This window comes from Dryas octopetala, chromosome 6 (assembly GCF_963921425.1).
Source record: "Dryas octopetala chromosome 6, drDryOcto1.1, whole genome shotgun sequence".
Lineage (NCBI taxonomy): Eukaryota > Viridiplantae > Streptophyta > Magnoliopsida > Rosales > Rosaceae > Dryas > Dryas octopetala.
Window position 1 is genome coordinate 16191965 of NC_141371.1, and position 69388 is coordinate 16261352.

Here is a 69388-nt window from a genome sequence, read left to right on the forward strand (position 1 = left end):
TCGGTGGCACCGACTATCCCGGTCCGTGTTGGTATCCAATGAGCTCTCCGACTATTCCACAACTTCATCTACTATTATTTAGACTGAAACCAGCAATCCAGAATATGGGACTTACCAAATTTCGAAGCACACTGGCACACAATGTACTTGAGAGTTGAGAGTCTTGACTCTTGAGTAGCCTACTGATGTGCACTTGTGCAACCTGCAATTTCGAAGTGAACAAAAAAAAATTACAACCATGACACAATTGCACAGATTGATGCAATATGGCAATAAATCAAATCTTCTGAAAAATCAAAACCCTAAATGCACACTTTAACAAATCAATAAATGGTGCTCCAAGCCTCCAATTAGGGAATTACAGACAAAGAGATGAGAGACTGAGCTAGCCAGAAAGGGAATTAGGGATTGGAGCTCAAATTAGGGTTTGGCATAATGGTTTTTGCGATTTCACTGTTTAGGGCTTTGGGGTGTCGATCAAGGTGAGGGAGGTCACTGGGGAGGTCTCGGGTAGTGGTGGTGGAGATCATAGGTAGTGGTGCTCAGCGGCGGTGAGAGAGTTTCTAAGAGTGAGAGAGGGGATATGAGAGATGCAGAGAGGGTTGAGAGGGGATGAGAGAGATGGGTGAATCGAGAGGGAATGAGAGGGTTGAGAGATGCAGAGAGGGGGTGCAGCTTCGAGAGAGACTGAGAGAGTGAGATCAAAGATGGGTGGGTGGGTGTGTTTTTTGTTTTTTGTTTTTAGTTTAGGGTGATTGGGTGCGGTAGAGTGCATGGTAATCACATGAAGCCTAAATCAGACAACCAATAATCACCCACCTATATAAAAATAAAAATAAAAATAAAAAATTATATATATATGTCAATCAGGTCGATTGAAATACCTTCACAAGAAAATAGAACTGACTCGACACTGACAACCACCTGTTGGAATGAAAAATTGATCGTATACCGAGATTCAACCGAAACCCGCACAATTGAACCAACCAACCGGTTCGGTCAGTTTGGCGGTTTTCGAAAAAAAATACCAGCCCTAACTATTACTAACGGTTTTGAGTCACCATCGATAAGAAAAAAATCGTCGATAATAGCCATTAGTGTTGAGAGGAGTGACACATGGCGATGGTAGTTCGAAGAAGGTCTAGCTGTGGTCCGATGGTGGCCAACGGTGGGTGGTCGGTGCCACATGGCGACGATATGGTGGTGACTTGTGATATGATCTTGGGGTGACATGTGGCCAAATGGAGAAGCATAGTTGGAATCCGCTCCTAAAAATGCAACTTTGTTAATTTGAAAGTACCCATGCACATGTTTTGACCAAAGAACAAATTACAAAATCCAATGAGGAACCCCACCTCACCTCACTACTCCACTTTAACTAGTGACCCCCTGCATTGGAGATCTCTCTCTCTCTCTCTCTCTCTCATGGGCATGAACAACATTGGACCTAAGATGTGTCAGTAGCTTCACCAGCCTTTGATATGGAGGTCGATGAAGCAGCCGGCAGCCTTTGGGTCCAACGGTGTTCTCACCAGGTAGAGAGAGAAAGAGAGAGAGAATAGGGAAAATGAGTCTTTGGCTTGGGGGGTGGGGTGGAGCTGGCGCGGAGGGGGTGGTTGGTGGCCGGAGTGTAGCAGTGAGGTAGGGTGGGGATTGAGAGGGAAGGTTTTTTTTTTTTTTTTTTTTTTTCCTTTATACAATTTAATTTTTTAATAGTGAGTGGGAGACAATTTTACACAAAAAAAAAAATTGAAGAATGTTTAGACTGAAGTGACGATCTATCTTCATTTGCGGCTTAAGTCAAGTGTCGGTCCTATTTTAGCCAAAAGAAAATATTAGTCCTACATTGGCTCTATTAGGGATGGACACGGGTCGGTTTGGTTCGGTTTAGCCTCCAAATCGTAGACCAAACCAATGCCTTCGGGTTAGTGATTTTTCAAACCAAACCAACCCAATGAAGGTGAAACAACCGAACCAAACCAAACCAATTAAAGTCGGGTTGGGTTGGTCGGTTTGATCGGTTTGATCGGTTTGGGCATGTCTCAAAATACAATTAAAATTTAGGCCCAAATTATAAATGAATGAAACTCCCTTTAAGTTATAAAATTAATGTCTCTATTTTCTACACATGAACCCAATTCAGTATATGTCTGCTTTTACAGTGGAACAATTACAGTCACATGTAAAATAAGAAAGCCATATATGTGAAACATTAATATTAATATATTAAAGAATAAAGTCATGTAAAAGATTAATATTAATTTATTATAATATTAAAGAACATAGGCCATGAAACTAGGGAAGGTGAGATGAGTTCTCATTGCTTTGAGCCTTTGACCATTCTAAACAAGGTGAGATGAAAAACTAGACATGTGAATATTTAATTTAATTGTTTTAAATTTTTTGGTCGGGTTGGGTCGGGTTTGATCGGTTATTTGGAACGTCAACCCGCTAACCAACCCATTTGAGGTCGGGTTGGTCGGGTTATGAACCGACCTATCTAAATTGGGTGTTAGAAACTGAACCAACCCAACCCATTTTGGTTGGGTTGGTCGGGTTGGTCGGGTTGCATCGGTTTATGTCCACCCCTAGGCTCTATCACTTAAGTTGGAGTCATTTTGTTAAACAGTTCCAAAAAAAAAAAAAAAAAGACATTCTTTTTTATTCTTACATTTAAATATTTAAAGAAAAAATGTGTGGTGTGGGTCATCCTTTATATAATAGTCTTACTGGGAAAGTTTTGCAATTTTGAAAAATGATCACTCGAGTTCATGCTGCTTTTGCAGTACGTTTTAACTGGAATAGAAATGCAGGCATATAAAATTATAAATAGAGAGCAGTTCAGCAGCCTATGAAATGGTTCATTAGGGTTTCCGCCGACGCCTTGCTCTTACATTTCCTCTCACTATCTACACTCTTCACAAGGAAGAAGAAGACTCGCACAGTCACGCCTGATTCTGGTGAAGGTAAATCTCTCTCTCTCTCTCTCTCTCTCTCTCTCGCTCGCTCCCTGATTCACTGTCACGGCTGATACTGGAGAAGACTCTCACAGTCACGCCTTACTCTAAAGTTTGTTTCAAAATCAGTAAAATAAAGTATTTTATTATTTTAATATCATTTTCTGCCATTCTCTATTTTTTATTTGGTCTGTCTGATAAGCAAATGAAAACAAAAGAAAAAAAAATCATGTGGGAAACAAAATGTCCTGTGTAAAGGCTTATTTTTAAGCAGAGTATTGTTAGTTTTTTTTTTTTTTTAACTCTTTTTCTTTCTGGGAATTGCAGCAACGGTATTTGAAATTTGAAGCAACAATGACAGACTTATTCCCTCTGGAAATCATACAGAATATCGTATTTAGACTACCCGTTAAAAGTTTGATCAAATGCACCTCGGTATGCAAGTTATGGAGGTCTATGATCATAAACCCAAGCTTTATTGATGCCCATCTCAAACATACAATCAATTCTAATGACCAATATGGCACTCACCTCTTCCTTCTCCATGGTGTTTCTGGTGCTAATTGTTCCAACGTCTATGACCACAAAATTTTCATGGAGGAACCAATAGAAGAGCTCTACTCTTTGTATTATGATAACCATGCTTTTGAAGAGTACTGCAGGGTCGAATTTCCCATTGATCACAAGGAGTTATTGTACAATCCATGTTTCCGTGTGGTTGGCATTTGTAACGGGCTGGTATGCCTTGCGGACGATTTAGGGCGTTATGCTTACAACTTCATAATATGGAACCCATTTATAAGAAACTCACTGACCCTTCCCAAGCCTAATGTTAAATTCAGTACACATGGTGGGTATGATGCTACTATTGGGTTTGGTTTTGATGCTACGACCAATGACTATAAGGTTGTGAGACTTGTCACGGATCAACATGAGAATCCAACCTTTTATGAGGTTTATTCACTAGCTACAGGCTTATGGAGCAGTCCTAGCTTTGTTTCTCCCAAATGTCGAATAGGCGGATGCACACCCCAGGCTTTTGTGAATGGGGCTCTTCATTGGGAGGCACGGCGTTTGAAAAAGGATGCTTATTACTATTTCATCTTGGCATTTGATGTGGGCAGTGAGTCATTTCGTGAGATAATGATGCCAATGATTTTCCAATGGAGTAAGTCACTGCTATTGCGATTGTCTGTTTCAGGAGATGGAAAGTCCATTGCTCTGTTTAAAATGGATTATGGTTGCAGAGATTCTTTTCTTGACATATGGGTAATGAAAGAGTATTGCAAGGAAGATTCGTGGACCAAATTGATAACTCTCGGTCCACAAGGTCCGGAAAGAAGTTTACCCAAGGCATTATGTTTTAGGAAGAGTGGTGAAGTACTGTTGGTACTTGCTAATCAATCGAGGAGTGCATTTTCATTTGCACCACCAGAAGATGCTAGGAATGCATTAGTTTCACTAGACCTTGTAACCCAACAATTTAAAAATCTTGGGATTTCTGAATATAAATATTACTCTGTTGATTCTTGTGAAGAGAGCCTCGTCTTACTTGACAAGACTGATGCAGTTTCTTACTGAGGGAAAGAATTGGTAAGTTGATTATAGTGCTGCATCTTCTTCTCCAAATGCTTGCAGCCAATTCAGTTTGACCTATGACCCCTAGAAGTTAGCACTGCAACAAAGTTTGATTTTCTGTATTTTGATCTAGTACCTCTTAGCTAAGTGTTATATATTCAGATGAGTGCCCAAGTGTTATATTTTTGATTTGTTGTGGGGTTGGTTCTGTTATTAACGTTTTGGGTGTCTTTTGTTGAGTTGCTGTGGGGTTGTTGTTGTTTGGTGCCGTTCTTAGCTTTTTAGACTTTTGTTCTTCACTTTCCGAGTGTTTTGTTGTCGAATTGCTGTTGTATTATTTTTTTGCTTTTTTGTTTTCCTGTTTTAGCTGATTGCCTTTTTGGCTTCTGTTGCCACAGAACACAACTTGGTAACTAAATTTTACTCAACTTTGGTGCAAACTTAATTTGGAAATCAAGAAGTTAAGACCGAAATAATAATATTTATGCATAGTAGATGTTTGGAAAACAAGAAGTTAAACACAAAGTAGTAATAAGTGCTTGTAGCTTTGTGGTTTATATGATATCACCCTTTTATGACCTTAAACAGTGAACTTGTTTCTTCTACTATAATGAAGTCTGTGTATTCATATCACATGGTCTTATTTGCTGCTGCAATAGAATTGTTCAATAGTTCATGCATTGAATGCCATTTCCAATGGTTTCATTTATACAATAGTTCATTTAACAATGTAGCTTTCATTTATGAATGAAGAGGAGTTTATGAGGAAGTAATAAAAAAATTCTCATGACTACTGCTGTCAACTACAACACTCTGCAATGACTAACATAGTTGTTTTTTGTTTTCTTTCCTTGCAGGTTCATAGTGCAGTTGGTCCTTTGTCTGAAGTGATGGTGTGTTTTCTTGTTATGGAATTTATTATCTTAAAGGCTGATGTATTTCTTAAGTAGTTCCTCGTCTATTGTAAACTTTAGTTTTTGAAAAATTCGTATGGAACTATGGAAGCATCTAGTTACAAATTTCAGTTGGTTTTGCAGTTTGAAACTATTCAGCTGTTTCTATCATATGGTCTTGTATATTTTAAAAAATTTTATTAATGAATTCCCCTTAGCTCAACAATTAGCAATATTTACAATTGGAGAAAATTACAGATTTGGTCCACTTTATAGTTAGTTCGGTTTTGGTCCATGATTTTTTTTAAGTTCGGTTTTGATCCACTCATTATCTAACTTGTTCGGTTTTGGTCCATTCCGTCTATTTTGGATGGATGCCGTTAATTTGAGGAGCAAATATGTAATTTTCTAATATAAAATTTATAAAAAAAAAAAAAAAACAAACAAAAATTAATTAATTAATTAAAACAAACCACCATCTTCCCCAACTATTCAGGCCCACCCCTACCCCCACCCCCACACCACCTTCTTCCCTTCCTAACCTTCTCTCTCCCTGACCTATCTCTCTCTTCCTCCTCGCTACCTCTCATCTCTCTCTACCTATTCCTTCCTCTTTGCCCACCACCAGCACCCAGCCCCGCCATGCACCAGCACCCAGCCCTGCAACCCAACCCAGCCCAAGCCCAACCCGAAACCCAAGCCCAGCACCCAGACCCGCGACCCTAACCCAATCCCAGTACCCAGCGCCGCCACCAGCAACCAGCCCCGCAACCCAACCCAGCCCAAGCCAAGCACCTAAACCCGTGAAAGAGAGAGAGAGGAGGTCGGGGAAGGGGAGAGAAAGAGAGAAGAGAGAAAGAAGGTCGGGAGGGGAAGAGGGTGGGGGTGGGTGGGAAGGGCTGGTTTGTTTTAATTTTTTTATTTATTTTTGTTTGTTTTTATTTTATTTTATAAATTTTATATGAGAAAATTACACATTTGTCCCTCAAATTAACGGCATCCATCCAAAATAGACGGAATGGACCAAAACCGAACAAGTTAGATAATAAGTGGACCAAAACCGAACTTAAAAAAGATCATGGACCAAAACCGAACTACCTATAAAGTAAGTAAACCAAATCTGTAATTTCCTCTTTGCAATTGATATATTTTGTTACAAATTTGCAATACACTACAAATTGACAGTTTGACACCCCTCAGCCATGTGCGCACATTCTAGACCTTTCTCCTTCAAAATTTGTTTGTATTTTCAGTTTCTTTTCACCTCTATAGCTTCACACATTATCACATGGGGAAGAACAAGAGAAGATACTAGAAGACCTTTCCTTTAGGGTTCTAGTGAAGCTCTTCAAGGATACAGGGCCTACTTGTGCAAACTCAGAAGAGTACCGTGAATAGAGAAGGAGCCCAAATGAAGCAAACCCCCATCGGTCTCTCAAATTCTACGTCAATATAATTGATGACTCCACTAGGAACTCATTTGGTCAACCAACATATGTAAAACCTTTTTTTTTTTTTTTTTTTTTTTTTTTTTTTTTTTTTTTTTTTAAGGTGAAAGAAATTTTTTTATTTTATTTTAGGGTTTAGGGTTTTGATGAAGAAAAAAAAAAAACTCCTAGTTGAAATTCTTTTTCTCCTAGATGACATCATGTGTATGAGTTGTGTGAGACATAGCATGTCCTCGATCATGTATGTGAAGCAAACTCTTTGGCAGCTGTAAGGCTTGGTCTAGACTATGGCTATGTTTATTTCCATCAGACTCCCTAGTTCTGTTAAGAAATCTTTGTTCCAGAACGTTTTAAAAACATTCTTTGGGATTTTTTGCACCAACACCACCCAAACTATAAGGGGTGTAAAGATTTACCACAAAAAAAAAAAATTTACAATTAACTACCCAAACTTCACCATATGTGCTAATGTGGCATATATAGTCACATTGTCACATCTTGTAAAGTTGGGGTGGTTGATTGTAAAAAAAAAAAAAATTTGGGTGGTATATTTGCACACCTCCTATACAATAATGCTAGTTGTCCCACATTTGTATCCCATCTGATGTGTCATTACTTTACTGGAAGAGTATTTTCTTTTTCTTTTTTAGGTATTATTTTTTAATTTATAGTGTCCAATGTATGAATGCCATGTAAGATGGTATGAAATTGTGGTATAAAAATGTGGTAAGTGTAGCATTACTACCTCCTATAATGTGGGTGGTATTAATGCAAAAAAGTCTTTTAATTTTTATTAATCAACTTTCATTCATGAAATTTAAACTCATGACCTTCTCCCGACAAAAGGGCAACTGTATATCATTCACTAAACCAAATGATCATTTACAACATTTTTTGAGTTAAAAAAAAAACATTGTTGTTATATATTTAAACAAACAAATATAGTGTTAAAAACATAAATATAGTTCTCCAGTTTGACCCTTGGAGTCAAGCAGTAAGGAAGGTAAAATTTCTTATAAATCTCCTATACCTAACATGGATTACTTGCCCTTGACCGGCCAAAGAGATTAGTTTAGTGCACAAAAGCTGACCCATGACAGCCTCGATTACCAAAAAAAGACACATAAATATAGTGTTTGTATTATGTAATATTTACAAAATACACTGTTTTTGGGAAGGTTTTGCAATTTTGAAAATTATCACTCTCTTACCTTTCCTCACCCTACAGAAGCTGAAGACTCTCTCTCTCTCTCTCTCTCTCTCTCTCTCTCTCTCTCTCTCTCTCTCTCAAGTTTGAATAGAAAATACATTAATATTTATTTTTATAATTTATTAAGTTGAATTTAAATTTGACTTTCAAATTACCGGTTAACACAACGGTTAGATACATTATGTTGAATGTTCAAATTCAAATGAATCGTTGTCTTAACTGTTGAAAAAACTACGTTTACTTCTATATATTAAAAGCAATAATGCTAGTTATCCCACATTTTTTTTCCTACATTTGTATCTCACCTGATGTGTCATTACTTTATTGGAAGGGTATTTTCTTTTTCTTTTTTAGGTTTTATTTTTTAATTTGTAGTGTCCAATGTATGAATGCCATGTAAGATAGTATGAAATTGTGGTATAAAAATGTGGTAAGTGTAGCATTACTGTATTAAAAGACAAACTCATTTGCAAAACATATAGAATACGTAAAATAAAATTAACTTCATATTCTTTTCTTTATGTGATATTTTCATGGGAGAGAAAGCACATTCAAATTCACCAGATTCTAAAGTCCTGGTGCTAGGACTTTGTATTGAATATAGTTATATCCTGGTGGACAGACGCCTGTAGAACTATAAGCATTGAGTAGGAGAGAGATTATGTCTTTAAGGAAATTGCAATTCTGCAAGCCTCTATCTAGATTCAAGTCAGTGATTTTTTTTTTTTTTTTCTCTTTTCATTGAGTTATATTGCAATTGAATTTCACATTATATATACGTATTATTTGTTTAAATGAATTCATATTTACTTATTGTTCTAACAATTTAAAGACAAAAAATATGGATCAATGAATGAATGTAAATGGGCGTCAAGAATCCTCATGTTGAGAAAACATAGAAGTTCAAAGGGGTAGACTTCAAACAATGGCAACAGAAGATGTTTTTTTATTTAACTACATTAAATCTAGCTCATGTTGTGAAGGAAGAGGCTCGGCAGATAAATATCCAGTTCCTGAAGATAAGTTGACTGCCATTGATGCGTGCACTCACTTTGAACTTTTATGCAGAAACTACACAATGAATAGACTGGATGACATGCACTTTATATGATGTTTATTCAGTGGGTGCCGCTATTCCGCTATTCGAACTCAATTTTTTTATCAATAACTCCAACACACTTTTTATTTGAAGGCTTTATTTAAAAAAAAAAAAACATAAGATTTTTTTTCCAAATAAGAAATGTTAGAATAGAAGGAATAAACGCTAATTTTTCCTTTTTTTTTTTTGGTTTGTCTGCGTGAGTAAAAGAGAGCAAAAGGGAAAAAAACCATCATTTGGGAAACAAAATGTCCTGTGAAAGGCTTAATTTTTAAGTTTTATTGTTAGTTTTTTTTTTTTTTAACTAATTTAAGCCTAGACAAAGAAAATTACTAATTTTGAAATTTCTTTGACATTATTATCTGTCTCACTCTGTCTGTCTCTCTGGGAATTGCAGCATTCAAGGGTATTGAAATTAATTTGAAGCAATGATCCACTATTTGCCTCAAGAAATCATACATGATATCCATTTTAGACTACCCATTAAATGTTTGATCAAATGCACCTTCGTATGCCAGTTATGGAGGTCTATGATCATAAACCCCAGCTTTATTCACGCTCATCTCAGCCAAACCATCAATTCTAAAGACCAAGATGGCACTCCCCTCCTCCTTTTCCACGGTGTTTCTAGTGCAGATTGTTACAACTACAACCACCAATTTTTCATCGAGAAGCCAATTGAAGAGCTCTAGTACTCTTTGCATTATGATAACCATGCTTTTGATGGGTACTGCCAGATCGAATTTCCAATTGCTCTCAAGGAGCTATTGTGCAATGCATGTTTCCGTGTGGTCGGCATTTGTAACGGGCTGGTTGGTATGCCTTGCAGATGATATAGGGTTTCATCGTTACAGCTTCATAATATGGAACCCATTTGTAAGAAAGTCAGTGACCCTTCCCGAGCCTAATGTTACCTTCAGAACACATGGTGGGTATGCTGCTACTATTGGGTTCGGTTTTGATGCTATGACCAATGACTATAAGGTTGTGAGACTTGTCACGGATCAAGAAGAGAATCCAACTTCTTTTGAGGTTTATTCACTAGCTACAGGCTCATGGAGTAGTCCTAGTTTTGTTTCTCCCAAATGTCGAATAGGCGGATGCACACCCCAGGCTTTTGTGAATGGGGCTTTTCATTGGGAGGCACAACTTTGGTATTACCATTTCATCTTGGCATTTGATGTGGGCAGCGAGTCATTTCGTGAGTAATGATGCCAAAGAGTTTCCAGTGGCAGTGGAGTCAGTGAAGAAATCTAGACATTCATTTCAAAATCAATTGGCGAATAAAAAGAGTAGTTCAAACCCTTATTAGCCACTAGGCAAGATTATACTTTTCTAATATATGACAACACTCCACATTCTCACAATATGTCACTGCGATTGTCCCTTTCAGGAGATGGAAAATCCATTGCTCTGTTTACCAAGGTTGTAAAGATTCTTTTCTAGACATACGGGTAATGAAAGAGTATTGTAAGGAGGAGCCATGGACCAGATTGATAACTCTTAGTCCACAAGGTCCAGAAAGACGTTTGCCCAAGGCATTATGTTTTAGGAAGAGTGGTGAAGTAGTGTTGGTGGCATTATGTCTAAGGTACATCTGAAGTTCCTCTCTCTTGCTCTCTCAAATTCAACTTGCTCTCTCTTGCTCTCTTGTTCTCTCGCTTGCGTTGTTAAATTTCAAGCATTTAGTAAAAGTAGATTTTTTTTTTCCACCTATGTAGTGTGGCATTTTTGAATATCTCCTTCAAGTTTTTGCTTAACTTCCCCATCACCAATCCCCAAAGCCTAAGGAAAAGGTAAATTCTCTTAAATTCTTTTAAATTTTGAGTTTAATTTTAAGGTTTTAATTTGAAGTTTTGAGTTAGGGTTTTAATTAAGATTTTTAATTTATGTTTGATGGTGATAATTAAGAATTCATTTGATTTAATTTAGGGACTGCTAGTTGTTGATATTTTATTATTTTGTGAAGATGATGATATTTTTTTATTTGTAAATTTTAAATATAAAGTCATAGAGGTTTAATATATTAGACATTAGTTTACATATTTCTAATGTTTTCCATATGATTTACAGTTTATAATGTCGAATCAACATCAAATTCTAAGTCAAGAAAAACTATTCTTTAATTCTTCAAGAAAAAATATCAACCATCAACATCAAGTGAGCATGCTTCTCCACCTATAAGTGATGCTCCAATTTATGATGAGGAATCCAGTGACGAGTCCACGTTGTGGGCTACCTAGGCTGTAGCCCATGTGAAATTTTGTTTTTACTAGTTTACTAAGGTAATTAGTTTCACACTTAAGCCCGCCCCAAATATTGACCCCAGCCCACTTATACCCAACTACCCAAATTCTTCACTAATCACTAGCATCCGAAACAAATATTCGTCCTCTTCACTCTTTAGCTCTCTCTCCCTTTTGTCCACTTCAGTCTTCAACACGTCTTCTCTCCACTGTCCAGGACCACATCTTCCAATCCAAGTATGAATTCTGCAAGTTTCTGGTGAAAAATCTCTACAACTCAACTTCAAGCTCCTAGGTAGGGTTTGGCCCTCTTTTTTTTTTTTTTTTTCCTTCTTTTTTAATTCTCAAATTTTAAAATTAGGGATTTGATGATTAAATTAGTACTTGATTTTGATTCATGTATTAGTAAATTAATTAGGATTTGATTATTTTGATTATTGTATATATGATTTGCTTTGTTGGTCATCTGGTGGAGTGCCTCACTTGTTCTAGCTGTTGAGGTGTAGTGCCTCCTTGAGGTAAATTTCTTGTCTTTATAAATCTATAATACTTGTGCATGTTTAATTGTTATTTTGTATTTGCATTACATGTTTAATTGTTCTTTTGTTGTCTTTTGTTTTTATGTAAGTTTTATCTATGTATAGATATGCATTTTGAGGGGTAAGGCTCATTATGTCCCCTTACATTGTATATTTTTTTCATTAATAAAACTTATTCGTATTGTCAAGCTAGTCTTTTATAAGATAAGCTTAGCCCATCCCACTTTGGAATCCTGGATTCGTCCCTGGAGGAATCACCTTCTAAATTTCAAAGAGTTGAGCCCCAACAAGTTGATACCACAAATATTAAACGTGATCCGGGAAAACGTAAAGCAATATCAACATATCCTATCAATTCTCGTGATAATGTTCGTAGAGCATACTTGCTTTATGGACCTTGTCAACCCAAATTAGATGAGTATTCACGCTCTCTCTATAAAGAGCAATATCGTCGATTTCAATATAATTGGTTCAAAAAGTTTGAATGGCTTGAGTGTTCCATAGATAACAAAGTATATTTTTTTCCTTGCTTCCTTTTGAAAGTGATACATCATGTCATACTTTATTCACTTATCAAGGGTTTGATGATTGGAAGAGGGTCGGTGGGGCTCATTGTTTCCTTCAAAAGCATGTTGGGCTTCCAAATTCACTATATGGTCTTAATATGCAAAGTTAGTATAGCTTGAAAAATGTGTGTGGGCAGTGGGCATATAGACAAAGTGATGAATCCACAACCACCCCAAAAAATTGCACAAAATCGGTTGCGGCTTAAGGCCACAATAGAGACCATTAGAGTGATTGCTAAACAAGCACTTGCTTTTAAAGGCAATGATGAATCTAATGAATCATCGAGTCGTGGAAATTTTGTTGAATTGCTCAAATATAGTGCAAGCTTGAATGAAGATATTGCAAATGTTGTCTTAGATCGAGCTCCTGGAAATGCCAAATATATTTCTCCCAAGATCCAAAAAGAGATTTTGAATATTCTTGCTAACAAAGTTAGGAGTAAGATATGTGAGGAAGTTGGGGATGTTAAGTTTTGTATACATGTTGATGAAGCACTTGACAAATATAGTAACGAGCAAATGACCATTATTTTAAGATTTGTTGAAGTTAATGGTTTTGTTAAAGAACGGTTCTTTCATGTTGTGAGTGTGGAAGACACTTGTGCCTTCACTCTTAAGAGTGAGATAGAGAAAGTGCTTGGTCAATATAATCTTTAAGTAGAAAATATGTGTGGTCAATGATATGATAGTGCTATTAATATGCGAGGTGAATGAAATGGATTAAAGGCTTTATTTCTTCAAGATTGTTCATATGCATATTATGTACATTGTTTTGCTCATCGTTTACAACTAGCTTTGAATGCAGCAGCTCAAGGTGTGCAAGATGTCTATTTATTTTTCTCATTGTTAAATAATATTATGAACTTGATTGGTTCTTCTGCCAAACGAGTTTCTCAGTTAAGGTCTACTCGAAAAGATGAAATTGCAAGACAATTGGAAAAGGGAGAACTTGAATCTGGTACATGGGCTAATCAGACTCGTAGTTTGTCACAACATGAAGCTACCACTACTACAAAAAACGTAATAGACATCGGTTAATAGACAACTGTTCTTGTTTTGTCCGTTATCTTAATTTATCACACAACAGTTTTTAAAAACCGTTATATTAAGGTATATTATCCCATGGTATTTGATTTGATAATTTTTCCTAATAATTAACAGATAATAGTATTAGGAAATACTGTTGTGTTGGACAAGTTTCAAAAAAATAAAAAAAATTTCGGGTCTTTGTAATTTGACAAACGCACGCCTGCTTTAATGAAAAATTCTTCGCGCGGAAGTCTTTTTGGGTCAAAACCCTGACTTCACTTCACTACTTTGAGTCTTTCAGACACACTCACAACACTCACCTCATTCGAACTCCATCTCCATCTCCATCTCCATCCTCAGAACACTTAGATCTTAGCCCTAAGATCTTCAGATCGCCCATCTCTGTCCCACTAACTCAGATAGTCCCTCGATCTTAGCCCCATTCCGGACCGCCCATATCTATCCCTCTAACTCAGTCCCTCATCTTCCTCTATCTTAAAAGAGCATCGCCGACATCGTCCTCATCCCTCGATCTTCACAGCGTCGCTGACGTCGTCCATCTCCGCGTTCATCACCTTCGCTCATCACTCAGGTAGTTTTGTGGATTTCTAGTGGCTGATTTATGTTTTGGGTGGCTAGGGCTAAGATTTTGATGGTGGGTTTTTGGGTCTGGAAATGGGGTTATGGCTGGGATTATGTTTCTATGGCTTGGAGTAGTTTCGAGTAAGGGCTTAGTATTAGGGTTCAGAAGCTTATGGTTTAAGGTTTAGGTCTCAAGTAGCCCAAAACCTGGGAGCTAAACCCTAAGCAATTTTGCTGTGTAACAGTCAAATATAAACTTGATATAAATCTAAATTTGTCTGGTAATATATGTTTATTGATATATTGTAATTTATCTTTTTCTGGTTTAGTCAATGATGACTAAAATGTATTTATGGAAAAGTGCATTGAGTAATTTGTAGTTCTGAAAAAGTTTTATTGATTTATTTGTAAATTACCCTTCTTTTTATTAATCAATTTTCAATCATGAAATTTGAATTTATGACCTTCTTCTCACAAAAGCAAGACTGGACGTTATCCACTAAACCAAATGATCATTGACAACATTCTTTAGTTTTTTTTTTTTTTGAACCATTATTTTTAATTCTTACATTTAAACATTTAAACACACCGTGGGCCATCCTTTATATAATATAGTCTTCTTGGGAAAGTTTTGCAATTGAGCATATACAATGGGAAATAGTTAAAAGCTACGTTAAATGCTATATTTATTGAGTGCTGCTATTTGCATACTCTTTGTATTCTTTTTGCACATCTTTTTCTCTATTTTTCTGCCAACACACCCCCTACCCACTTCTAAAATTTGAAATTTCTTTTTGCACACCACTTTCATTACCAAAATACTCATATTCTAAAACAACACCTACTCCACCTCTCTCTCTTTCCTTCTCTCTCCTCCTTCCATTTCTCTGGCTTTTCAACCCAGCAGCCGCACTCTTCACCGACGAATAATTACAACCCAGCCCAACAATAATCACCTCTCTGTTTCTTTTTCCCTCTTACTTTCTCTCTCACTCACCCAGCCCCCTTGGCAGAACGAAAAGGGAGGTCAGAGAGGTCGACAGAAGCTTCCGATCTGGAGGCCGGCGGTGGGTCACGGGGGGAGGGGAAGAAGGAGGGGTGGGTCGGGCTGGCTGGGTTGTTGGGTCTGGGAGGGCGCAGGAAGGGGAAGGAGGGGGAGGAAGGAGGAGGAAGAAGGAAGGGTGGGTTGGGCTGGCTGGGTTTGTGGGTCTAGGAGGGCGTAAGGGAAGGGGAAGGAAGGGGAGGAAGGAGGTGGGGGTGGGTCGGGTTGGCTAGGTTGGTGGGTCTGGAGGGGGCGAAGGAGGAGGAAGGAGGTGTGTTTGCAGAAAAAGGCAGAAAGGGAGAGAAGAGAGAAGGAATGAAAGAGAGAGGGGTGTGTGTGTCTTTTCACTTTGGATTTTTTTTTTAAGAGGGGTGTGCAAAAAAAAAAGAAAAAAAAAAGATATGCAAATAGCATCACTCTATTTATTTAACATTTTAGCTTTTTGTTACAATTTTTGTGGTTTTTGCTTCAATTGTACAAAAGCTATAACATTGTCTTCAACCAATGAGAACAAACCACGTGAATAGAACATTGAATCAAACATGCACATGAAGTATTATTTCTCTCTCTTGTAAACGCGCATCTTCAACTAACTTCTCTCATCTCTCTCCTCCCAAATTCAAACCAATCAACTCTCATTAACCAACACCAATTCTCTTTTTCCTCACATACTTTTTCTGATGTGGGGCCACAAGTTGTTGGCATCCACAATTGCATTTGCTATATAATGTGAAAAATATAACTTTAGCATAGCAAATGCTAAATGTATAGTTGCATTTTTATCATTTTTACTGTATATAGCTTTGTGCATAGCCTACATGCTCTTATCACTCCAGTTCATGCTGATTTGCAGTACGTTTTAGTCCTTAATAAACCCCGAACTTTTTAAAGCTTGAATAGAAATGCAATATATATCAGCATATAAATAGAGAGAGCATCCTATGAAATGATTCATTAGGCTTTGCGCCGACGCCATACTCTTTACCATTTACACTCCACACAAGGATGGAGAAGATGACTCTCACTCGCTCTCACTCTGCGGATTCTTGTGAAGGTAAACCCCTCTCTCTCGCTCCTTGCCTCCTTCTCTAATGTTTGTTTCAGAATCAGTGCTATGAAATATTTTCTTATTTTAATGGCATTTGTCTGCCGATGTTTTTTATTTGGTTTGTGTGGTAAGCGAAAGAAAACTAAAGAAAATAAAAAAAAAATAAAATTGTTGATGCTCAAAAATGGTAGAGCAGTCAACGTCGAGTCGAACCACGTAGGCCCGTTGACCCACCACTGAGCGGATGACACGTCGAAGTGGGGCAGGAACGGGTAGCTGGGTCCGACTGGTGAGTAATGAGAGAGAATGATATCCAAAGCACCCTGCACAGGTACACAAAAGTGAGCGGGAAGGGCACCGGTGTGGTGCCGGCCAAAGCTCCTCCGACGCTCAAGTCAGTGTTCAGAGATATCTGAGAGCAGAGTGAGTGAATAGTATAATAATGATTTCAGTTGTCCTTTTGTGACAAGAAGGTACCTCTTTTATAGTACCTTTGGAAGAGTGTCAACCAATCCGGTGACGACACGTGTCCTTTGTGGTGACTTGCACTGTAGGAGCGCCACGTGGCACCGGTCTCGAGGATCCGAGTGGATTGACACGGGCCGGGGGCCCGGGAGGCTTGAGCTTGGGAGGCCGGAGCCTAAGAGGCCGGGGCCCAGGGGGCCGGAGCCCATGAGGCCGGAGCCTAGGAGGTCATGGGCTAGGAGCCCAGGAAGGGCTTAGTCTTTTAGATCTAGGCCCAAACAGCATGGTGTTAGGCCTTGTGTGACTTGTCGTTATGCCGAGATGATTAGTCATACGAACAGAAGTCCCCCAAGTTTCCGAGCAAAAGATACTTCTTGGTTGGGAACTTTGCACACAAAGAAGTCCGAGCAGAACGACAAGTGTCCACATAGTTGTTCTTGCTTAAGATACTGTCTAGAAGTCCCCCAAGTTCCTTAGCAAGAAAAGCTGTACTGCAGGAAAGCTTGGGGGTTACATATGAAAGATCCCTTTTTTTTTTTTTTTTTTTTTTTTTTTGAATTTCTGATCACCCTGTATTCCGAGCAGTAGACATCAGATGTAATCCCAGTAAACCTCGTCCGATTTTAATGGTGGGATGTTGCTTTCTGTAAGGAAGATTGTAGGATTACAGTGTATGGCTCAGATATAAAAGACCCACCCTAAGTCTCACACTTGAGTACTGTAGACATATTGTGGAGAGAGAGAGAGTTGATATTAAAAACAACTCTAAATGCAGCTGTGCTTTCGAAATAGAAAATAGGAAAAGCTGCTCGGGTGGGATTTGTGAGGGAGAGAAGCTGCTCGGGTGGGAGGTAGTCTCGGGTCGGAGAGAGAGGGTCGGGTCGGCGAAGGAGGAGCTCAGGTCGGAGCATTTGCAGGGGGCGGAGCCGAGGAGCGCGGGTCGGGGGGATTCCTGCGCGGGTCGGAAGAGCAAGGGACGAGCTCGGGCGAGTGTTGGGCGCGGCTCGGGTGGGCTGGAGCGCTGCTCGGGTCGGCGGGTCGGAAGGGTGTGTGGCCGGATCTGCCGAGCTCGGGCCGGAGAGGAAGTGCGCGGGTCGGAAGAGCGACGGGTCGGATCGTCTTGGGTTGTGCTGCGCGTGGGGTTGTGCTCGGGTCGGGCTTGTTCGTCGGGGCTGCTCTTCGCGGGTCGGCGCGGGTTGGAGGGGAGAGCTGCGCGTGGGGTTGTGCTCGGGTCGGGCTTGCTCGTCGAGGCTGCTCTTCGCGGGTCGGCGCGGGTTGGAGGGGAGAGCTGCGCGGCTCGGAGTGGAGGTGGAGGTTGGGCTCGCGGCGGTGGGCGCGGGCGAGCGGAGGAAGGGCAGGGGTGTGCTCGGGTGCTCGGACTTGGGGCAGGCGAAGGGCTCTGCTCGCCTTGCCGTGCGTGGGAGGGGCTGGTCGGGTCGGATCCGAGGGCAGCTCGGCGCGGAGCAGCTGGTGGGCGCGGCTTGTGGCTGCTGTCTTCGCTCGAAAATAGTGGGCTCAGGCCGGATTTGAGCGTGGGCTCGGGTGCGCGGCTGCTCTTGTGCTCGGGTGCTTTGAGGTGAGCAATCTCAAATAATTTTCTACTCAATTGATATACTGATTTTGTCTTGGAAAATTGAGATTTGTGAGAAATATTGGTTGTCCAGCCCGAGGCGGACCTTGGAATTCTGTTTGTCAATTTTGTGAAAAATGTGAGTAGGGGCAGGTGGGGGTGCAAGTGGGCCGGAGCCTTGCCGAGCACTGGGTAGGCCACATGCCTTCATTTTTTGACTTTGTAATTTATTGAGTGTTGTGGTTTGTGGCTAGGTACGGAGGAGACAAGATAAGTGGGTCGGAACCCGTCTGAGCCGTTGGAGCCGCGCAATACTGGTAAAGGCTTGTGTTTTTATTGCCTGTCTGCTTGAATTGATATTGTGAATATTTGCTTTGATAAATGATTGGTGGCTGAGCATGTGAAAAGGTGATAGGGTGAATGGTCCCAAATTGGGGGTAGAAGAGCACATATGGGGGGGGTGGGAAACCAGTATTGATCTGATATGTCCATGGTGTTGTCTTGGATGAGCAGGTGTGCTGAGGTCGGACCTTCCATGGCTTCCTCAGATGATAACAGTTCTATGGAGTCTGATCGGGTGTCCACAAGTGATGGGACGCCGATGAGGCCAAATATGCCTCGACCCCGGATGGGGTGTGGAAATATGGGGGTGGGCAAAGTGCTCAAGACCGTCCAGGAGAGCTTGTCCATGGTGATGGGAAGTGAGGGAAAAGGCACTGGTAGTGAGGACAGCGATGATGGAGAGACACCCACTAATTGTGATGATGTGGGTGGGCGCATTGTGCCTTATTGGTCCGTGGATGGGTTGTGTGAGAATAGGATGACGGAGGAAGACCTTGAAAAATTGAGGGTAGAGTTCCACATTCCCGATTATATCCACCTGAGCCTCCCGGGAGAGGATGATGTCTTGAGTGACCCGCCGGAGGGGCATATTTTGTGTTTTGCCAAGAGTTTCCACCATGGGTTTAGGCTTCCTCTCCACCCCTATTTCCAGTATATGTTGAGGAAGTTAGGGATTGCACCAGCTCAGCTGACGCCCAATAGTTGGAGGACATTAATTGGGTTGTATGTGATGTTCCGGGATGAGGGGTATGGTGCCCCGAGTATAGCTCAATTTTCACACTTGTTTGAAATTAAGTCGAGTCCCAAATTGCGGGGTTGGGTGTACTGCTCGCAGTTGGCGAACGGGCAGTTCACCGATGGGGCGACTCGCCAGATACAGGTAGGCCACCCAGACGCTCACAAGGAGTGGAAGAAAAAATGGTTCTTTGCGAGCGGAGCCTGGGAGTTTGGCTGGAGTGAGAGGAGGACCATGAATAGGGTGCCGACAAATTTCCACCTAATAGGTTGCCTGGCTGAGCCGATGCATTGGTCTATGTACACTTGGATTATTAGCTGATGTTTTGCTTATACTTATAGTCGGCTTTTGTTGTTTGATTTTGCAGGGGGTGAGTGGGAGAGGCTTCCATTGTCGGAGGATAGCGCGGAAGAGGTGCGGAGAGTGCTTAGCCGACCTGCTCGAAAGTTGAGCGCTGCCTACCTCTTGTCTCCTGAAAAGTTGGCCAAGTACGGCTTCGGAGTCCCAGGTGAGCTTCTGTACTTCCCCTCTTGGAGTAGTAGTTGATAAGATAATAATTTGTGCTCATTGAATTTTTTGTTGTCTTTCAGTGAAAATGGCCAACACGAAGAAAACAAGTAGACCGGTTGGTCATGCCCCGCCCGCTCAGAGGAGGATGATGATGGGGGCGTTGTTGGCCGGAGGTGGCTCGTCCCAAGGGAATGCAGGTAGAGGCGCAACGGTGCCCGGGGGTATGAGGCATGGTGGGTCGACCAACACCCAGGTTCCGAAGGCGGCTTCTCCCGGGAGGAAAAGGAAGACGGGGTTAGATGCGGCCGAGCCCGGGAGAGAGGGCAAGAGGACAGCCACAGCCACTGCGTCTGATCCAGTCCCAGAGGAGGATCGTCTGGCACAGCAGGCAGTGACAGACTTTGGAGGATCCCTGAAGAAGGGGAGGGATGACCGGGTGATTGGCGATGAGGTTGAGCCGCTATCCGTCTTGCAGCGGGCCTTCTCCGAGCAGTCCCAGGTAAGGGAAAGTGGTATATGTTGATGAGATGTCCAAAGTTTAAACTTTATAGTTTGTGATAACACTTTCGTGGCATCCGACCTGGCAGGCACTGTTCTTCACTTATCATGCACATGTTAGTGTCCTGGCCACGGTGGAGAAGATGAAGGACGAGATGTCGAGCTTCGTGGTGTGGAAGGACAGAGCGCTCTCAGCCGAGGAGAGGGTCGGTACCCTGGTTGACCAGAACCAGGCGTTGCAGGCCGAGCTGCTGCAGGCCAGGAAGGAGGCAGACCAGGCTAGGCAGGAGTTGGAGCAGAGCGGGCAGGAGCTGAGCCAAGCCAAGCAAGAGGCGGACCAGGCTAGGCAGGAGTTGGACAATGAGTACAACAGCGGCTATGCCATGGGCTTTGGCGATTGCAAATTGGAGCTCGAGGAGATGTGCCCTGACTTTGACTGGGACCGCGTGCGTGGTCTGCTAGGAGCTGGCAACGAAGTACCTGGCAACGTCCCGGAGGAAGGTGCCCAGGAGGTAGAGCATGAGGGCAGAGCATCCCCAGTTGGAGAGCATGATATGGGAGAGGATCCCAAATAGGCATCTGTTGCACTTATGGCCCGGGGGCAGGGGTGGGCGGACCATTACCCTATTTTGGTTTGAGTTGTATGGTCGGGTCGGATGTGGCCCGTGCCAACTTGCAAACTCTTTTGATTGTTAAGTTTTGTACTTATTGTTATTTGGACGATTTGGAGGGTGTCCGACCCGTTATGGGGTAGGATGCCCTTCTTTTGAATACATGGTATTGCAGAATTTTATCGAATGCATGGTACTTAGTTTCCCTTGGATGCATGAAATTGATTTTCTCTGAATGCATGGTACTTAGTTTCCCTTGAATGCATGATATTGATTTTCCCTTGAATGCATGGTACTTAAGTTCCCTTGAATGCATTTGCCATAGCCGCGCCCTGAATGCATGGTACTTAGCTTCCCTTGAATGCATGGGCGGATACGGGCAGGGTCGGATGTCTGATGGCCCGGGGGGCCATACAGCCAAATAAGACTTTGAATAAAAATGAAGAAAAAGTGTCCGTGGTAGGACTTCCGTGAATGCATGGTACTTAGTTTCCCTTGAATGCATTTGCCATAGCCGCGCCCTGAATGCATGGTACTTAGCTTCCCTTGAATGCATGGGGCGGATATGGGCAGGGTCGGATGTCTGATGACCCGGGGGTCCATACAGTCAATTAACAATTTGAATAAAAATGAAGAAAAATGTGTCCGTGGTAGGACTTGTATTTATTGAAAGTGATAACATAGAGAAAATTGAAAAAAGTCCCCGGGGGGTACAACATTTGTCTACTTGTAAAAGTAGCGGAGGTGCTCGGCGTGCCAAGGGTGGCCGAGTTCCTTGCCGGTTGTGGCGCGGAGCCTATATATGCCTGAGCGGATGACTTCAATAATCTCATACGGTCCTTCCCAATTAGGTTTCAGAGCACCCGTTTTGGCCAAGGTAGTGCTGCGCAGGACCCAGTCCCCCACTCGGAAGTGGCGAGGCTTAACTTTAGAATTGTAGTATCGAGTAGCCCGTTGCTGGTAGGCGTACTTGTGTAGCTCAGCCTGGGCCCGATGCTCTTCAGCGAGGTCGAGACTGAGGGCTAGCTGGTCAGCATTGTGCTCAGGCTGAAATGTATCGAGGCGGTAAGAGGCAAGCCCGACCTCAACTGGGATGACGGCTTCAGAAGCAAAGGCCAAAGAAAAGGGGGTTTCCCCGGTCGAGGATCGACAGGTCGTCCGGTAGGACCATAAGACTTCGGGTAGGAGGTCAGGCCACTTTCCCTTCTTTGCATCGAGCTTGGTCTTCAAGGTATGTTTAATGGTCTTGTTGACTGCCTCGACCTGCCCGTTGGCCTGAGGATGACCAGGAGAGGCAAAGAAAACCTTGATGTTGAAGGCGGAGCAAAATGACTTGAACTCTTTGTTGTCGAACTGCTTGCCATTGTCAGTGATAATGGCGTAAGGGAGACCAAAGCGGCAAATTATGTTCTTCCATACAAAGCTCTTGATGGTCTGGGTGGTTGCCTTTGCCAAGGGCTCGGCCTCTGCCCACTTAGTGAAGTAGTCCACTGCGACTACTGCCATTTTGACCTTGCCCTTCCCCTCGGTCATTGGTCCGATTAAGTCAATGCCCCATTGGGCGAAGGGCCAAGGACTGTTCATGGTAGTTAGGGGCTCGGGTGGTTGGTGCGGAAAAGTGGCAAATTTTTGGCACTTGATGCATTTCTGGGTGAGCTTCCTTGCATCAGCGCGGAGGGTCGGCCAATAATAGCCTTGGCGGATGGCCTTGTGAGCTAAAGAGTGGGCCCCTGCATGATTGCCACAGACCCCTTCATGGATCTCCCGGAGGATATAGTCGCCTTGTTCGGGGGTGAGGCAGCGCAAGTATGGCAGGGAGAAACCCCGCTTGTATAACTTGTCGTTAATAATGGTGTACCGGGAAGCTTTTTGGCGAAGGCGCCGAGCCTCAGCCTTGTCCGCGGGTGGGTGCCCATGCTTAAGAAATGCGAGAGAGGGTCCATCCAACTAGCTTGTTGCGCAGATTGGCAGACTTCCATAACATCAATGCTGCGCTGAGGTAAGAACTCAACTGAGACAGACCTCCCAGCTTCATGGTCGACTGCCGAGGCAAGGCGAGCTAGGGCATCCGCCCTCTCATTGTCCGCCCTAGGGATTTGGATGAGCTGGTATGCTGAGAATTGATTGAGTAGGCTTTGAACTTTGGTGAAGTTGGCGGCCATGCGCTCACCCTTGGTCTGGTATTCCTGCGTGACCTGGTTCACCACAAGTTGAGAATCACTGTAGATTCGGAGTTGCTCAACGTCCATATGTAGTGCCAAAGATAAGCCGGCAATAAGGGCCTCATATTCAGCCTCATTGTTGGATGCCTGGAAGCCGAATCGAAGAGCATACTCAATGGTGGTCTGGTCAGGGGCGATCAAAACAAGTCCGGCTCCACTGCCCTGTTGATTAGAAGACCCATCAACATATAAAGACCAGATTGGGCGATCCGGCCTGATGGCCGGAGTAGAAGAAGTTGGTGGATCGGTTGTCGACATAATGGCGGAGGAGGGCTCAGCCTCGGGTAGGAAAGTAGACTCTGAAATGAAGTCTGCAATGGCTTATCCCTTGATTGCGGGCCGTGGGCGGTAGGAAATGTCAAATTCGCTCAACTCAATGGACCATTTGATAAGTCGGCCAGAGACCTCAGGCCGCTGCAATACTTGCCTAAGTGGTTGATTGGTGAGAACCACGATAGGATGAGCTTGGAAGTATGGGCGGAGGCGCCGGGCTGATGTGACCAAGGCAAGGGCTAATTTTTCTATCTCTGGATATCTGGTCTCAGCATCTTGCAGGGCCTTGCTGGTATAGTACACCGGGTGCTCAACCCTATCCTCAAGTCGAATGAGGACTGAGCTGGTGGCTGTCAGGGAAACGGACAAGTAGAGGAGTAGCTCTTCCCCTGGCTCGGGTTTAGAAAGTAGAGGTGATTTGCCCATGTACTCTTTTAGATCTTGGAAGGCCTTCTCACACTCCGGAGTCCAGTCAATGTATTTTGTCCGAGCCTTAAGGGTTTTGAAGAATGGGGCGCAACGGTCGGTGGCCTTGGATATGAATCGTGTCAAGGCGGCGACCCTGCCCGTTAGGCTCTGCACTTCCTTCTGAGTTCTGGGAGATTGCATATCGATCAAGGCTTTGATTTTTTCAGGGTTGGCCTCTATCCCCCTTTGGCTCACCATGAAGCCAAGGAATTTTCCCGAAAATACGCCGAACGTGCACTTGGCAGGGTTCAGGCGCATCTGGTACTTCTTGAGCACGGAAAACATCTCAGAAAGTTTGTGGACGTGGTCCTCTGCCCGGACACTCTTAACAAGCATGTCGTCCACATAGACCTCCATGGACTTACCAATGTATTCTGAAAAAATGGAGTTGACCAAACGCTGGTAGGTGGCCCCGGCATTTTTGAGTCCGAAAGGCATGACTTTGTAACAATATAGGCCCCTGTCAGTAATGAAGGCCGTATTGTCCTGGTCGGAGCTGTGCATAAGGATTTGGTTATAGCTGGAGTAGGCGTCCATGAAACTAAGGAGTGCATGGCCTGCTGTGGCATCAACCAATTGGTCAATTCGAGGAAGAGGAAAACTATCCTTGGGGCAGGCCTTGTTGAGGTCAGTGAAGTCGACGCACATCCGCCACTTGCCATTTGATTTTTTGACCATCACAGCATTGGCCAGCCAATCCGGGTAGGAAACCTCGCGGATGAAACCTATTTTCTGTAACTTGTCGACCTCTTCCTTCATAGCAGCATAGATTTCGGGCTTGTACTGCCTGCGTTTTTGGCGGACGGGGCGGTGCCGTGGATTAAGACTTAGGCGATGGGAGATCACCTCCGGAGAGATCCCAAGCATGTCATCATAAGACCAGGCAAAGACTTCAGCATTGGCACGAAGGAAGTTGATGAGGTCGTCTCGGAGGGCAATACTGAGCTGGGTTCCGACTCGTACCTTGCGGTCCGGGTAGGCAGGTGAGATGAGCACTTCTTCCACATGATTGTCATCTGGTTGGGCGATGGCTCTGAAAGATGAATCACGAGGATCTTCGAGAGGATCCGGGGTAGGGCAGGTGGGGGAGACAGAGACAGCCATAGAGGGCATGGCCTCTTTCTTCTTCTTGACGGAAGTCGTATAGCAGGACCTGGCTGACACTTGGTTGCCTTTGACTACCCCCGTGCCACATGGGGTCGGGAACTTGATCAGAAGCAAGTGAGTGGAAATCATAACCTTCAGTTGGTTAAGGGCTGGTCGTCCCAGGATGACGTTGTACGCTGTGGGGCAGTCGACCACCAAAAACTGAGTGGTTGTGGTAGCGGACGAAGGATACCTCCCAAGGGTGAGTGGAAGGTAGATCCCGCCAAGAGGGGTGACCACATCGCCCGAAAAGCTAAGTAAAGGAGCGACCGACCGGTCAAGCCTCTCTTGGTCAATCCCAAGAGCTGTGAAGGCGGAGGCGAAGAGGATGTTGACGGAGCTACCACAATCAACAAGGATCCGAGCCACATCAAAATTAGCTATGGTGGCTTCAATGACCAAGGGGTCATCGTGTGGGAAGATCAAATCACGTTCCTCTTCCTCAGCAAAGGAAATGGGCGACCACCCGAGCTTAGGAGTCTTTTTTCCACGGTGGAAGTCTACAGCCATAACGCCGGAGCATTGCTGAGCACTTCGGGCGTATTCCTTCCTAGCCCTGTTGGAGTTGCCAGCGAGGGTCGGGCCCCCGCAGATGGTATTGACCCGCCCCCGTCGTTGTCCTTCGGCCTTGGCCTTCTCGGTGGCCTCCTTGTCTATAAAGCCATCCAATTTTCCTTCATGTACCAAAGTTTCTATGGCCTCTTTAAAGGCTCTGCATGCCTCGGTGTCATGGCCATGGTCATTATGATAAAGGCAAAAGAAGTTCTTGTTGGCCCGGTACCGTGTTTGTGGTGGGCGGGGTGGGAGCTTGGGAAGTATGTCTTTGATCTGAGGATACAATTCTGTATAAGTAACAGTGAGAATTGTATAGACTTTGAACCTGGAGGCGTAGGATGTCTGATAAGTTTCCTCCCTTCGTTGCCCTCCACCTCTACCATCACCAAATTGCTTCTTGGTGAATTTACTGAACTTTTTCCCGGACCCCCCATGCTGATTACCCGAGTAGGGCTTGGGCTGGGGTGGCACTATGATGGCCTGGTCGGTACTTGGGCGATCCATGGTGGGCGGCTTCTTCCCATATGTTTTGAATTCCGCAGTAGCATAGGCAATGGCCTCTTGCATAAGTTCTTTGTAGGTGCGCGGATTGCGGCGGTTGAGTTCGAACAAGAAGTCCCCCTCTAGGAGACCACCCTTGAAAGCGGCGAAGGCTACCTTCTCATCACAGTCGCGACACCGAGATCGCTCTAGCTGAAATCGAGTAATGTATTCCCGGAGGGATTCCCTGCTGCCCTGTCGGACTCGAGTCAGGTCATCCGTGGTGTAGATTCTATCGGTCTGGATGATATACTGGCCTAGGAAGAGCTCTCGGAGCTCGTTGAAACAATCAACCGAGCCCGGAGGAAGTTGGTAGAACCAGTCCCTTGCACTGCCAGAGAGGGTGGAAGGGAAAATTCGACACTTCGTAATGTCATCAGCACCTTTAGATTCCAGAGCGGATCTGAAACTCATGAGGTGGTCATATGGGTCTTCCTTCCCTGTGTATGGAGTGATTTTGGGAGGTCGGACGTCGCCAACCGGAGGAGTGGATAGGATGCGAGCTGTGAAAGGTCCAGGCAGCTCCCTTGTTTCTAAAGATGGGTGCCCACCCCGACTTCCTCCCTCCACTCTTTTCAGGCGCTCACTGATGTCCATGAGAAGTTGCTGGAGCTGGTCTGGTGGAAGAGAGCCGCTATTACCGGAGTCAGCGACTTGTTCACTTATGAAAGTGTTACTTTATGCGCGGCGCCCAGCCGAGAGGACCTGCTCTTCTCCCCGTCGTCGCTTGGGACGGGGAGCCTGTTCCTCCTCCAAGTCTCGGGGGCGCGGGTTGGATCGCCCCTGCTCCTCCTCCAAGTCTCGGGGACGCGGGTTGGATTCGTCCCGGTTCGTCCGCTGCTCTTCTCGCCGAGAGCGGTTGTCGTCGAGCAGATGACGACAGTCCCGATAAATGTGGAACTCTTCAGAGCGGGTAGGATGCTCGCCAGATCGAGTCCGGGCGACCGGGTGGATAAGTCTCTTTTGGAAACCTGGGGGTGGATGGCTACCTTGCCCTACATCCAATTGACGGGGAACATTTTGGTCCCTTCGGGGGGGATCCCTCATCTCACCATTCCGGAGAGCGGTGTGTTCGTCCCCGTCGTGGGGGTTCCTCCTCTCACCACTCCGGGGAGTGGTATGTCCTTCCCTGTCACGGAGGAGTCGCTCATAAAGCTGTGTTGCACCTTTTTGGAGGTCGAGCTGCTCCTGGGTTCGTTGGAGCTGAGCCTCCAATCGCTGGATGTACTCTTCCTGATCAGATTCGGCAGTCTTCTTACCTCGCTTGTCAACCAGCGGGGTGTTGTCGACTTGGTCGAGGATAGGACCTCCGTCAGACATTGTGAGGGTCGGTAGCTTGGAAGCTAGGAAGCTCGGAAGCTAGGGAGCTCGGAAGCTCGGGAGCTCGGAAGGTTTTTGCACCTCAACTGAGGGTAGAGAATTCAATGGGGAAAAGTTGTAAGTTTCCCACAGACGGCGCCAAACTGTTGATGCTCAAAAATGGTAGAGCAGTCAACGTCGAGTCGAACCACGTAGGCCCGTTGACCCACCACTGAGCGGATGACACGTCGAAGTGGGGCAGGAACGGGTAGCTGGGTCCGACTGGTGAGTAATGAGAGAGAATGATATCCAAAGCACCCTGCACAGGTACACAAAAGTGAGCGGGAAGGGCACCGGTGTGGTGCCGGCCAAAGCTCCTCCGACGCTCAAGTCAGTGTTCAGAGAGATCTGAGAGCAGAGTGAGTGAATAGTATAATAATGATTTCAGTTGTCCTTTTGTGACAAGAAGGTACCTCTTTTATAGTACCTTTGGAAGAATGTCAACCAATCCGGTGACGACACGTGTCCTTTGTGGTGACTTGCACTGTAGGAGCGCCACGTGGCACCGGTCTCGAGGATCCGAGTGGATTGACACGGGCCGGGGGCCCGGGAGGCTTGAGCTTGGGAGGCCGGAGCCTAAGAGGCCGGGGCCCAGGGGGCCAGAGCCCATGAGGCCGGAGCCTAGGAGGTCATGGGCTAGGAGCCCAGGAAGGGCTTAGTCTTTTGGATCTAGGCCCAAACAGCATGGTGTTAGGCCTTGTGTGACTTGTCGTTATGCCGAGATGATTAGTGGTACGAACAAAAATAAAACAAAGGGAAAATGCAATCATGTAGGAAACAAAAGGTCCTGTGAAAAGTCTAAGAAATCAGTATTGTTATTTTTTTTTCTTAATAATTTGAGATCAATTGTATATAGCCTAGATCAAGAAAATTACTTTTTTTTTTATTTCTTAAATTCTTTGACTTTCGTTTCAATGCAATGAAATTTACAAATAAAAAAGATTGTATGTCTCACTCTGTCTGTCTCTGGGAATTGCAGCAAGGGTATTGAAATTTGAAGCAATGATCCACTATTTTCCTGAAGAAATCATACATGATATCCTTTTTAGACTACCCATTAAATGTTTGATCAAATGCACCTCCGTATGCAAGTCATGGAGGTCTATGATCATAAACCCCAGCTTTATTCACGCCCATCTCAGCCGTACCATCAATTCTAATGACCAAGATGGCACTCACCTCCTCCTTCTCCACGGTGTTTCTAGTGCAAATGGTTACAGACTCTACAACCACAAATTTTTCATCCACAAGCCAATAGAAGAGCTCTACTCTTTGCATTATGATAACCATGCTTTTGAAGAGTACTGCAAGATCAAACTTTCAAGTGCTCACAAGGAGATATTGTACAATTCATGTTTCCGTGTGGTTGGCATTTGTAACGGGCTGTTATGCCTTGCCGACCTATATTTATGGCGTTATGCTTACACCTTCATAATATGGAATCCACATATAAGAAAGTCAGTGACCCTTCCCAAGCCTAATGTTACCTTCAGTGCACTTGGTGAGTATGATGCTACTGTTGGGTTCTGTTTTGATGCTATGACCAATGACTATAAGGTTGTGAGACTTGTCACGGATGACGAAGACAATCCAACTTTTGTTGAGGTTTATTCACTAGCTACGGCCTTGTGGAGTAGTCCTCGTTTTGTTTCTCCCAAATGTCGAATAGGCGGATGCACATCCCAGGCTTTTGTGAATGGGGCTCTTCATTGGGAGGCACAACGTTTGACAAATGATGCATGTTGCCATTTCATCTTGGCATTTGATGTGGGGAATGAGACATTTCGTGAGATAATGATGCCAAAGAGTTTGCAATGGAGTATGTCACTGCGATTTCGATTGTCGGTTTCAGGAGATGGAAAATCCATTGCTCTGTTTACAATGGATTATGGCCACACTGATTCTTTTCTTGACATATGGGTAATGAAAGAGTATTGCAAGGAGGAGTCATGGACCAAATTGATAACTCTTGGTCCACAAGGTCCAGAAAGACGTTTACCCGAGGCATTATGTTTCAGAAAGAGTGGTGAAGTAGTGTTGGTGCTTACTATCCCTGAGAATTCATTTGAACGACAAAGAAAAGATAAAGATGCATTAGTGTCACTAGACCTTGTGAGCCAACAATATAAAAATCTTGGGATTTCTGGATATAAATATTACTCTCTTGATTCTTATGAAGAGAGCCTCGTCTTACTCGACAAGACTGATGCAGTTTCTTACTAAGGGAAAGAACTGGTAAGTTGATTACAGTGCTGCTTTTCCGTGGTTTATTTTCTTCATCTCCAAATGCATATGCTGCCAATTCTGTAACTTCTGTTTGACCTATGACCCAGAGATTTTAGCACTGCCACAAAGTTTGATTTCTGTATTTTGATCTAGTACCTTAACTATGTGTTATATGTTCAAATGAGTGCCTGAGTGTTGTATTTTTCGTTTGTTGTGGGGTTGGTTCTGTTTAGCCTTTTGGGTGTCTTTTGTTGAATTGCTGTGGGGTTCTTGTTATGGGTTTATTTCCGTTCTTAGCTTTTTAGGCTTCTGTTCATCGCATTCTGGGTGTTTTGTTGTAGAATTACTGCTCTTTTTTTTTTTTTTTTTTTCTTTTCCTGTTTTAGCTGATTGTCTTTCTGCTTATGTTGCCAGAGAACACAACTTGGTAATTAAATTTTACTCACCTTTGGTGCAAACTTAATTTGGAAACCGTCAAGTGAAAAAGAAAATTAATATTTTTGGTAGTAGATGTTTGTAAACAAGAAGTTAAAACAAATTAGTAATAAACACTGTTACACTGTCTGTTGTAGCTTTGTGATTTAAATAAGATATACACTTTTTATGACTTTAAAAACAGTGGACTTGTTGCTTCTACTTTAGTGATGTTTTGGTATTCATTTAACAATATAGCTTTTATTTATGTGAAAGCATGAAGAGGAATTTACATTTGTACTCTTGAGGAAGTAAGTAATAAGAAAAGTTCTCATGACGACTGCTGTCAACTATAATACTCTGCAATGACTAACATAGTGGTTTTTTTTTTCTTTTGTTTTCTTTTCTTGCAGGTTCTAGTGCAGTTGGTCCTTTGCCTTTAGTGAGGCTGTGTTTTCTTGTTATGGAACTTCTTATCTGAAATGTTGATGTGTTTTATTAAGTAGTTCTTTGTCTATTGTTAAACTTTAGGTTTTAAATACAAATTTCATTTGGTTTGGCAGTTTGAAACTATGCACCTGTGTCTATCAAATTCTTTTGCATTTTTTTTTTAATTTTTTTAATGAGTTCCCCTGAGCCCAAGAATTAGCAGTATTTGCAATTGATATTTTGGTACAAATTTGCAATACCCTATTTATTTACCGTTTGATACCCCTCAGCCATGGCTAAGGCACTTGAGGAGTAATTTGCAATACACTCTATGAAACCTCTCACCGTCATACTTTCAATCCTTTGAATCATTGTTCTCAGTAACCTTAAAAACACTAGACCACAATCACTACACACAACAAACACTTCTCGTGCTCATAATCCTAACGCCCTATCACCATTACACTTGAAGCAAGCATAAGTATGTGGGCTCAATCTTTGCTAAACTTTTATTCTCTTACCATGCCCAATGCTACTAGACCTTTCTCTTTCAAGATTTGTTGTATTTTTAGTTTCAGCTACTAGTCGAACCCAAGACCTGTTGGTCTCTGGCTGTAATACAAAGCCAACAAGCTTCAAAGGGACCAGTTTGTTGTACTATAAGTTTTTTTACTCCTCTAGGGTCTCACATTATCACCCAAGGAAGAGCAGCAAGCGAAGATGCTACAAGAATGTTCTTTAAGGCTTTCAATTGAAACCGGTTAGTAAGATAATAAGGCGTTAAGTACCCTTTTAGGCCTAGTACACAACATGATCCTATAATCTAAATCATTCAAATAACAACTATGTAAAAAATCATTCAAATTAGAAATAGTTTGACTTTAGTCATTTGGTTATCATCACAATCATTTTAATGTTTTATCAAAAAAATTTGTTCGTCTATTTATTTTAGCACAATTAACTTATTAAAAGTTGATTAAACAATTTATGATTTAGTTTTTTTTTTTTTTTTCAAGGTTGATTTTTGAATGAAGAGCTAAAAGATGAATAGTTCTAATTATGAGAGCACATTGTGTAGTGGGCTTAAAAGGGTGAATAGCGTCATATTTTCTTACTAATCGGTTAATTCTAAAGCGCTCCAATATACATTATATATGATATATATGGTCTTAAATTCTTAATATGTTTAATGGTTAACATGATAATAACATACACTAATTTATAATGTATAAACTAGTTCATTATACATTGTAAACTAAGATAACAATATTATAATTCAATATAAAATATAAATTAGCTTAATTTTCTTTTTTTTTTATCTTTCATGTACCTTGAGGTTGTGAAGTGTAAATAATTTATAGGTGTGTAGGTACCAACACAGTTGAGATGTACATATCTTATAGTAATTTAGTCTCTAACCTCATCTTTAGACTTTAATGAATTGATATAATTTATATCATAAAACTAAAAGAATTTTTATCTTATATAATTGTTAACTTTTTTTTATGCACTTATACAATTGTTAATTACTCATTAATGAGTCATTAATTCTATATAGTTTGTAATTGCACAATTTTATATAATATAATAAAAATATTTAGGCCCAATTGGGCTTTTTCATTGGGAGGGCCAGCCAGGCTCAGCCTGAAAATGCCTCCAAGCCCAACTCAGCCCGACCCGGTCCAATTTCTGTTTGATTTGCTGAGTCATGGACTCATGGCAATCTCACCCAGCCAGAGACAATGAAAAAGCTATTTACCATGTTAGCAATGTACTTTGTGTCAATTTCTGGCATTCCTTTGAGAGAGGGAGGCGGGGTGGCTTGGGTTGGGTTGGTATGATCACAACAGCCAAAGCAATTGTATGATCACAACTGCTAAGAGGAAAGGTTTTGAGGACTGAAAAATTGGTTGGAGGCTTAAGTATGCTATCCAAGTATCCAAACAATGGTTGAAGACGATTTAATTGACGTATAAGAATGTTCTATTTGACACGGTTCTAGCAGAAGGTTCTATTTGACACTGTTGTAACAGAAGGCTCTATTTGACACTTGGTTTAAGATTGGCATTGCTGAAGTCATTTGTAATTAACTCAACTTTTACTTGGGTCAGAACTATTTATCTAAAACAGTCCAAGATCCACCGACTTTTATGAAGCAAATTTGCTTTGTAATTCATTTTCTTAATAAAAAATATACTGATAGTCAATTTGAAAAGCAAAAGTGGGAATCAAGATATAAAGTAAAATTTTCATGTAATGGGTGTACACTCATTGTCTCTATCTAGAATGTGATGAGAGAGATAGACAAATGGGTGTATACACCCATAATAGGTAAGTTTGTGTCCTTACTCAGGATAAACACTGGCAGATATACAGAATCAAATGATATGCAGATTTATAGTCCAAAGTCTGGCAGATACACTATGAAAGATTGTAAATTGTATAAGCATTCTAAGAACATTAGGTTCAAATTTATAAGAAAATAACTCTGGCATCCTTCATCTCAAATTGGGTAGGGGAAAAAACACCGTCAAAAGAATTCGCCGATTTAGAATTCAATCCATATCCAAGAATGTTGAAGAAACTGAAAATCTAGTTGCAAACAGGCACCCAAACCAGTCACACCACTTGGTAATTCTCTGTGATCAACTGCGTTCTTTGGGCAAACTTGGGAGGGGCTCCACCTTTAAGAGGTATAATGTTTGCGACCTGCAAAAAAGAGTTTACATTGAATATTTTATGAAGATTAAGTGGCACCATCTTCAATTCAAAAACTTTTCGAGTATAATCCACTAGTGTAAATGCTACTAAAAGGAAGTCAGAAGCAGGCAATGGCAAAAGATCAGGTTCGAATTTATCAACCATCAATACCATCGGAGAATAAGTGGCTTATTCAACAAAGGTTCTCAGAAGAAAATTATATGTTACCAAAAATTAGGAAGTTTTTCTAACCTCGGGTTGGAATCAGACTGACCTTTTGCATGCACATAAATTCAAAACATTTTTGCTTATTCATTACTAACCATACAACCAAAGGCTCCAGTTTGAGAAATTGGCCAAGTTTCAAGTGGACTACAGTTAGACATAATATATGGGCAGATAATATCGACTCCAACGGAGTCGCCCAAAGTGTTATAGGTGTGTGAAGCAAGAACTTCTATGAAAGAATGATAGACGTTTGAGCAACAATATAATTGCAAAACTCCTCAAGTACCTAATAACATAGTCAGTCAAAGAGCCTAGCAGTAAAACATCAACAATGGAATCAACATAGTAGTTTCACTTATAGTATGGGTTATTCAAGTCCATCAAAATGAGCAAAGTATGATATCAAGAGGATATATTCATCAAGAAAGCCACATTCCAAGTCAAGCAGTTGTACCTTCAGGTCACTGAATGTATTAGTGGCAGAGAAGCCCACAGAAATGGGGAAGAATACAGATGAATCTGCTGAGGGAACAACAAACTCCAACGATCCACTGCCAAGGATTCAACAAAGAAAGATAAAATTGCATTAACACTAGTATATAAGGAATGTGAAACAGTAAAAAATAATCAGTCCAGCATTTGCAGACCTGCGGTTCGAGTTATCAATAAGAAGTATGGACCACTCCAATATTGAATTCCTTGAATCATATCTGCAATAAAATGTTTGATATCAAATTTAAGTAATATAAATTCCAAGGGAGCATGAAAGGTTTGGATCCTTTTGCTCCAGGAGGAATAGCATCCCATCACATTGAAGCAGGGACATTGGGCACATTTCCAAGCGTATTCCATCTTAGTGTCTGTACCCAAAATCTACACAAGAGGATTACCTATGGGAAATGTTAAAGCTGTCATTTCCAGTAAGCATCAGACCTACCTGTAATTGATGGGATTATGGAGCAAGAAATATATCAAAGAGTCGATTCTGGGGAGAGCAGATATGGAAGAAAATGGAGGAGGAAAAAATTCCACAGAACTACTAAACGGAAGTTTTTCGATTACATTGGAGGGAATCGAACCGTTGACCTATCCTAATTCTAACCCATTGCCCCACCCTCTCTAACCCTTAACCTAAACGAAAGTTAAAGTTATAACAAATTGACAATCTGTAAACCCATATGTACTCAAAATTTCTATCCAAGAGAATATCCAAAACTCCTAACCCCAGGCTTGTTATCAGAAAATTTAAACACCATATAACTTGCAAAAGATGATGTAAAGTTCTACTCACTATATGATAGTAATGTTAGAGTTATACTGATAAATCAGCAGGAAATTTGAGAGCACTGCATTTGATTAAAGATTGATGTGATTTAAACCAGACACAAGACAGGCACACACACACACACAAACATTAGCATTGAATTCATTGTTCCTCTTCATTTTACATAATGCAATTTGGTTTTCCATTGAATATTTCTTTTAGGTGACATTTTTAATATTCTATCAAACTCGAGGAAGCATCAATGATAAAGAAACCAAAATCAGAAATGAAAAATATATATATATTTAAAACAGATATAAATCACCATTTCCAGGATCATGAACTTAAAAATAATTACTGGAAATAGTATCTCAAAATAACATCGTATTGTTGCCCTGAATCAGGATCCTCTCATGTACTTCCTAAGATCATGCTCATATCCATGAAATCACAGCCATACGGTTGAATGTACCGCAGCAATCAGATAAGAACCCCTCTGCATTTGCATTCACATTCACAATGGAACCTTTGTATGGTTGTACCAGTAAGATAACAACCACATCCAGTTGTGTATGGCTGTAATCAAGGTGCTAAAAGCTAGGGTAAACAAAAAAAATAAAGTTGAATTTTTCTCACCTCCATTCACCATCAATCTGCCTTACATTGGGAGCCTCTCGGAGAGCTGGAAGAGGTACTGATACGATAACATTTCGCAGATCGAACATCGAAGAAGCTTCATATTCAATGCTGACATAAGTTTCATTCCCAGAAACAGAGGGCCAACAGTTGACTGCAACAAAGATAGATTTAATTTAATGATCAGAACATACAAGATAAATTGTACACGAAGATGAAAAGACTTGAACCCACTTGTCAGGGGCACCATTGACTCGTCTGTACTCTGCATTCTCCACTTCAAAAGACCAACACCTGCTGCATCACCAGCTTGACCAGTGGGAAAAGGCCTATTAGGATCCTTTAGGCCTAGAATATTTTCATTGGAAAATAGTTCTTTGTTCATGTTAGGGTGTGTTTTGAAAAGGATGCCAGGATTTCCACCAGTTTCAATCTGAAAATAAGACAAAACATAATGCAATCAGGCAAATCATGGGGCCTACTTCTAGTCCTCTACAAGCTTAATGAGCACAGCCACAAACAAATCACCACTAAAGATTTACCAAAAATGACTGAAAGCAATTTTCAAAAGACAACATTCAAAATAGACATAGCTCTAGAAGTCTCCCATCTCCCATGATGAGGACAACTATGAAGCTTCTATCTGAATCAGACCAAACCTAGTACTCAACTAAGTCAGATGCAAGATGTCTCACACATCACCATGAACATTGAAATTTTAAAAATAGATCTACCACCTCAATAATGCGCATGGGAATATATGATGAGCATACAGTACCTGGACTTGGATATGCCCATCTTCTTGGTTAAGAATTTGCAGGGATAATGTCCCCTGAACATCAAAGTTGCTCACTCCACCATCACGTTTAAGTGTTACATTGAGTTTCTCTTCAACATTCAAAGTGACAGGATCAGTTAGTGGTGGGGCAGTTGATCTTGACTGGCCTGCTTTTGGCTGTACATCTTCAAGAATCACCTCCCCCTCTGCTTTTAAGGACTCTAAAAACTGGTTGGTCCTTTGTGATTTTCCCAGCTGCATACCTAAACCCTTTGGAGGAGCAGTGGCAGCTGAAGGTGGACGACCTGAGGATGGAAGTGTACATGGTCAAAATGAGTGATCTTAATGATAAAATAAAAAGACGGATGCCAAAGGCACAATGGTGGCCAATAGAAACCCTGTACATTATGTGCTTACAATGTTTTCTTAAGCAGACTATATAAGACCAGCTTAACAACTGTAGCATATCAATTATCAGCAGGAAAAAAAATCTAGAGTATGCATATCAATAATTGAACCAAGAATTTTAAATCATGTACCACACACACCAACCTACCACAGATCAACAATATCAGAACGAATGACAGGATTCATGCAGAAAAATAGACACAAACCTTTGGCCTTCGTTGAGAATGAGTCACTATCAGAGCTCAATCCAAAACCAGAACCACCTCCAAAACCACTTCCACTACTAGCTATGCTCATGTCACTAAAGGCACTCTCAATTCTTCCAGAGCCCATTGATTGTAAAGACATAAATCCTCCCTTTTCACCTCTGCTCCTATCAATCTGCAGAGAAATGTGACACAAAATAATAAAATGGAAGGCTTACAAGACCAGCAAATTAGGCAAGAACAAAACCAATAGAGGAGCCATCACAGGGCCCAAATAAATATACCTTGCTTTTGTCAATCTCACTAGCTTTGCGTTTCATAACATCCTTGGTCTCATTTATCTTGCTCTGCATTACGAGCTTGTGCAGCTTCTCTTCATGACTCTCCATCTCACAGTACTGCTTAACTTGTGCAACAGACACATTTTCCTTGTGCCCAAGAGAGATGACTTCATCAAAAGCAAAAATCAGCTCGAAAGCTGTCCTGCATATACCATCTTCATCTAGGGACATAGAATATTCAGGTACCTAAAAACACTTCAAAAATCAACTCAACGATTCTTTCCAACATCTTGAACACAAACACGCAAACGTCTAGAAAAGAAAAGAAAATATATGGCTCAAAAACAACTTATGGGTGAGAGTTACCAGGCCCATGGTACATCTAATTCACATTTGAGGTAATGGCAACACAATATACACTACTATGCCCAGTACATGGTAAATCCCCACTAAGTTGGTTTGCCATTTTGGATTGTAGTTCACATTGTTAATTATTACTTGTGTTGCTTGGGAACAACTTGAAGTAGATCCATACATCCATGCACAAATGCATAAACACTTGCATACAAGCACATATATAGATTTAGAAGATTTGCAAACCGTATGCACAAAGTTTGCCCTAAGTTCCAGCTTTCTTTATTTTTGACATTTTATCTCCTTTCTCTTCCTCATATATCATGGTACGTTGGGAACACAACCAGTTTTGAAGAACAAGATTACCAAATACCATGAATCAGGATGTACAATATAGATTGCAGTTCCCAATGGAGTAGGGGACTAATAAATAAAATGAAGGCATGAGCACATGAATTAAAATAAAAAAAAGAGGGATCCAGATCCATGCAAACATTTTATCGCAATCATACCAACAAGTCAATCATTCTGCAAAAACAGAAAAGATTGATGGATTATAATCATATGGCAGCAAATAAAGGATACCAGCTTAGAGAGCAGGCGCAAAGTCTCCAAATCTTCCAAAATATTGCTCTGCTTGTTTGTAACAAGAAGCAAGTACAAAGCTTCTATCGGCTGGTAAACATAGCGCACATTTTCTGTCTCAACATATGTATGCTGTTTGCCAGTGCCTACCAACTTAGGAAAAGCCGCAAGAAGACCCTCAATTCTTATACGAGACATATCCACAAACTGCCTGGAAACAAGCACTGCAAAATAAAATAAAATAAAATAAATATAGACATCAACATTATGAATAGACAAAGGAAATGGCAATAAGTGTTCTTTTCAATCACCAATACCATCCACTCAGAGAAACAAAAGAAAAAAAACACAGATCGAACTCACCTTTCCCAGACTTGCTTATGATTGAAGCGGCAAGCACAACCTAAATTACAACAAATAAAAGGTAAAATGAGACGAGATTTTCCAAGAAAACCAAAATTTATTTATTAGGATCAACATTCTAAAGGTTGATCCTAATACATTTTAACCACTCAACAAGGAAAACTCATCTGAATCCTACTTCAACTGAATGCTACATATCAATTACTGGAAATGGAAACGATCCAGAATTCAAGTTTTACGGAGGGAAGGACACAAATTAAACTCAAATATTCATTTTGTTGAACTTACTTGCATCCAGATCAGAATAGTTTTCCATGTTGAGTAGTTAAAATGTATGAATTGAATACATATAGATACTAATATCACTTATCGAAAACCAAAATGATTATCATTTCTACTAAAAACATCACCAAAAGCAAAATGGACAATTAATTGAGAAGAAAATGTCAGTCAAAATTTTACCATCTTGATTTGATTTACTGGGACTCGGAGATTATTGATAACCACCAACTGGGTTGCACGCAGCACCTTAAAAATGAAAATCAAATCCCGTGAATATCACAAAACTAACTAACAGACAACGACCCAAATCAGCCGAAAATATGTATGGAAGGGAACATAATGCTGCAAGAAAATTGAAGAGATCGAAATCGAAAACATTTGAATTTGAAAAGCACAGGTCTCGTCTCTTACCTGCAAATCGAGGAAACTAATGTACGGTTTCTGTCGATAGCAGATCAAGGGGATTTGATTTTTCAGGGGTTGAGAAGACGAACAAGAAGAAGAAGAAGAAGACAGAGAGTCTGAAGAAATGAGAAAGTGCTTGAGCCGAGATCTAAATTCAGGCCCTTATATTATACATCCGTCTAAAAAAACGTGATAAATCAGTATTCTTTTTTTTTTGGCCAACATTAGTATTCGTTTTAAATTTTTAATTGAGTTTTTTTATTTATTTATTTATCAATCATTTTAATTGAGTTGAGACTTGAGATACAATTGTTTGTTTGCTTAAAAAATGTTTAAATTTCTACTTAATCCAAATGATTCTCTAAAATTTGACATATTTCTAATTTACTGTATTTTATTTAAGAAAAAATTAGAATTTAGTCATTCCAACATTTCTTATTTAGAAAAAAACTACATAAGTGTCACACCTTAATCCTGAATAAAATCTAATATATAGGAGTGAAGCGTGACTTACGTCCTAATCGCAAATTAATAAAATTATTTCTACAATTAAGACGTGAAAATAAAATAAAATAATATAAAATAATTGAAGAAACTAAGTAAAGTGAAAATATAAAAAATAGACTTTATTTAGCAAACTACTGTTCCAAAAATATCATACTAAATCTTCATCTTCTTATATATTACAATGTATTGATAAACAAACAAACATAGTACTCCAGCAAATTCTCTAAATTTCCCTTGGGTATTCCACATTATCGGTCATATTTCCGTCACCTGCACGATCTATTAGCAAGGGTGTGAGCTTTTAAGGCTCAGTAGGGTATAGTGATCCCTCATGGCCAGTTATCACATTTAATCAATGTCTCGGTAAAAGAAAAGAAATACATATAATGATTTCAATTATATGCAATGAGAATGTGAGTACTTACTCCTTAAACATTCTCGTTGACACATATCCAAGACAAACAGGCCTACACGTCCCATACCGTGCATCCTTCCACTGTGGCCCCGAATGTCCCAAATATGAGCCAACACCCGTCCGTCCCTTAAGCCCAAATATTTTGAATATTATTAATTCCACTTTTTCTTCAATAATTCTTCCACAAATCATGAGATCACCAGGTACATCTCTCTTTCTCCATGGTGCCTCTAATAAATCACGAGACCACCAAGTTCATCTCCCTCTCTTCTTGGTGTCTCAATTAATCATTTTCTTAACCTTGTTTACAATCACACTTTCCTTATGCACTTATGATTATGCATGTAAAATTAATGCATGTATAGAAAAATTAAATTGTACATGCATAATAATTTCACCTTACACAATTTGAGTGTATCACATACTTAGGAAATTTCACAGTGCACACACACAAGATTAATAATAAAAGCTTATTCACAAATATAATGCAGTTGATACATTTAATGAAGAAATAGCATCACAAGTAATAAAGATAAATTATCACAAGAAAATAAATCACACAACATGACACAAGGGTTAATTGTAATATAGTCCAATCATTGGGGAAATAAAGACCCTACCTTAATGTCTTGAGCACGAGTTCCTTCTTGGTCCGTTCCTATGTGTTCGGGTCTAAAAGGTTTAAAAAAATATAGTTTAGATATAATTTAATTAAATTTAAATTTATTTCACTCTCTTTTTAAGGAGAGTGTAACTCACACTCTAACTTAGAGGTGTCGGATTGACGCGAAACTTGTACCAACGGACTCGTATTGAAAAATAGAGTTAGGAGGATGAAAATTGAGCGAAAACGGTCGCCGGAAACAGCCGCACGCGCTACCACGCGCCAACGGTGCGAGTGGGGTGGCTGGCCGGTCACTGTTCATTGTTTCTTTTAAAACAATCTCTGTTTTCTAGATTTTCCAGTTTTTTTATCTCATTTTTTACTCGACTTTTGACCTATCAAACCTTCACCAAATTGAGCAAACTTATACTTGTTTTAAAGCTCTGCATCACCTCTTTACAACCATATAAAGAACATGAAAAACGGACGGTTAAAACTCAAGTTATAAGGCTCGAAAGGGGGCCATATGAACATGCGAATTTTCTGGAAAAATTTCTATATTTTTCATTTTTCTTGGTTTTTCATTTTGTTTCGTTTTCAACCATCAAAACATATTCCTATGGCTATAATAAGGTTATAAATGAACTATTTTTAGTTTAACAACATTAAACAAAGAGGTATAAACAAAATTTAAAAATAAAAGTTTCAAAAGAAAAATTGCTAAGAACACCTATGGTTCCTTGAGCTTACATTCCTTCCTATCATTTGGAGTTAAAAAGAGGCTAAAACTTGTGATTCCTACAGTAAAAAGAAAAACACAGAGACTAAAAGATATTAGTTCAATTATTTAAGCAAGGTCTAAACAACCAAGAAGGATGGAGTTTAACTTTGAACTCTAACCTTCTCAAGTTTCTTCCCTCCCCTTTCTGTCCCTTTCAAGTTCACTCACTCTCTGTCTTTCTCTTTCTCTTTCTCTTCCTCTCTCTCTCTCGCTCTCTTCTTTTTCTCTGTTCAGTTTTGTTGTTCAAGAGTATTCTTAAGCATACTTTATAGTCTAATTGGCTTATATTTTCAGTTAAGAAGAGATGAACCTAATCATTATTTAGATAAGAACTCATCCCTCTAAAGGAATCATCACCCTTGATCAAGGCTTAGGTGATCTAATTTGAGAAGGCTGATGGCGTTGGTGTTATCCCTTCTTCCTCTTTTTTTTTTTTTTTTCCAAGTTAGGCTTTGTATCTTGTAGAAAATTGGGCTAAAGCCCAAACATTAGAAATGTAGCCCAATGTTTATTTATCTATCTATTATTATATTTATTATTATTATTATTATTTTTAGGACATTACAATAACTTTTTTTTTTTTTATAAATAAAGCCCTTATTTTTTTCTAAATAAAGTCTTTTAACCATTGTATTGTCAATAAATATGTCATTATTTTTTTATTTTTTGAGGATATAGAGTACAAGTTCATCTATTATCTTCATAGGGTATAGAGTGAGGTTTGTGAAGATTGTATGTTAGGTTTTAACCTTGGGATCTCAGAGTTAAAACTTAATATAAAACTGACAACCAACGCTTAAGGAAGAACTAAAAATGCATTTCCGAACACTTGAAAATGGTCATTGAGCGCTCGGCACCTGGTATGTGTGAAAAAAAATAGAAACTAATGGACCAATATTATGTAACATGAAATAATTACATTATTATTGGACTTTAATTAAAATTTTAAGAGTCATAAGGCTTTAATCTAAATTGTAGAATTAATAGAAGTATGCCTTTTTTTAATTCTTACATTTTAAGACACAAATATGGTGTGTGTGGGTGTGTGGGCCATCCTTTAAATATACGGTATTCCTGGGTAGTTTTGCAATTTTGAACAAAGCTTGAAAAGAAATGCTAAGAGTGTTGCTATTTGCACACCCCCACTAACTTATTTTGTGAAATTACTTAATTGATACAAAGGGAAATTACCTTAAAGGACAACCCACATCATTTGAAAAAAAAAAAAAAAAAAAAAAAAAAAAAAAAAAAACCTCTCCTTACACACCACAAACCCAATACTCATAAACCACACCTACACACTCCACCCTCAACCTCACCTTCAATCACAACCAAAACACACCTTACCCATGACCCCACCTCCATCCCAAAACTGCCGACACCCACCTCCCGCCGTCATCTCGCCTTCATCGCCGCCACTCATCCTCTCTTAATTGAATGTAAATCTAATGCTTTCTTATCTAATTTCAATTGGTTAATCTATTCCAATACATTTTTCGTCTGTTTGAGATGATTTGGAGTAAGGTTTTTTAGAGTACAAGAGTGAATTTTCGGGTTATTCATTTTCAAATTCGCAGGTCATTTGACACTGGTCTGCTAAACATTTCAATTTCATTCGGTAGTAAGCTGTCGAACCTTTCAGTTTTGTTCAGTAGTAAGCTACCAAACAAAACCAATTTGTTCGACAGATACCTGCCGAACTATCAGTGATTGTTCGGTGGCTTTCTGCAAGCTTTTGAAAAATTTTATATATACTAATGCAATTATCAATTTCTTGTTGAAAAATATAGGTATGAATAGAAGAAAAAAGGAAACGTACTTCATCTTCATTCAGAAGGGAACTCCCCGTTGTTGGAAGAACACAACCCACAACTTCTGCGAGAAGATTGGCAGAAACATCACAAACTAATCGTGAGGCGGTTGTTGAAGAAATTGATGTTGAGGGTACTGTGCACCTAGGTTTATAGAATGTTGGTAATGAGGACAATCCCAACAAGTTAGCTAAACCTTTTCTTGGAGGTCCCACGGACACATGTGAGGTTCATATGCTAGGGATTACTCAGCCGATTGTAATCCATCCACACAAGAACCCATGTCTTTTGATAGTGATTAATTAAGTTCTAAACACTTATCATATATTTGAACTTGCTACATTATTTTTACTATTTGAAAATATAACCATATATAAATATAGTCGAATTATAAATAAAACCATAGTCAAATTACAAATAAAACCAATGTCGAATTATATAAAGTTCAAACTATAGTCCAGCTACACAAACTACAATCGGCTAAAACTCGTAATCATTGGGGGACAATGTCTTGAACCGCGTTGATACGTCATAGTGTATTGTAAGTGTGTCCCCTCTAAAATATGTTGCAAACTCTGAACCACCAAATAGAGTTGAGTAAGATGTGTGATAACAACTTATTCACCCATGTCAACAATCGACTGGGTAATCCCTAACATACGAGCCTCATGCATGTGTCAATGGGACCTCTAGAGAAAGGTTCAGCTAACTTGTTGGGATTGTCCTCATCACTAACATTCTCTGAACCTGGGTGCACGTACAATACCCTCAACATCAATTTCTTCAACAACTGCCTCATGATTAGTTCGTAATGTTTCTGCCAGTCTTCTCGTAGAAGTTGTGGGTCGTGTTCTTCCAACAACGAGGAGTTCCCCTCTAGATGAAGATGAAGCACGATTTTTTTTTTTCTATTCATACCTATATTTTCAAATAAGAAATTGAAAATTGTTTTAGCAAATATAAGATTTTTCAAAAGCTTTTAAAAAAAAAAATATTCAACACAAGTGGTTCGGCAGGTAACCACCAAACCATTGTTCACTGTTCGGCAGTTGGCTGTTGAACCAAGTAGCAATTGTTTGGCATATGGTTGTCGAACCAATATGAATTGTTTGACAGTCATCTGTCGAGCCAAAATGGTAAAACTTGAAACTTTTGATGTGTTTGGTAGAGTACTGCCGAACGAGCTGCGAATTCAGAAAAAAAAAAAAAAAAAAACCCCGAAAATCCTCACTCTAAAACCCGAAAATCCTCACTACAAATCATCTCAAACGGACGAAAACGGTATTTGGGATGGATTAACTAATTGAAATTAAAAAAGAATTAGATTTACATTTAAATAAACAAGAGAAATGTAGGTTACGGGAAAACTCACTTCTAGTGGCTGTAGTGGGGATAGGGGTGGCAAAAATTGGATGAGGCCACTGCTGGAGTTCACGGCGGCGCCGACGACGGTGATGACGGCGGTGATGAAACCGGAGGTGGGTGTCGGCAATGGTGGGGTGTGAAGTTGGGTGTGTGCAATGTGGTTGGTTGGTTGTGAGGTGAGATAGGGTGGGGTAGGGAGGGTGTGTAGTGTAGATGTGTTTGTGGGGGTGTGTAATGTTTGGGTTGAGAGGGTGTGTAAGGAGAAATTTAGACATATTAGTGAGATTGAAGTATTTTGGTCATAATAGGGGTGTGTCAAAAAGAAATTTTATGTTTGAAAAATTGGTAAAGGGTGTGTAGAAGAAAAGTGTGTGCAAAAAAAAATTTAGGGATGTACAAATAGCAGCTCTCAATTTTAATATACTAGTGAGAGAAGTGTGGGGGTGTGAAGCGAGAAAAAATGAAATAATAGTGTTCAAAAAGCAAAAAAAACAGGAAGTGCAAATAGCAGCACTAAAAAATATGGAGCTTCCTACGGATGATTCATTAGGGTTTGCGTCGACGCCATACACTCTACCTCTACACGAGGAAGGAGGAGACTCTCCCTCTGCTCAGTCGCTCTCACTCTGCGAATTCTTATGAAGGTAAATCTCTCTCTCTCTCTCTCTCTTAAGTTTGTTTCAGCATCAATAAAATTATATATTTTCTTATTTTCGTATCAATTTTCTGCTGATATTTTCTTTGTCATTTGTTAGTTCTTTTCTTACTAATTTGAGATCAGTTCTATATGACCTAGACCAAGGAAATTACTAATGTTGAAATTCTTTGACATTATCTGTCTCACTCTGTCTGCTCTCTGGGAATTGCAGCATTCAAGGGTATTGAAATTTGAAGCAATGATCCACTCTTTTCCTGAAGAAATCATACATGATATCCTTTTTAGACTACCCATTAAATGTTTGATCAAATGCACCTCCGTATGCCAGCCATGGAGGTCTATGATCATAAACCCCAGCTTTATTCATGCCCATCTCAGCCGTACCATCAATTCTAATGACCAAGATGGCACTCACCTCCTCCTTCTCCACGGTGTTTCTAGTGCACATTGTTCCTTGTACCCCAAATTTTTCATTGACAAGCCAATAGAAGAGCTCTACTCTTTGCATTATGATAACCATGCTTTTGAAGAGTACTGCAAGATCGAATTTTCAATTGCTGACGAGGAGGTATTGTACAATCCATGTTTCCGTGTGGTTGGCATTTGTAATGGGCTGGTATGCCTTGCCGATGATTTAGGGCGTTATGGTTACACCTTCATAATATGGAACCCTCTTATAAGAAAGTCAGTGACCCTTCCCAAGCCTAATGTTACCTACGAGACACATGGTGGGTATGATGCTACTATAGGGTTCGGTTTTGATGCTATGACCAATGACTATAAGGTTGTGAGACTTGACACGGATCAAGAAGAGAATCCAACTTTTGTTGAGGTTTATTCACTAGCTACGGGCTCGTGGAGTAGTCCTAGTTTTGTTTCTCCCAAATGTCAGATAACGGATGCACACCCCAGGCTTTTGTGAATGGGGCTCTTCATTGGGAGGCAGGACGTTTGACAAATGATGCTTTTTACCGTTTCATCTTGGCATTTGATGTGGGCAATGAGTTATTTCGTGAGATAATGATGCCATTCCAACGGAGTATGTCACTTCGATTGCAATTGTCCGTTTCAGGAGATGGAAAATCCATTGCTCTGTTTACAATGGATCATGGTTGCAAAGATTCTTTTCTTGACATATGGGTAATGAAAGAGTATTGTAAGGAGGAGTCATGAACCAAATTGATAACTCTCGGTCCACAAGGTCCAGAAAGAGGTTTGCCCAACGCATTATGTTTTAGGAACAGTGGTGAAGTAGTGTTAGTGCTTACTAAATCTAGGAATTCATTTGAACGATAAAAAAAAGATAAAAATGAATTAGTGTCACTAGACCTCGTGAGCCAACAATTAAAAATCTTGGGATTTCTGGATATAAATATTACTCTCTTGATTCTTATGAAGAGAGCCTCGTCTTACTTGACAAGAGTGATGCAGTTTCTTACTAAGGAAAAGAACTGGTATGTTGATTATAGTATTGCTTTTTCTTGTTTTTTATTTTCTTCTTCTCCAAATGCATATGCCACCAATTCAGTTTGGTGTAAGACTCTTTGATTTTAGCACTGTAACAAAGTTTGATTTTTTGTAGTTTGATCTAGTACCTTAGCTGAGTGTTATATATTCAGATGAGTGCCCAAGTGTTATATTTTTTGTTTGTTGTGGGATTTGTTCTGTTATTAACTCTTTGGGTGTCTTTGTTGAATTGCTGTGGGGTTTCTTGTTGTGTCTTTGGTGTTTGTCTTAGCTTTTAAGGCTTCTGTTCTTAGCTTTCTGGGTGTTTCATTGTCGAATTACTGTTCTTTTTTTTGGTTTTCCTGTTTTATCTGTGATTGTCTTTCCGGCATATGTTGCCACAGAACACAACTTGGTAACGAAATTTAACTCAGCTTTGGTGCAAACTTAACTTGGAAATCAAGAATTTAAAAACAAAATAGTAATAAACACGGTTACACTGGTCTGTTGTAGCTTTGTGATTTATATAATATCACCTTTTATTACCTTAAACAGTGGATTTGTTGCTTCTACTAGTGAAGTTTGTGTATTCTGTTCTGTAATAGAATTTTTCAATAGTTCACGCTTTGAATTCCTTTTCCAGTGAATTTAATTGATACAATAGTTCTTTTTTAAATTTGGCTTTCATTTATGCAAAGCATGAAGAGGAAGTTTTACTCGCACTCCAGAGGAAGTAATAGGAAAAGTTTCCATGACTACTGTTGTCAACTAAAATGTTCAGTATTGACTAACATACTGTTTTTGTTTTTCTTTTGTTGCAGATTTGTATTGCAGTAATGTCCTTTACTTGAAGTGCTGGCATGTTTTCTTGGCATGTAACCTCTGTGAAATGTTGATGTAGTTTCTTGAGTAGTTTGTCTATTGTGAACTTCAGTTTTTGAAAAATTTGTATGGAATTATGGGAAAGGATGTAGTTGCAAATTTCAATTGGTTATGTATTTTAAAACTATGCACCTGTTTCTTTCAAATGCTTTTGCAATATGTTTTTAATTTATTTAATTTCCCTTAAGAGTTTCAATTGATGTATTTTGGTACAAATTTGCAATTGATTTGCGGTTGTTGATTGTTGTGGCAAACAAAGTTAGAGTTCCCTGAACATTTTATTAGAGCAACAACGTTCTCCAATACAAGTTTTGGCGCATGTCCCTGTTGAACTCAAGCACCTGCACACCATACACCTTTTTTTTTCTTTTGGGGTCAATCCATACACTAGCCATTAGAACACCCAACATCATGGCCATTGTCCATCTCATCCACTTAAGGGTTTAGGGTTTCGGAGGGGGAGACAGGGACGAGACCTTAATTCAGTCTGTACTCTGTATTACAATGTAATTTTTTTTCTCCCTATAATTTGTTACAATGTCAAATCACTGCACAATATACAAGTATTCATTCTCTCACATTGTTGTATGAGCAAGCGATACCCAAATATGCTCTAGATGCCGAGTGAAGTCTCTCTCTCTACCAAGGAGTACAGAACTGTGATCAGCATTTTTAATGATGTTAACCTCCGCATGAACAGGAAGTGCCATCTTGATGCTGTTGCTGCACTCAGTAGGGACAACCTGGTCATTTTCACCATGGATCACACAAACTTTAACCCCTGCTTTGGCTAACACTTGCAAGTAGCCATCCATTAACTTTGCTGCCCCGCACACCACATTGTGCATGGTGTGCCAAGCTGAATGATGGGTGTGTCTGGTTGCATCCGTAGTCGTAAAAGGAAGATCCCTGTCGAGGAAACGCAAAGATAAGCTTATCATCACTGTCATTGTCTTTCCAAATGGAAATGGAAGGACTAGGGGGGAGAGATCCAATAGGTATATATAACTTCATTAGACACCCAACCAAAACCACATACTGTCTACTGGGGGAAATTATAGTTATTTTTCTCCTATTGGATTTGAGTTAAGATGCAGCTTTGCCTCAAACTTTTTTGAATGTTTCTCTTTTGGGGGGAAAAAGATGTTTGATGAAATGCCATAAGCTAAGAGGCATCACACTCCCAAAAATCTCTGGCTTAGCCACTAGTGCTCAACATTCTCATCATGTGAAGCCCCTACTTTAGGTGGCTAAATATACGTATAAAAGTGGTGCCTCTTTTGAGTGATCGACAATTCTTAAGTATAGTCCCTGTTAAGGTAATTTACACATGATACCATGAAAATTTTCTAGGAAAGTGAGAGAAAGTGAAAGTCAGAGAGGAAAAATTCTTGTTTTACTTTCTCTCACTTTCCTAGAAGGTTTTAAAGAATGTTTTGTTGCATTACTTTTCTTCAGTTACCTTCTCCTAGTAAGTAGCTTCAAAATCCTCTCCCATGTCCTGTGGTTTCGGCATACAAGGAAACAGACACATCGACCCAGGTGCTCATACCATGACATAAATGATGAAGCAAACAGCAATGGTGGCCACAGTTTCCTTTCAGCAAGTTTTCCAAGTACTGTTAAACTGTCTCCATCTTTAGAAGGGAAGTAAGGCTACAAATGAAAAACACCAAAAGATTCAATGAAATATATATCTAAGGCTCAACACACACATGTATATAGGGTAATGTTTTCTTATCAGATTGTGAATGTGGATCACATATTCAGTCAAGAGTGAACTTAATTAGTGATCCAAGTTCACAATCTGCTATATTTCTAGACTACGTGTGTGTATATGAAAAAGCTCATCATGAACTTACAGGTGCAACAAGAGTAATTGATTTTACTAAGTTGGAATGCTTAGCGGCAAGAGCAATTGCTATCACACAACCCATCGAGTGTGCAACCAAATGGAACGAATTCAACTGAAATGGAGAGATGACAGATTTCTCAATCATTTCCAAATGATCCTTCAAAGTATACAAACAGTCCCTTGGCTTTGGGCTTCTTCCAAATCCCAAGAGGTCAATAGCAAACAACCTATAATTTCGATTCACAGGTTCAGAAACATTTGGAAACACTGTTTCTGTCCAAAATGAGGAGGAAGAAAGAAACCCATGCACGAATATCACATTCTCTGCTGGCTTTCCTCTGCATTCCTCGATCATGGCTGTCAAACATTAAATTCCAACAATTTTAATAGCAAGAAAAGAATTATTGGTAACAACTTTACTTGAACATAATTTATAACATGCTGACATTTTGGAAGCAAATAGACTTGGTCCCTCCTAACAAGGAAGCAAATTTAAGTTATAAATTTTAGGCAGAATTTCGTCTTTGATCTCTGTAATTTAGGCCAGGTTCCACTTCAGTCTCTATAGGTCCAATTATGCCAATTTTGTCTTTGTAGTTTACTAATTCTTTCAATTTGAGAACACATCTTCATCAATTTGTTATGAAAATAGCATGCTACGAGCAGAATTCAGAGCATCTTAGATAGTAACAATGATTCAATAAAGTTAAACCACCTGAAAGATTAAAGTTAAACAAATGGATGAAAAACCTCTACCCCATCTCACAAAATCAGTATTTCTGTCTTTCATTCCAAATAACTAAGAAAATTAATTCATACATGAAATGAAAAGACAAAAAAGGCTATGGGTTTGTGAGATGGGGATGGAGCCAAGCATTTTTTATTGACGAAATTAAGAGTGTGTCCTCAAATTGCAATAATTAGCAAATTACATAAACAAAATTGGCACAATTAAAACTATAAGCAAAGTAGAACTTGGCCCAAACTATAGGGACCAAAAACAAAATGTGGCCTAAATAATAAGATGACTTTTTGGAGCTAAGAGAGAACGAAATTTCTATCTAGTTTAACTTTAAATTTGCTACCAAAAATTACACAAATGCAAACATAAATCAAGTCTAAAACCACCACAATCTACAATTCAAAAAATTTAGAACTCAAAAAGAAAATGGGATGCTTTCTCAAGTCAAAATACCTTGTGAGGGCTCTCTAACAACAACATGAAGCTTCTGATCACTATGACTCATCCATGAAAGACAAGACTCACATCCACAGTCAGACCACCTATTCAGCACTACCCCAGCACCACCACTTTTCTTGGCATCCTTCAATTTTTGTGCAAATCCAAGAAACCCCATTTCCCTGAAAACGTTTTTCCTCTGGAACAGAGTCTCTGAAAGCTCAGCTTCTTCACCATCACCCACATTCCTCACCACCTGCTTTTCCCTGCTTCCACAGTAACAAGGGGTGGCCTGCCCTTCAAAGAACTCATCAAGATATCTGTACAGGATGCAAAGAATGGTGTCGAAAAAGTCAAAGATGAGGAAGACAATGAAACTGAAGCCAGAGATGAGGGTTCTTGCTGGCTTTCTCAGCCAGTTTGCTGAGAAAAATTGAGGAGACATGTGAAGAAAGCAAGCAGAGGAACTGAGGAAGTTGGTTGGAGAAGTCCCCAGAAATAGGGATATGAAAAGACAAAAGATTTGGTTGTTGTCGAACCACGTTTTTAAATCTCCAAAAGGTGTCGGTGTAGAAAAATTATAGAATATAACTGATATATTGTCATATGATATAATTAATTAAATGTGTAAGGATATTATTGGACGACGTATTTATATTAGTAGGGTATAATATTAATAACATCTACTCATATTATAACATATAAATTAATTATACCACGTATCAATATATCGATTAGATAGAATAATTTCTCGTTGGTTGGTGTAATAATTGAAGGGAGGGAATTTCTCAAGGTGAGCAGTTGGGTCGACCAACTGGTAGGCAGTAGCATTGCCCAAAATTCGGTTGGAAAATCAAAATAATAATGGTAACGTCCAAAATTTGTTCACTAAATGATATTTCAGTACACTTGTTACAAATAAATAAGATTCATACTTGACTTATATTTGAAGAAATATAAGATTGACAAATCATTTGATAGGCATACTTTGTTAAAAAATTTGTGTAGTAGTACTAAGGGAATCAATCAATCAACTAAATTCTAGCATTTTTGCCTAAGATGTCCCAAAATCAAATTTTAATAGATTTTAAAAATTCAACGAAATTTAAGTATTTTCAATTAAGATTTTAATGAATTTCATAAAAATCTAAGTGTTCCCAACTCAGATTTTAATGGATTTCTTAGAAATCCATGAAAATTTCAACTATTTTTTTTAGATTTTGATAGATTCTATGAATTTTAAAATTCATTAAAATCTATATTAAGAACACCCCTTGAGAACTTTAGTTCAAGTGGTATTGAGAGGAGTGGCTACATAGTTAAGAAATAGGATACTGAAAAATTGGAGTAAAACAAGCATCATATGCTGTTACCCAACCTTCTACAGACAACCAAACCCAAGAAGGAAGCACTGCAGTTATCGCAAGGTTAGGGCTCTCATGATCTCGGATTACTACTTTGTTCTCTCTGAGTTGCCACTTTGTGCAAGTGAAGTGGCAAGTGAAGATCAGGATCGAGGTGCTGAACTGCTGAAGCAATACAGCCCCCATGAGATACTCCAGAATTCCATATCTTAATAAACATGGAAAAAGTATCTGTCATGCAATCCCACGAAACTCAATACCAACTCCTACACAATTGAAAAACTAAAAATGTCAATACCTTTGTACACTATTTCGAACGGCACCAAATGGGTTTCTGTAGGACAATTTATGATGAATACAATTACACAAAGATACTATCTTGTTTCCAAAAAAATATTAAATAATAATTTCATCTTTCAAAAACAACAAATTCAAATACGTTTTGGGATTTTTCAACTATCATCACTTTCCTTCACTGGGTCAGAGGCTTCCGAGCTCACAATTGGAAGATTTTTTCTGTACTGGGGAGATGTCAGCCTCCTCTCTAATGGCGTTTTCCTCTTGCTGACAACGAATCTATTGACCCCTTTACGCATTGGCATTATTGATGGGAAATCTTCATCAGGAATCTGACTAAGCTCTGAAATGTCTTTAATCTGGGCAACACGCTTGAACCATCTCTCTGCCTTTGCCTCCTCTGACATATCTAAAGGATCCGGTTCCTTCACTGCTGACCCCTCCAAGCTCTTCCCAGTCCAGCTCTGTCTAATGTCCTGTTTATTGGACTGTTGGGGTTCACTCCCTGTCAAATTTGATGTCGGGTTAAAATTCTCTTTTCCAGCAGATCCACTATTCAATCTGTCCATGCTGTTAGTGCCAGGATTAGCAAAATTCAGGCCAGAATTTCCACTGGTTGGGGGTTCATAAAAAGAACCAGTCCTGTTCTCACTTCGATTCCCTCCAGAAGATCCTGAATTCCAGCTTGCCACACTGCTTTGCTGATTTTTCATCTGTTGAACATGACCAGTATTCAGGTTTCCAAGTCTAGCATCAACCAACTTGTCTGGAGGGTTCTCTGGCATCATAGTTGGAGTTGTTTCATCAGCAGGCTTGTTAGTCAAATCTGTCCCATCTGTCTGCCGGCTGTCCTTTTTAGCAAAGTAGTCAGGTGGGAAGGGGACAAAAGGAACATAATTGGCATTGCTACCTTGTTCCATAGCTGTACGTCTGTGTGAAGGGGAAGTCAAAGAACGATCTTTCTTCTTGCTGACAACAAATCGATTCTCTCCTTTACGCATCGGCATAATTTCAGGAAAGTCCTCATCCGAAATTGTACTTGCAAGATCTGTAACATCATGCAACTCTGCAACCCTCTTAAACCATCTCTCAGATTTTTCAGCTTGTTCTTTTTCTTCATCCCTGCTGCCAGCCTGTTTGGGAGGCTTCTCAGACAGCTGCACACTGTCCCCGGATCTACCAGACTGATTGCTCCCGAAAACACTGCCTTCCTGTTCACTCTCCTTTGAAGTGAGAGATTCATTTTTGTCTCTCCCGAACTTCCCGCTCTTCTCCACACTTGAATTCTCAGGTTTCTTAGCAAACGTATCTGCAGGCATTGGTACAAACTGGGCATAATTGGAATTGCTTCCTCTGGGGTGTCCACGCTGTGAGGACACTGAACTAGAGATAGAAGAGGGAGTATCAGTTCCAACATTTTGTCCAGCATTGGTGCTTGTATTATTTGATTCAGAGACAGATGCACGACCAAGAATTTCATCTAAAGTCCGGCTGGTTGTAGCATCAAGTGACTTATTTGTACTCCCAGTTTGGAGATCCTTGCCTTCATGATTGCCATCATTATCCAAGTTTCTTCGGTATTGAGTATTGGCAAGCCTCCTCTCTAATGGCGTCTTCCTTGTGCTCACAACAAATCTATTTACTCCTTTTCTTAAGGGCATTATTTCAGGAAAATCTTCATCTGCTATGGCACTACTCATGTCTGAAGTACTGTCTAACTGAGAAATCTTACTAAACCAACGCTGTGCCTTCTCTTCATTGGCAGCCAGCCTGCTATCGATATCAGCCTTATTGGTATCACCCCCATTTCCATATCCCAAATCTAAACTAATGTTGGTAGAACCATGTGAAACCTCTCCGGGCCGCTTGCAATCACACCTCAAACAGACCATGTTTCTCCCATAGTTAAAAAAATCACATCTGAGAGAGAAGTTATTTTCGCCATCAATTAAACAGGAAAAAGTAAAACTACAAGAAAACTGGAGGAAAAATGTAATAAACAAGCAATGCTCACTGAGGACACTCCCACTCCATGCCAGTCAGCTGCCTCTTTGGCCGCACCTCCTCACATTCAAGGCATTTCATGTTTCTTGCAAAGTTCATGAAACTACACCTGCTCGTTACAGATAATAGAATATGTAATAATCTATCAAAAGAATTCCAAATAAACGATAACTATATTCCCCAATCATCTCATACAAAATACATTAAGATTTTAACTAGAAAATAATCCAACATAATAATTAACCATAAGCCACAAGAAAGAACTCTACCTCAGGCAAATCCAGTCTCCTTTTTTCATTTCAATAGTTTTAGGGGATTGATTCTGAACTGATCCAAAAGAGTTTGACTCTGGAGCACTATAACAAAGCTTGGCCATTTCACTCAACAGATTGCGGACTGATGATTCAACAAGTTCTCTATTGTAGAGATTGTTTCTCTCTGAAGAAAAAACAGGATTGCTAGCATAACTCAAAATAAATCTCATCAAATCAACCGTTTGTGCTTTATCAATATCCAAGGCCTATAATTCAGAAGACAATTCGAGCATAAAAAGAGACTAGGTTAGTAACTGTAACTTAAATATACTTATATGAAAAACCCAGAAATTAGAAGATACCTAAATTATGCAGAAAGTTGCATTAATAACAGTCAAGATAACCCACATGACACTCACAGAGTTTTCAATATATTTAAATGAAATTAAATATAAAATTTAAATTTGATTGTGGGATAGTTCTGACAAAAAAAAAAAATAATAATGCAGAAGAGTTCAAAATCACCACAAGATACCCTTTTTTTCTTCATTTAGCTTAAGGTCCAATGAGTTCTAAACCTTTAAATGCAGTCCCAGTAGAAATGTTAAACATTGACACATATTACATGCAAATCAAGCCCCCCCCCAACACACACAAAAACACAAAGAAAAACAGAGAGCATACACGATAAGAGTAAAGGAAGTGGGATTCTGTGAAAATTTGGGGCTCCAACAATGTTGTTCTAGCTTGAAACAGCTGGCTAATTTGAGGGTGAGGTATTATTCACTCATCCTACCCGGATTAATACCTAACGAGTACTTGATGGAAGCATCATCCTTTTGACATTATCAAACTACAAAAAGATATACTTTTCTAAACCAGCAAGGAGAGCATAGATACAGATAACTCAAGATTCTACTTCTGTAGCATTACAGTTTGCTAAGCTATCCGGGTCTACCAAAATTTTCTTCGCCCTGAGTTTGTTGTATGGTGATTAAATTTAAAATGTCAAGAGCATTCACAGAGTTAAATAAATTGGTTTCACCAACTTAAAAAAAGCATAGCAACACTAAAACTCACATTGGTGTCGCCTTGGCCGAGAAACAATCTCATTCGTCTCGCGGAATCATCACCATTCTGGAACAGAAACGGGGTCCCATTCTCCACCACCACCTCCAAATCCCTCCTCGAAAGTAACCTGCATCAAATATCAAACGCTCCCCCATCAGTAAAAATTCCAAGGATTTTTTTTGGAGTACTGAAAGAAATTGCAGGACTTACTGAAAGGGAAAGAAAGCAATAGCATACCTCAAAAGGCCAGCCCGTGCCCTCGCAAACGCCAAGCAAACACTGGCAGCACGCATAAAGTCCTCGGGCACATCCCCGACCGCCACGGTGAGCTCATCGTGGCCGTCGATTCCATTATAACCGGAGGCGGAGAGAGTGTCAACGAGGTGGGACCACTCGGGCCAGGGGTGTGAGGCGCGGAAAGGGGAGTCGGCAGAAGAAGGGTAGGCAGTGGAAACGGAGGCGTGGGAGTGGGAATGGAAATGGTGAGAGGATTTGAGAGGGAAAGCGGAGGAGGAGGAGGAGAGAGAAGAGAGGTGATGGTGGTGAGAAGAGAGGACAGAGGGGGAGGAACGGAAGAGAGAGGGTTTGGAGCGGCGAGAAAGGCGGCGGAGGAGGAGAGAAGGGAAGCGAAGACGGTGGTGAGGGAGAGGGTGGTGAGTGGTGGTTGTGGAGAGGAGGGTGAAGAGTCTGTTGCTGGCACCACCCATTTTAGAAATGCACGAGCATTGGATTCAAGGGTTTCGCAGTGGAGTGTTGATAAACCCTCCTACTTGGGGATGGATGAGAGAATATGGTTTGCAGGAATTAGGAACTTTTTTGAGAAAATAAACCTTTTTTTCTTTTTTCTTTTTGGAAATTTAAAATTTGACCAAGACCTTCCAAGGATTAAAATTTCAAATTTCCTATAAATTTTGAGAAATTTTAAATTTCGAAAAAAATTAAACAGAAACAACGAAAATTGCTATCAAAATACGAAAATTTTGAATGAAACTTTATTATATGTTTATTTAACATATTATCTACTACATTGAAAAAACTAAATTATATAGTAAATTGCATGTGATATAAGATGAATATAATGTGTGCTGCAGATAAATACTGTTAAATAAAAATGAGTGTGCCTCTTGTTGTGCCCATGTATAATTTGTCTATACTCTCTAATTTGTATAATTTGCAAAAACATACATAATTTGTATAATTTGTCCATACTATCTATCCATATTCCATAATTCCATACAAGAATAAATCACCAATATGTCAACGCCTCAACAGAAAGTAGCAAGCTTACTCAACATGATTTGAAAATGGTCTTTTGTGAAACCCCGAATCTTTACAAAATTTTATTTCAAAAAATAATTTCAAATAAATAAATAAAATGTTTTGAATATTTTTGTAAATTCACTTTTAAACTTTTAAAAATAAAAAAAAGTTAAAATTATTTTTTTATTCAAACTCTCCATTCTCTCTCTTAATCACTCATGGGGTAATTATTCTTTCTTATCTCTCATCTCTCATTCTTTTTTTTTTTTACCATTCATCTCTTTCATTAATCATTCATGCACTCAATTCGAAAACTCCCTTTCATTTCTTATCTCTCATCTCTCTTTCATTTTTTATTTTCCCACTTTCTCTCAGACTCCCTGCAACTCACCTCTCCCTCACGAAATCAACTTGATTTGCGCTCTTTTCCCTCTCTGCTTTCTCTTGGTTCTTCTCTGTCCGGCCATGGGTGGCCATGAAATCACCCTAGAAATTCTCCCCTCATCCTCCTCATCATCCCTGCGATCCAGAAAAACCCAAAGAAACCCCAGACCAGAAAACCCAACTCGATACAGTGGGTCAACGCCGAAAATTTTGAAAAATTTCGTTAATTTTGCGAAATTTCGATGAAATTATCAAAATTTTAACGAAATATCTTTGGGTTTGTGTTAAAATTTCCATACCCTTAAAAAATGAAATTTTCAAAATTTTCAAAATTTTCAAAATTTAACTCCTTAGATCTGACCTTCCAACCAAAATCATATACAATCTATAAAAGCTTGAAAACTCGTTTTTTTTTTTTTTTTTAAATGGTAGAAGGCTTATCCAAATACGAAATCTCTCCAATATTGTGGATAATTGGTAATTTTGAAAAGTAGTTAAAATTCGGCTTTTGAGTCCCTTTAATAGAATATGATATGAGTGTTGCTAGGAATTCTAAATTTAAGAACCATTCAAGATAACCCACAATCTTCCAGTAAGTTTCTTTCTAATGGTTCTTGCCATTACAATGAGAACAACGTCTCTAAGAAGAGATTGGAGAAGCCTATGGAGCTAGGGCTGCCCTTTTTGTTTGGTTTTTATCGAATCGACTGACTACCGACTGAAATTTTTTTGTTTGGTAAATCGATTTTCACAATTCAAAATCGAAAATCCAAAACCGAAGAAATCCGAAAAAAGTTTATTTGGTTTTGATAAAAATCGAAAAAGTTTTGGTAAATTCAATTATAAAAAATTATTACTGAAAAAAACGGAATTGATTATTACCGAAATATATACTGAAAAGCTGAAACAATTACCGAAATTTAGTTATACAGTAAAATCCCTATAAATAAATGTTCGATAAATTAATAACCTCGGTTAAATAATAAAATCTTCTGGTCCCAACTCGGGATAGTGTACTAAAATAATAACCTCGCTAAATGCATAAAATAATAATTTTTCTTAAAATCCTTTTCGGCACAGCGAATATATAAATTAATAATTGATGAAATATATAAAAGAAATAGCACATAAAAATTCATATTACATATTAAGGAACTTTTTACTTAACAACTTTTATTTTCTCAATTCAGCTATTTCTGAAAATATGTTTCTAAAGTCATTTGCCTTTTTTGTAATGCATACACTACATTTGGTATATTTTTTTCATTTTGAAAACACTTGATCTTCTAGTTCTTAATTTATCTCAAAAATATATGTATATGTACTTATCTTGAATACACCAATCCATGTATGTACGTACTTATCTTAAAATCACTTTATCTTCTAGTTCTTAACGTCCATTTAAAAATTTGAAGTCATACATGTATTTTTTTTTTTTTTTTTTTTATAAGATACATGTATCTTTGTAAAAAAAAAAAAAAATACATGAACAAAAAAAACATAAAAATCTTTTTAAATTAATAAATATTTATTTATCAATAAATTATTCATTTATCGACATATAAATAACCCCTCTAAAATAGTAATTTTTCTTAGTCTCTATAGTATTCATTTATAGGGGTTTTACTGTATATGCTTATATAATACTATTATGGTAGTAAGAGAGAGAGAGAGAGAGAGAGAGAGAGAGAGAGAGAGAGAGAGAGAGGAAGAAGAAGGAGGGTAGGCTGGTCGGTGGCTAGGTTAGGTGAGGTGAGGTGCTGCGTGCTCCAGAAAAAGGAGCTTATGGGGTAATTGAGTTTTTTTTCTTTGTGGTTTAGTTTAAAAATAAAACTTTATTATTTTTTTGTCGACATAAATTTTACATAACTAAAAAAAGGTCCCACACATGTCATGTGATGCCTCTTTTAATGGTAAAATAGACAGAGTTGACGACATGAGGTCTTTTACAACAAATGTGTGAAGTTCAGGTGTCAAAGTGAGATGATTTAAGTTTCAGGGGGTAGTGTGAGAAAAAATGTATCTTACTGGAGACAATAGTGTGAATAAGCCTATTCTATATTACCTCTTTGTCCTTACTAAATGAATGATGTTATAAGTACATATTTTTTTTAAGTGGGGGTATTTTGGAGTATTTGAAAATTTAACCTTACTCCCCCTCCTCCCTTTATATATATATATATATATATAAATAAAATAAAAAAAGCAAATTACAATTTACACCTATGAGGTTTGGGGTGTTTCACAACGTGCACTATATAGTTTAAATTTTTTCAATTTAGTACCAAACGTTTTGATTTATATATAATTGATTACTGCCATAATTATGACTGTCTAATTACATGTTAATTGATGACTTGATAGTTGTGGGTCTCACATTTTTGCAAACCTGTAAGGCCGAATGACCTCTTTGCATATACATTTTCAATACATCGAGTTTGATATAAATTTTGGGAGGTCATTCGAAAACCAAAAATTCATATCAAACTGTTGAAGCACTTCTTATAAGGCAGTTTAGGAAGTCATTCGGCCTTACAAGTCAATAAGATGTAGGATGCGCAGTTGTCATGTCATCAATTACCATCAAATTATATATTCAAACAGAAAACAGTAGTCAATTGTAAGTAAATTAAAATGTTAGATACTAAATTAAAAAACTTAAAACTATAGAGTGCGAAATGTAAAACCCCAAACCTCAAATGTTTAAGTTGTAATTTGCTCTAAAAAAAACGTAACCTTCTTCTTATCTCCTGCGATTTCTTCCATTTATCTGATTCACAGTGCCAAAAAAACTCTAGGCTGCTCTGATAACTCAGTTCGGCGGCAACCCATTGGCTTGGAGGTATTTTCGACGGCAACCCAGTAGGATAGAGCTCATTTCAGCTGTAACCCAGTAGGTTTTTGTTCTTGTTTGGCTATTTTCTCAGTTTTGGCAAAATTGACTTTGTTGGGTTCTATTAAGATTTTGGGTTGGTATTTGATTTCTCTAAATTGACATTTGATTTTTCTGCGCATTTGAGTTTCTAGTGTTAGTCAGGTTGGTATTTTGCTGGGTTGACACCTTTGGGCAGAGAAGTGATATGTTATGTGTTTAATGATTTATTATTATTTGTGAATGACAATTAATATTATTTTTTGGCTGTATTATGGATATTTTTTATTTTTGTATTATAATAATTTCATACACGAAAAGCTTACGCCTCTACGTATGGAAAAGCTTAAGTATGGAAGAGAATATTGAGTACTACATAGTTGCACATTCTGGGCAGAATTCAAGCATGTTCATTTATTCTGTCCAAGACTATAATGACATTTTCGCTTTATTTCTTTACTTGTAATTACAACTTATTCATTGTTTAGTTTTATTCTAAAAACTTTGGAACTGGTGATGTTGAGTATATAGTTCGGAAATATATATATGTATACAAGCTGATTCAGGTGCGCACATTCGTAGGTGTGCAAGTGAAGGTTTTTGTATATCACATGTCAAATGTTAATAGTTTTATCTGTGTAATTGTTCAATGACACTTGGAAAATGGTCATTTAGGATTTTGGAGGTTCATGTGAGATTTCTAGGCACCTGAGGATGAGCACCCTTCAGATTACATCTTGCCAACCTAGCATCAATGTCAGAAAGACATCTCAATCTCGCCGCCTCTCTTCTAAGCCATATATTCTACCAATCCATGCTAAACATATCCTTAGAACTTCCTTGAAATCAACCTATAATGCATCAATGTGGCAAGAATGCATGCCCATATTGAAGAACCAGCAATGCAGGACTGTATCTAAGTACCTCCAATGTGCACCTGTCTGCTTGTTGGGTGGCAAGGGAAAGAATGAAAGTGATAATGAGGTAAGAGGTGAGAGACCTTCCTGTAAGTCCCTCTATGGGTTTCATCAGCATACATGAATTATATATGCTTGAACTATGTTCCTATAAATGTACAGGAAATTCATGTGAGCAACTCTCTTCAATGTTCTGCCTTTTCTCATTGATGTTGATTCGAATGGCCCCTGGCCATCTGATCTACCCCACCTAAATTTTTTTCTTTTACTAACATTTTGGTGCCTTTCCCTGATTCAACCTATGTGCATCTCACTCCTCACAACCTAACCCATCTTTTTCTCACCCTTTTACTTTATGCTTTCATACACCCGTAAGGAAGAGAGGTGAAAAAAGGTCCTATATTTTCCTCTCATCTTTTCCTTGTCATCATTACATTGTTTCTTCCTGACATTTTAGATGATGCTTTATATGCTTAAGATATATTTATTACATGATTGCTGTTTTTTCAAATTTTTGTTTTTTTCTAATCAAAGTCGAGTATATAGAGTAACTGGTGAGGAGCATTGAGGGAATGAATTATTTTGTTTATGACATATATGGAGACATGGGCTTTAATAATAATATGAGAAGAGTTGGGAGGGATGTATGCTCATTAATTTCAGCAAGAGTCTTTATGAGCATGCAAATGCATGACAGCAACAGTGTATATTCTCACTGCATTTCTTAATGCAACCAGGGTTCCCCCTGGAAAGCTCTTGAGAAAGCAATGGGTAATCTGAAGAAGGAACCGTCAGTAGAGGAATTATTACGTCAGCAGATTGAAAAGAAGGAATTCTATGGTGATGGAGACAGTGGTGGTAAACTTGGTGGCGGCGGCGGCAGCAGTGGTGGTGGTGGTGCAGATGGCTCTGGTGGATCAGAGGATGAAGGCCTTGCTGGAATCATGGATGAAACACTGCAAGTGATTCTAGCAACCTTTGGATTTATTTTTCTGGTAATAATCCCGCACTCTCTTGCAGGAGGTGCAGTATTGTGTCTTTACTTTTTGTTGATCAGGCAGTAAGATGGTTATTAGAGAATGTAGATGTGTATTATTCCCCTATCCAACATCTATTAACATTTCAAACTTGGAATGTTTTTGATGCAGTATGTTTACATCATCAGTGGTGAGGAGTGGACTCGCCTAGCAAAGGACTACATCAAGTTTCTATTTTCAGGGTCTGAGAGCGTTCGTCTGAAGCGTGCCATGTACAAATGGGGAAGGTTCTACAAGAAGCTGACTGAGAAGAAGGCGTATGATAAGTTCTGGTTGGAAAATGCCATAATCAATACCCCAACTTGGTGGGATAGCCCTGTAAAGTACCGTCACATTGTTAGGTCTATTTTAGCATCAGATTCAGATGAATAATCCAAGTCACATAGTATAATTCCGCCACTTACCTTCCCTCTAAATTCTGCTATTTCCTGTTGATTTTTGAGGATGATACAAGTGTTCAGTTTAGAACCTAAATTTCATTGTTATTTTTGACAGTTGAGATCCCTGAAAAATAGTTCTTGTTTTTACTCAAAAAGTGACCCTTGGATTGCATCTCTGCAATTGTCTGATAAAATGCTAGCCAAGATCACAATTGATCTTTAGGAGTGACTATTATAGGCTGTGAAAATCAACGAATTTCTATCTAGAAACCAGAAAGTACTTAAAGTGCATGAATTTGAACTGAATTTTCACTCCTTGGATTGCAATTTATAGAGCAGATGAAAGCTAATGCATAAGGGCCTCAATTGCATTGCATATTATTCTGCAAGGTAGAAGAAAAACTTACCTACGCTATTTGTATATAATGTTTTTTTTTTTTTCCTGAAAAGGAAATAGCTTTGTATTTTATTCCATCATTAGATCAACATACAAAGCATTAGAGTGACATAGCACAAACAGAAGCAGCAAGTCCACCATGGCCTCCTCCTTTAGGGCCAAAGAATATTGATTGTCAATGTGATACGTAATGCTGTTGTATTTTTCTTTAGCTATGTGCCATTTATTATTTTGAGTGTATGGACAGATTGTGCCTTTCCTTTTCTCCTCTGGAAGAATAAAAAAAATTCAGATATTGTTGGGTGAGTGGACTTCTAATAAAACACACACCATATAATTCTCACCATTTTGCATGTTTTGTCATAGACAATTGAGCAGTATGATGTCTGGTTTTAAACTAGATCCAATTTGCAACAAAGAAAAGAACAAATACTTTCTTTTCTTTTTATTTATTATTAATATATCTAAGAACCACAATTAATGATCAGATCATAGATCGCAAACTTCATCTTTAACAACAAAGTAGAGCAAATGACATTAAATTAAACCTCAGATATTACATAAATATATCTTTCAAACTTATCAGCAAAACTCCGGTGCAAATGAAACTGTAGATTTTGGAACATCAAACAAGAATCGATAATCTCCCTGCTGAAATGCTCCCAAGACACTTACTTCTGCATCACTGGTAGTAGGTAATACATACATGCAGAGAGAACTCAAAATAGGTTTCCAAACATTCCTTGAATACAACAGAAGGTCACCTCCTTCAAAATGGTATGTCATTGATGGCAAAGTATCATTCCCTCCTCTTGATACATAGCAAAAGTCAATTGGACCTATTTTCTGAGGAATTCGTCTATAGCGCTGCTTAACGTACGTTATCGTTTCTTGTTTCAAAACCCTATATGCAGATGGAGCAAGAACAGTGTAAGGAGTACCTGAATCTATGGCAAACCCACCTCTCCTTTGGGGTCTCAACTTGAACAATTCTGGGTTTATAGGAAGGCGCCTTCCATCGATACTAATACCTAACAGGTTGACATAGTAGCTAGGCATGCCAGCAGGGAGTAACTGTGTTGTCCGTACACTTCCTCCTATTCTGGCTTCATCACCAAAATTTATAAATGTATGAGTCCCTCTTGGTGCAGTTGGTGCTGGGAGGCAGTACGAGAAACGACCACGAGTCTGATCAACTAGTTGCATTAGCATGGATCGCTGTCCAGCTCCTAACCCAAGTATCCCAGCTATTATATTGTTAGGTCCATAATTTTCACCAAAACGTATATTCTGGTTATCATAGCCACAACCAAATGCTAAAGGGAACTTTAGAAAGGTTTGGCTACTACTTAAGAAAGTGAAGATGTCAGTTGAAACCCAACCCTTAGTGTTGCTGCCACCAGTGTATTGAGTGTTGTAGAGACACTGCCCACCCCCGTCACATATTTTGGGCACACAAAGTGAGTGGTTGCATGGTAATTTATGGTATGATGAAGATTCTCTATATTTGAAATTGTCTCCCTTGAGAGCAAAGCAAGATTTGCAGCCTTCACACTGAACCCATGTAGTATCACTACCTGTATCCACCATTAAGTAGGGTGAATATAGATTTGAACCTATGACCATTCGCGTTACATAGAAATTACTTAGAGCAGGTAGAATGGGGGCTCGTACTATTGAGTTGATAGCTCTGGCTGATGGACTCGTGGACATGAGACTAAAAGCTCGATTTCTTGATATTTCAGCCATTGCGTGAAGTCTTTCTTCCAAAGTTAAATTTTTTGGGAAGAGAACTGAATCAATTGGGGTGAGGTGGATGCTAAAAGAACATGTTCCAATGGGTTGAGTGGCTGTGAGTATGGACAGGAGGAGAAGAGGGGCCAATATATTTCTGCAGACACGTATTGTAGCCATTTTTCTTTCTTTCTTTTTGCTCTGGTGTAAGGTCACCAGTAGAGGTTATATTTATATACATTTATGTTGGTGTGTTAGATTTGCAATGAATGAACTTTACAATTAATATACTAAGAGGAGATTATCTTGTCTTGCATTGATCAACATTTTAATATTGCGTATCATATTTTATATATGATAGGTTTGAAATTTTATGGATTCTATTATCCAAAACAAAATCTTGTGGATTCTAGTAAGATTGTGTTGAGGGCAAGGTCACACTTGATCAGATCTTCATCATGATGCAATTTTTTTTTATTTTTTTGTTACATTAGAGGGAATTGAACCCTGGACCTTGCTAGCCTAATTCTAACACTTATCTCACTCACTCTCACCATTTAGGCTAACCCCAAAGGCTTCTGAGGTGGAAAATTATCATTAAATTAAATATCTCATTTTCAATAACCATAAATAATTTAGATCTGATCTTAATATCAATGATATAGTTACTAAAAAATCTATACCTATTTGGTCTAATGGATTGCACCTAATCTTCTGCTAATCAAAAAGAGATTCGGAGTTCAAATTTCATGTATGACAGTTAATTAATCAAAACTAAAAAAATACAGATTGTAAATTATAATTACTTTATAAGATAATAAAATGGGAAATGCATAAAAAGTAAAAAAAAAAACCTCATACTTTTATGGGTTATTTTTTTTAAGTCCAATTCAAAAATTAAGCTGATAACCCAGCCCATGCAAAAAACAAGAAATTAAAAAGCCATAATGGAGACTTTATTTGTATAAAGTGAACCTATTTATCATTATAACTTTTTAGGTGGATTTGTTTATCATTACTCTAAAATGGACTTTAGAATAATTTATTTTACTTTTATTACATACTTAATTACTAAAGAGTTTATTTCTTACTTATTTCAAAAGGCACACATGCCATATATCAACACATGTTATCAAGAGAGCACACCACACTGTCTTACCATGTAATTAAAAAAAAAAAAACAGATTAAATGCTATAGATAGAGTAGCTACAATAGACCAAACCAACGGATGAAAATAAACTAAGAAATTAAAGCTATGGAAGCTGAACCAAAAATCCCTTTATCATCAAATAGTTGTGTAAGTATATCGTGTTCAAAGCTAGCCTTGAGCACGGCCCTAAGCTAAAGGACAATGCTTAATTGGGTCACCCCAGGGGTACCTACAGGTCACCCCACTCCTCAACAATGTTGTTTTAGCAGTGCATGTTCTAGATTAGAACCGTTCATTGTTTAAATCACTTATTAAAAATTATCTCTGTAAATAATCAGCTAAATCGAAAATCGTTTGATTATATAACTGTTATAGAATAAATGAAATAAATTGACAATTTATATATAAAGAGTAGTTTCTTGACTAAATCGTCCATTTACTTCATTTATTCGATTGAGTTGATTTTTTGTCTGAGATAATCTTTAATAGATGATTTAAAAAATTAACGGTTCTAATCCCGAGTCTGCACTACCAAACAAGTATTTTTGGGGACTTGGGTGTATATGGAAGTCACCCCAATATTGTCCTTTAGCTTAGGGAATTTAATTTTAAGTTCTCGATACACAAGGCCCAAAGTCTAACAATAAAATATTCTAAAAGTAACTAAAAAATTTCATTAAAGCATAAAATTAACAGATAAATATCTTAAAGTCCACTTTTGGACTCTTAATGATAATTAAACTCAAATACTTTACTCATATCCTAACAAAGTCCATTTAATTAGTTTATAACTCATGTATTAAAAAAATTGGTGGTTATCTCTTTCCTATGTGATCTCTCTCCCGGCCCTCCCCCTCGCGATCTCTCCCCTCCCCCTTGCAATCTCTTTCTTTGTTTTATCTCTGCTCTCTTTCTCATTGTCTGCTCTCTCTCCATTTTGTGCCGATCTCTGTGTGTTTTTTACTATATCTCACTGTCGGAGCCTTAAAAGAGGTTAGGTGACTTCCAATATAAAAGTGTTGGGCGAGATTTATCGAATAAAAACTATCTGTAATTATCTCAAATAGTTACTGTTGGACATTGACAATTATTGGGGTATTGTTACACAATGAGAATTGCCATTGTCTAACAATGACTATAATTGCCACTATTGGATAGTGGCAATTCTCTTGATGTGAAAAAAAAAAAGGGTTGGGTGCGCTAAGAATTGTCACGGTTGACAGTGACAATTCTCCTAACGTGAAAAAAAAAAAAAAAAGACTAGGCGCGATAGTTTTCACTAGAGTGGACTGTATTGGAATTTGATTTTTTATCGTAGAAAAAAACCAATTTTTTAAAATGAACTAAAAAAAAAAAAACCATAAAATTAAATTTGCGATAAAAAAAAAGGAGAAAAAACTGAAGAAGAAGTGGGGGATTTCAATTCTTTACCTTTTACTTGCCTATTGAGGAATTACAGCCCTTCATTTAATTTAAAATCTTAATTGTCTTAACCCTAAGTAGACGCCTAAGTAGACGCCTGGAACTGAGAACTCTCTGATTTTCGACTTTCATCGACAGACAGCCATGGCGATAATCTCCGATATCCAAGAAGAACAGCACAACGAAACCCAACAGAAACCTTCTCAATCGTCATCGTCGCCGCGAGCGCCGCCTATGGAGGTCGACAAGAAGGAAGAGGACAAAAAGGAGGACAATGGATTGAGAGGTGCGGATCTTTTAAAAAAAAAAGAAAATTTATTTTGGTATTATTTTAATATTTGTTTGTTTGCCGAAGAATTTGAGGGATTAAGGGATGGAATTTTTAAGGCTTAATGTGTATTTGTTCTGTGAATGATAAACTTCTAAAGAATTTGATTCTTGTAATGAATGTAATGTGATTTTGCTGGTGTATTTTGATACGATTGTTTGGAATTTTAGGCAAATGTTCATATTTCATGTCATTCATGTGTTTTGGATTTGTGAAATATAAATTTCTAAAGAATTTGAATCTTTGTAACGAATGTAATGTGATTTTGCTGGGAAGTTTGATATGATTGTTTTCTAATGGGTTTGGATTTTTGGGAACCTGTTCACTGTTTCAGGCCTTTGGAGGCAGAATTCTTGATGGGTGTGTGTAACTAACTTGTTCTATCTCTCTCCCTATTTTAACACTAATTTATGTGGACAGCTCCGAACAAAGGGAACGGACTTGATCTGGAGAAGTACTCTTGGACGCAGAGCCTGGAGGAGGTTAACATTATTATTCCAGTGCCTGCTGGAACTAAATCAAGGAATGTTGTGTGTGAGATAAAGAAGAACCATCTAAAGTTTGGACTCAAGGGTCAGCCTCTTATAATTGATGTAAGTCTCCCTGCATTATTGTTATGCATTGAAATCAATATCTTAGATTCGCAGTCTTCTATAGTTTTTGCATCTCAATGCAATAACAAAAAGTAGATGGTAAAAGCTTTAGAGGTGGATTAAGGCTAATATGGCAAGAAGTAGTACAAAAAGATCTAAAAAAAAGTTAGATTTAGTAGGAGATACTATATGTAATCATAAATAATGGAAGATGAGAATTCATGTGGCTGACATGAGACAAAGGATGCTCATGATAATGATCTCAGCTTGCCAAGTAAAATTTTGATGCATACACATAGAGAGATAGCCATATAGGGTGCACACTCTCATGGCGGAGAAATTTTTTTTCCAGTTTTCCATGCCTTTTGTTTTGCTAGTTTGTTTCTTTTAGGTTATGTGTGCCTCTACTAATGTACATTAAATACTTGCAGGGGGAGCTATTTCAGTCTATCAAGCCTGATGATTGTTACTGGAGCATAGGTATGTTACTGCGCACTACTGCAACATTCCATTTTACTTCTGTACATTGGAGCATATACTCAAATTATATGAAAGTTTGCTTATCTATATCCCCAATGAAGTCATAAGTTAAATGGTGAAATCAATCACACGGTGCCCTGTGCTTACTGCAAAAATTGTTATAAATTGTAGAAACGTGGTCAAGTTTGCTTTTCAGGTTTTGCCTCAAGTTTTTCCGTTTTGTTTTGAGTTTCACTCTCTTTCCATACTTGTTGTGGAAGGGCATGTGTCTCTTAATTGCATGTTTCACCTTTCTCTGATGTTTATTGTAATCAATGGCTTTAAGCATCTGAGCTATATGAATTTCATGATGTCCATCCTCATTGCAGAGGATCAGACTGCTGTCTCTATTCTTTTGACCAAGCACAACCAACAAGAGTGGTGGAAATCTTTGGTGAAAGGTGATCCTGAAATAGACACCCATAAGGTTGAACCTGAGCCCAGCAAGTTATCTGACCTGGATTCAGAAACGCGTCAGACTGTGGAAAAGATGATGGTAATTCATTTATTGATTTCCTACTTCTTTCTTGTGAAAATTTTACTTTCTTTGATGATGCCAAGTAGTTACTCTTAAGCAACCTTGGACCAAAAGAAAGATACTCTTATCAACCCATCCTTTTGTGTTGCCCTTTGATCCCCCATGAATATATATTTACATATGGATGTGAATGCCTGCGTACTTTGGTTCATCATCATTTCTAAGCGGCTGTATGTTTTTCCTTTCAGTTTGATCAGAGGCAGAAGCAGATGGGCCTTCCAACTAGTAATGAACTGCAGAAGCAAGAGATCTTGAAGAAATTCATGTCTGA

General features: G+C 39.1%; 8 protein-coding genes and 2 pseudogenes across 10 annotated transcripts in view; 6 read left to right on the forward strand and 4 right to left on the reverse strand.

Moving 5' to 3' along the window:
- Positions 1-3311: 3311 nt before the first annotated feature.
- Positions 3312-4538, forward strand: LOC147282825 (F-box/kelch-repeat protein At3g23880-like). Its single transcript, XM_086248974.1, has one exon. The coding sequence runs from the start codon at positions 3312-3314 to the stop codon at positions 4536-4538; it is 1227 nt and encodes a 408-aa protein (XP_086105100.1).
- Positions 4539-9613: 5075 nt separating this feature from the next.
- Positions 9614-13193, forward strand: LOC147282826 (F-box/kelch-repeat protein At3g23880-like; annotated as a pseudogene).
- Positions 13194-16076: 2883 nt separating this feature from the next.
- Positions 16077-29755, forward strand: LOC147282827 (F-box/kelch-repeat protein At3g23880-like). Its single transcript, XM_086248466.1, has 2 exons — positions 16077-16243; positions 28512-29755. Exons 1-2 carry the CDS (start codon positions 16195-16197, stop codon positions 29753-29755), a joined length of 1293 nt encoding a protein of 430 aa, XP_086104592.1. The 5' UTR covers positions 16077-16194.
- Positions 29756-32823: 3068 nt separating this feature from the next.
- LOC147282828 (coatomer subunit delta-like) lies at positions 32824-39243 on the reverse strand. The gene is made up of 12 exons (XM_086248869.1): positions 39098-39243; positions 38867-38932; positions 38405-38444; positions 38042-38265; positions 37106-37348; positions 36822-36996; positions 36208-36512; positions 35664-35862; positions 35430-35583; positions 34177-34239; positions 33984-34080; positions 32824-33310 (listed from the first exon to the last, which is right to left on the reverse strand). Exons 2-12 carry the CDS (start codon positions 38867-38869, stop codon positions 33221-33223), a joined length of 1593 nt encoding a protein of 530 aa, XP_086104995.1. The 5' UTR covers positions 38870-38932; positions 39098-39243; the 3' UTR covers positions 32824-33220.
- A 5836-nt stretch (positions 39244-45079) lies between these two features.
- LOC147282829 (F-box/kelch-repeat protein At3g23880-like) lies at positions 45080-47756 on the forward strand (annotated as a pseudogene). Its single transcript, XR_015122957.1, has 2 exons — positions 45080-45218; positions 45444-47756. The product of XR_015122957.1 is annotated as an F-box/kelch-repeat protein At3g23880-like (transcript).
- Positions 47757-47819: 63 nt separating this feature from the next.
- On the reverse strand, positions 47820-51092 carry LOC147282830 (alpha/beta-Hydrolases superfamily protein). The gene is made up of 4 exons (XM_086248615.1): positions 50611-51092; positions 49423-49772; positions 49023-49216; positions 47820-48469 (listed from the first exon to the last, which is right to left on the reverse strand). The coding sequence occupies exons 1-4, from the start codon at positions 51038-51040 to the stop codon at positions 48136-48138; spliced, it is 1308 nt and encodes a 435-aa protein (XP_086104741.1). The 5' UTR covers positions 51041-51092; the 3' UTR covers positions 47820-48135.
- Positions 51093-52237: 1145 nt separating this feature from the next.
- Positions 52238-56372, reverse strand: VAR3 (zinc finger (Ran-binding) family protein). Its single transcript, XM_086249036.1, has 5 exons — positions 55823-56372; positions 55595-55712; positions 54530-54780; positions 54271-54369; positions 52238-54176 (listed from the first exon to the last, which is right to left on the reverse strand). The coding sequence occupies exons 1-5, from the start codon at positions 56290-56292 to the stop codon at positions 52412-52414; spliced, it is 2703 nt and encodes a 900-aa protein (XP_086105162.1). The 5' UTR covers positions 56293-56372; the 3' UTR covers positions 52238-52411.
- A 3565-nt stretch (positions 56373-59937) lies between these two features.
- Positions 59938-62590, forward strand: LOC147282832 (uncharacterized). 2 transcript variants are annotated; one of them, XM_086247939.1, is made up of 4 exons: positions 59938-60122; positions 60777-61085; positions 61756-62013; positions 62167-62590. In XM_086247939.1, exons 2-4 carry the CDS (start codon positions 60816-60818, stop codon positions 62425-62427), a joined length of 789 nt encoding a protein of 262 aa, XP_086104065.1. In that variant the 5' UTR covers positions 59938-60122; positions 60777-60815; the 3' UTR covers positions 62428-62590. The 2 variants fall into 2 exon arrangements, with proteins under 2 accessions (XP_086104065.1, XP_086104066.1); XM_086247940.1 differs by having other exon boundaries at positions 59938-60071.
- Positions 62591-63414: 824 nt separating this feature from the next.
- LOC147282833 (aspartic proteinase nepenthesin-2-like) lies at positions 63415-64581 on the reverse strand. Its single transcript, XM_086248284.1, has one exon. It carries the CDS (start codon positions 64579-64581, stop codon positions 63415-63417), a length of 1167 nt encoding a protein of 388 aa, XP_086104410.1.
- A 2648-nt stretch (positions 64582-67229) lies between these two features.
- Positions 67230-69388, forward strand: part of LOC147282834 (protein BOBBER 1-like) — a 2653-nt gene continuing 494 nt past the window's right edge. The window contains exons 1-5 of the mRNA XM_086248045.1: positions 67230-67425; positions 67888-68060; positions 68492-68540; positions 68909-69075; positions 69306-69388. The exon at positions 69306-69388 is cut by the window's right edge and continues 1 nt beyond it. Of these exons, the coding sequence (XP_086104171.1) occupies positions 67284-67425; positions 67888-68060; positions 68492-68540; positions 68909-69075; positions 69306-69388 (614 nt within the window). The 5' untranslated portion in view covers positions 67230-67283. The remainder of the gene's footprint in view (positions 67426-67887; positions 68061-68491; positions 68541-68908; positions 69076-69305) is intronic.

Excerpts from the sequence above, each read along its gene's own strand:
- LOC147282825 (XM_086248974.1), top strand. The coding sequence starts at position 3,312 with ATGACAGACTTATTCCCTCTGGAAATCATACAGAATATCGTATTTAGA.
- LOC147282827 (XM_086248466.1), top strand. The coding sequence starts at position 16,195 with ATGGAGAAGATGACTCTCACTCGCTCTCACTCTGCGGATTCTTGTGAA. Across the intron at positions 16,244-28,511 it reads CTCTGCGGATTCTTGTGAAG|CAAGGGTATTGAAATTTGAA; the intron begins GTAAACCCCTCT and ends TGGGAATTGCAG.
- LOC147282828 (XM_086248869.1), bottom strand. Across the intron at positions 37,349-38,041 it reads TGCGCCTGCTCTCTAAGCTG|GTACCTGAATATTCTATGTC; the intron begins GTATCCTTTATT and ends AAGTGTTTTTAG. Across the intron at positions 33,311-33,983 it reads ATACATTCAGTGACCTGAAG|GTCGCAAACATTATACCTCT; the intron begins GTACAACTGCTT and ends TCTTTTTTGCAG.
- LOC147282830 (XM_086248615.1), bottom strand. The coding sequence starts at position 51,040 with ATGTCTCCTCAATTTTTCTCAGCAAACTGGCTGAGAAAGCCAGCAAGA. Across the intron at positions 49,773-50,610 it reads TGTTAGAGAGCCCTCACAAG|CCATGATCGAGGAATGCAGA; the intron begins GTATTTTGACTT and ends AATGTTTGACAG. Across the intron at positions 49,217-49,422 it reads CAATTACTCTTGTTGCACCT|CCTTACTTCCCTTCTAAAGA; the intron begins GTAAGTTCATGA and ends TTTCATTTGTAG.
- VAR3 (XM_086249036.1), bottom strand. The coding sequence starts at position 56,292 with ATGGGTGGTGCCAGCAACAGACTCTTCACCCTCCTCTCCACAACCACC. Across the intron at positions 54,370-54,529 it reads GGAGACTGGATTTGCCTGAG|GTGTAGTTTCATGAACTTTG; the intron begins GTAGAGTTCTTT and ends TGTAACGAGCAG. Across the intron at positions 54,177-54,270 it reads ATGGAGTGGGAGTGTCCTCA|ATGTGATTTTTTTAACTATG; the intron begins GTGAGCATTGCT and ends CTTCTCTCTCAG.
- LOC147282832 (XM_086247939.1), top strand. The coding sequence starts at position 60,816 with ATGAGCACCCTTCAGATTACATCTTGCCAACCTAGCATCAATGTCAGA. Across the intron at positions 61,086-61,755 it reads AGAATGAAAGTGATAATGAG|GGTTCCCCCTGGAAAGCTCT; the intron begins GTAAGAGGTGAG and ends TAATGCAACCAG. Across the intron at positions 62,014-62,166 it reads CCTTTGGATTTATTTTTCTG|TATGTTTACATCATCAGTGG; the intron begins GTAATAATCCCG and ends TTTTTGATGCAG.
- LOC147282833 (XM_086248284.1), bottom strand. The coding sequence starts at position 64,581 with ATGGCTGAAATATCAAGAAATCGAGCTTTTAGTCTCATGTCCACGAGT.